This window comes from Cupressus sempervirens, chromosome 5 (assembly GCF_028749045.1).
Source record: "Cupressus sempervirens isolate cs-2001-9-10 chromosome 5, ASM2874904v1, whole genome shotgun sequence".
In the NCBI taxonomy this organism is placed as follows: domain Eukaryota; kingdom Viridiplantae; phylum Streptophyta; class Pinopsida; order Cupressales; family Cupressaceae; genus Cupressus; species Cupressus sempervirens.
Genome location: NC_143122.1, coordinates 390,241,670 through 390,313,758, shown reverse-complemented (window position 1 = coordinate 390,313,758; position 72,089 = coordinate 390,241,670). Strand labels below are relative to the sequence as shown.

Sequence of the window (72,089 nt, the reverse complement as noted above, 5' to 3'; positions counted from 1 at the left end):
GGCCCTTAGAAGGGAGGATATGGAGAGGACCTAGTTTCAAATGCCTCTCTCTACGAAGAGAAAGATGCCCAAGACCCTTTTTGGGACCAATTTGAAAAGGGAGATCATAGATATCCTTGCCTTTCTACTCAGACTGAAGGGAAAGGAGGAAATTTAGGAGTTTATTGAGCACCATTTCTTCCTAGTGCAAGTTATATGTGCCAAAGGTTTACAAATCAATTGGGCCTAGATCATCTGTGATGAGCTCACCTCATGGATGCATTCAGCTAAAGGATTCAAACACTTCTACATGTACTCTTACCTAATCTATGCCTTGGCTATGCACCACCTATGGCTTGGCCTTCCTAGCATTCAGAATAATGATGAACATTTAAAGGTGTATGAGTTCTACCTACACCTACAGTTGCAAAGGAGCTTTTAGGAATATGTAACCGTGAACAACATCTTTACAATGTGATTATGTTGGGTGTTACAAGGCTGCCTTGAGAGGAGATTTTCACCACAAGCCATTTTGGCTATTAGCCAATTTGGATTCTCATTCATCCAATATTTGACCTTCTCCTACCTATAGATAGGTTCTTGTGATGGCTTTCCCAAAAGACTTCCTAGGTACCTAGATGACAAGGTTGTTCTTATTGAATTGTGTCGACAAATTCTTGAAGTGAACACCTTGTGTTCAAATGTGAAGAAGATAGTCAAGATTTCCTTCCCCATAGTTTTTGGACGCTTTTCCTGTGCCTCTAGATCTGATGTTCAAAATCTAGTGAATAATTTTGAAAGTAAGATCAAATTAATTGATTATGAGGCACTTAGGCCTTAGTATGACCTAGTGAACTTCGTGAGAGATCATTTGAAGCTGGGAAATGCCTACATATATGTTCTAGCCATTAAAGATTATTGGGTGAGATGTCTAAATGAGTGTCAAACCCAAGAGAGGTTTTGGTCCCATTTAACTACTGATAAAATTAAATGTAAAATGATTCTATTAATGTTTCTGATCTTGTAGATGATGGCTCCTACATGCATCCCTTATCTTACGAGCAGATCAAAGGCACTCCTATTGTGTCTACCCCGTCTATAGGTCCTATTATCAACACCATGGAGGTCCTGATGCACAAGATTATCAAAAGGATGGACAAGTGGGTAGAGTAGACCCATGCAAGGAAGAAGAGGATAGGAAGCACTAGTTCTACTGGTGTAGTATATTCTAGAGCTGCTCAATCAATTGCATATATCAACTACCACCATGGTTTCTAATTCAACATCTACAAGCCCACCTCAGTTTATTGGCCAAGGTAGAGACCAACCTTTAAAAAATAATGTGCCAATTACTCCTACTTGTAGAGCTGGTTCTCTCCCAGATATCAAGAAAGTTGGGGATAAGGAAGGTGACAAGGACAAAGAGAAGAAGAAAGAGCAAGAGAAATCAGTGGCCAATCCTACCTCCCCTATTCAAGTCATCAATATAGATGGTGACACTAACCCCATGGATGGAAAAGATACATCATAGAAAGGGTATACCTTATCCCTCTTAGTAACTAAGATCATTGCCTTCCCCATTGCTTCTTAAAGAAAGCAAACTCCCCTAGTCATAAGGAAGTTGTTTGATCCTATTGCCTTGCAATCTCCAATCAACGTCGTCTCAACCAAGTCATGGTTAGAGGAAACCATTAATCAAAAGAAGTAGAGGTATGAAGAAGTCACCCCTATATAGCATCTTATTACACAAGCTACTTCTTCTTTGCCACCCTCCAAGAAGACAAAGAAGTAGAAAGCAATTGCAGGATTGGATATTGATCCTTCTACTAGCCACATGTTGGTGGAGATGGCATAGCCACAAAAAGAGGGTAAGTTCCATAAGCTTACCATGAATGACTTCCATATTAGAATGATGGATCTTGGGATCCCTTTTCATGATTCCATGGTAAACATATGGAAGTCTACTAATGAGAAGATTGAGGACAAGCTAGAAGAGCTAAGAGCAAAAAAAGAGGTCCTCAAGGCCTCAAATAAAGAATTGATGGAGTATATCAAGTCTACACTTGACCTAAATGTAGAGGAGAACAAGAATTTACTTCTAAAGCTATAGCAAGAAAGGTAATTTAGGAAAATTGATAGAACATGGGTGGATCAGATGAAGGCTCAACATCTCCCGTTAATTGAAAATTTGGGAAATATTCTGTTGGATGCTGACAAGTTGAGGGAAGCTACTTCTAGCCATCAGATTGCCATGCAGAAGGAAGCAAATAGCTTGACAGAGTAGATGTCCCTATTGTAAGAGGTGATCAACATGAAGACCAATGTTGTGATCTCTCACGGCATCCTCAAAATGGGCAAAGAGCCATTGTTTCATTGGAAACAATCTTTGGAATAGTGGAAAGCTTTGTGAGGTCTGCAAATGAGTTAAAGGACATGCATGACCTGGTGTAAAAGGTCATAGAAAATTTATTTGAATATATGAAAGTGTTGCAAATAGAGTCCTATGTGTCTACCAATGGAAAACTACTAGAAATTGAGAGAATGAAGTCGAAATTCCTAGAATTTTTTGATGAAGTTCCTGATCCACTCAATCTCTAGATGTCAAAGATTCAAGAGCTCTCATCAATAGACTCGATCATAAGAAGGGCATTAGAGAAGTTCCAGTCAAAGGTTTCCAGAGTGGACAAGCTAACAGAAATGCATAACTATTGGATGATTTGATCTGACAATACCATCATCCAAGGTGTCAAGGAGTTGGACGAATTAACTGATGCAATGAAAGCTCATAGAGCTAATTAGTTACTCCTAAGAAGGCATGATGCTTTGACATTCTTCTAGCCATTTATGGCATTCTGTTAGTTAGCTTAGTCTTTTTAATAGTCAATGAATCAATCATGTCATGCTTTCAGTTTATTCCATTCAAAGATGCTTTGCAATGCAATCATCTAATGTAACTAGTCATTTTGAAGAGGCCTGTATATGTAACTTTTTGAGATATTAATAAGATCAGTAAAATAACTTATGTGTGAACCCTGTAGCTGGGACTACTATCTATGACTCTAAGTCTACTTTTAATTATGTCATTCATTTAGTTACAGTAGAGTATTTGGAATGAGTATGCTATCATTGAAAATTGAATAATGCAAGTGAACTTGGTTTTATTTCCTTTATTCAGTGGATTGTAAGCTTTGCTTTCTTCAAGATAAGAATTATTCTATTCTTTGTGCTATACTTTGTAGTTCAAATGTGTGGTTTAGTTCATAGTATGAGAGGGACATAAATTGATTAATGGAGTAGTTGGAAAGTAGAGAATCTGGGTATTGTCAAACATTAGTTAACTAAGAAATCCAAGAATTGTTTGTTCTATCATCCTTCCTACTCTCTTATTGTCATAGCTTGTTCTACATGTATTTTTCGTTGCATTCAAGATCAGAATAGAATATATTTGAAGAGTTAGTCCCTATTTTTGAATTGTCTAGGTCATTTAAGGTTTTGATCAATCTAGTGTCTATCTCTTCTTCTCTCTAGTTAAGAGCATACCTTGAAAACTCAAAAAAAAAATTCATTACAAATAGTGTACCTAAGGGAATTGTACCTTCCAATTCAAGGGTCTTTGATAGATTACTTCAAAGACCCATTCTATTTTTAACTTCTTTGTTCTCCACTAGCCATTGGGCAATTAAGAGTCAAGGTATAAACCAAAGAATTAAGGGAGACAAGCTATTAACTAACAGTTTTTGGTGACTCTATTGGGGATGAACTCATATGCCCTAAGTTTTCTTAGTAAGTTTGTTTATGGCTTTCCTCAATAACTTAGAATTTATCTCTATGGCACTCAACATATTGAGTCATGCATATTAACTCGTAAGGAGAAATGGTGTTACATCACAAAGGAAAAATCTTGGTGGTGCAACCTAACCTTGGCTTCCATGATTAACAAGAAGACATAATAAACTAGTTGAATACCTTTGCTTGGAAAAATTGAAAGTCCCTTGACCAATATCGAAGGGTTAGCTTCACCCTCAAAAGAAAAGAGGCCAATGTTGAGTAATGGGAAGCAGTATTATGGGAATGAAGATTGAGAAAAGTACACCCTTTGTGAATTAAGAAAGTTCATCTTGGATCCTAAGTATACCCGAAGTGCTCATGGAAAATGGAAAATTGACCCAATGTTTGAAGAACTAAAGAAATTTGAGTTTCCTATATGGGAAGATCCTCTAAGAAGAGGAAGAGCCCAATCATGGGACCTAGTGTTTCAAGGTATTTGTGGAGCTCTATTTCCACCACCCCAACCTATCTCCTAAATTCCAAGTCATTCCTCTTCTCCTCCTATTTTCTGCACTCAAATCCCATCATTGTGTAATGCTCTCACTCTTCATGGAGTAGTTTCCCCTACTTCTATCACTTTTCATCCCATACCAGTAATTATTCCTACTTCAATGGTTGTGGCATGGGGTAATGTTATTGCCCCTCATTGGCTTACTGCCAATAATGACCTACCCAGACCTTCCCAAAAGAATTTTCACAAGTTTAGCAGTGATGGGAAGGTCTTTGTTGATGACCACATTGCATATTTCTTTGCTACATGTAGTATTATTTTTCCTCAGCATGAAGATGTAGTAGTAAGTATGTTTGTGGAAACCTTGATTGAGAATGTTAACAATTGAATATCCTAAAAATGAAGATGATTTTGTTCCCCCTAGTGACTCTAGAACATTTTTCTTGGACTATGAATCAGATTCAGATGTTGGAGGTGACTACTTCGCCACTTCGAATGGAATACAGATGACCGTGGTAACAAGAAGTCAAAGGGAGAAGACCCCAGTGAACTCAGTTCATGCCTAAACATGGCCCCTAGCTCTTCACCGACTACAGCTAGAGCATCTACTTCCTCATCTTGAAGGAAAGAATAGACAAGATTTAAACCAAATGGTAAGCCTCATGCCTCATTTGATATAATTCAATATTATAAAGATGCTCATATCCAGGTGTCTCCCATTGATTATCTAAAAACTCACCCTATCAAATTGCAAAAGCTAGTAGATTACTCTAAGGGTGAAGCTAGTTGTAAAATGCAACCCAATGTCAATACTAATTTTAGCAGTAACCAATCCCAATTCAATGGTGGCCCACTAACTGATGAAGCACATGTCCTACCTTTTCTCTTTAAAGAGTAAGAAATGCTAGTCTTGGTTGCCTCCCTTGGTTAGAAACCTAAATCATTTTACTTGTCCCTATACGTAAATGGTCTTAAATTGAGTAACTTAATAATTGATTTTGGGGCCTCTGATAATGATATGCCTTCCTTTGTTTCTCATGCTCTAGACTTGATCCTAACAAATTTTTTTGGAAATTTCTATTCCATGGATGCATAACAAGTCCCCCCTTTAGGACAAGTGAAAGATGCACAAGTAGCATTAGTCACACACCATGCAAAGAGAATGAAGTTGGCGATCTTAGTAGTTGATATTCCAAGTAGCTATGACATGCTTTTGAGTAGAATATTTTGTAGAGATACAAGAGGAGAAATCAAGATGGATTGGTCTCATGCCATAATTCTAGTTGGTAATAAGAAGATCAAGTTAGAACCCGAGGAGAAGGCCAAATTATTTGTCTTAAATTATGATGATCCTAAGGCCCAAATCCTATACCAAGAAATGCAATTTGGAAATTATATTTTGTTCTCTAACTTTAGTCATTTGGAAGATTAATCAGATCCTCCTAGTGATTAGAAGATTTGGACCCTGGATTTTGATGGAAATTGTGCTACTGTTGGATCTAGAGCTAGCATGGTGCTTGTTTCCCCAAATGGAGATGCAACACAACTTGCATACAAGATGCAATTCAAGAACACCAACAATACAACAGAGTATGAAGCATTGTTGTTGGGTATCACTATTGTAAAAAAGATAGGATTAAAGATTTTACAAGCCCAAGGAGATGTAGAGCTTATCATGAAGCAAGTCTAAGCACAACATACTGTGAAGAATGCAAGGCTTCAAAGCTATAGAAATAGGATTTGGGATGAGATTGAGAATTTGGACACTTTCTCAATACAAGTTATTCCAAGGGACCAGAATGCAAGGGAAAATATGTTAGCTGCATCATCCTCACTTCTACTACCACACCTAGATTTCATAGATAATCAATACAAATTCAAAGTTTTGTTCAAGCCCAATGTTCCTAACAATCCTAAATCTTGGCAAGTTTTCAACAATGACAAGAAACTTCAATGTTTTTTGGAAGGGTCCAAACCTTTTAGCAACCAGTACTTTGAAGGAAGAAAGTGCTAGTGTAAATAATTATTATTTACACTTTACTTAAGTTTACTTAGGATAAATGCATTATTTTATTATTTCTTAGGTTAGACACTTAAGAGTTTGTGTACTCATATGAGTTGTCTTGTTGACAACACAGGAGTAAGCAACTCCAATTTAGCACATGGTGTCTACATCATTGGAGTTTACATAATCAACTAAGCTTTCATGTTGACAACATAGTTTTTCATACTCTTAATTAAGCACATGGTGTCTACAACATAATTTTACGTGACACACCTTTGTAGACTTATCCTCTCATCATCACACTAACTCCTGTGATTAATAGAGGATAACCCATTCCTGGTGGACATGTGCTTAGTTGTGAGGCTTATCATATTCCTAACTCCTAGAAATTCTAGATGCACCATAGAGGCCTTTATATATAAGCACCTCTAGTGTACTACACAATCAATCAATACAATCAATTGAATATCATATTGTTCTTCTGATCATACTCTATTGGTCTATTTTGTGCTAGTTATTATGCTTCTTGGTCTTGGGTGATTTTTCCATAAGGAAAATTCTTACATGGTATAAGAGCTATACCAAATTCTTACATGGTATTAGAGCCATAGAGGTGTCATTTCATAGCCAAAGAAGATTTTTCTTGCTTCACCTCTCTGAAGACACCTTGATTCAAATCTAGAGTATCTGCAGCTATTGGGAGCATCTAGAGCCAAAGCAAACCTCGCCATTGCATCTAGAGAGTTGATTCAGTAAAATTTGACTATAAATTTGCCTATATTGGGCCATAGTCAAATTTGAGGCAAAAAAAATTGCCAACTTGAACCCAAAGGCTCAATTTGAAGAATTTGGTATTATCATTTTGGATCTCTGAATTTAATTTTCAGATTTTCATATTTTATTATTTCAGTCTCTGCAATTTGTCTACATTATTTTTTGGATCTGCATATTTTCTGAAAAAAATTGGCCATCGGGCCAATAGGAGAGATTTTTTGCAGGTGAAGATTGGAGCTTGCTGGTGCAAATTAGATATTTGCATCATATTCAGAAGGTCAAAAAACCCCCAAATTGACTTTTGTTTCACCAAAATCAGACATCTGAGGTGAAATTTAGAGTCACTTGATTTTTGGAGGTGTGACGGTGGCAATTCAAGAAAAATAATTATAGAGGTGATTTTCAAACAGTGATATCTCCCTCATACGGAATCCTTTTTTTGAGCAATTTTTTTTTTGTTTTGGGGTAGAATTTCATGATCTACACATTGGTGCAAGATGTTTCAAATCTCTATTACTAATTTTTTTAGCAAATTGCAATTCCCAATTTTTGCAACCTCAAAAGCTTAGTACGGGCTCATCTAGACACATAATTAGGTTCTAATTTTTTTCAAAGTCAATAATTTTTCATCTACTTTCTAGATCTACAGTCGTATTATAGGCTTGTGTGGATAGAAACACTACTTTCAGAAATAGGTCCTTTCTTTGCATTGTATTGCCTCAAAATTGTTGTATTTCTAAGCTACATTTTAAGTTCCAGATTTAAACTACAAGATCAGGTTGTAAACAACAAAAATCAGAAGTCCACTAAGTCCATTTTGACAAAGTCACCAACTGTAAATGCACTACCTATAAAGTTCCAAATCATGCATTAGGGGGGGTGGATTGATTATTTTGGGGGGTGCATACATACATTCATCTCATGGAGTTTTGTTTCACATGTCAATTTGGTGTAAGACCTAGGTTGACAAAGAGGAACAATCAATAATGGAGTGTCTTGATAATTGATCATCTAAGAAGAGAGCGTAAGGAAGTATTTCCTTATCTATGTTCCAATGAACTACACTCTTCCATTACTCATCCATCTGTCAAAATCATTTTGGATGTCATTTATTTTAGTGTCGCTCATTCTTTCTTTGAGGTCCTTGACAAGTTCAAACATCCTTATGACATTTGGATAGGTCTTTGGAAAGCATATGGAGATCCCACAATTCCTCCACTTCCAGAAGACATTCTATCTTCAGTCACTCTAGTTATGGTACCTTCAACTCCATATGAGATCACACTTCCTGATACTCCTATTTCTTCTACTAATCCAGTTCTAGCCACGAATGCTCCCAATTTAGTGCACCAAGAATTACCATGTCTTCCTACTTCAGCTTCATTGGATGACTTCCTTCTAGACATTATAGGGCTATTTATGGAGTCTCACATTGAAGATGTAGGAGACATCATCAATAACATCAATCTTCTCTTTGTTGAGGAGACTTCTTCACTCATTGTGAGGGAACACTCTAACCCTTAACCACTTGAGCTTTCTTTTGAGACTGACATGATTGTCCTATTTTATGAGGATTCTTCCTACTAGTTGGGGAGCATTCTCTACTGCACCTATGGCACTACTTCTTCCTAAGGAGGAATTTCATTCAACTTTCATTGTGCAGCTTCTTCAGTCATTGAGGAGCTTCTTTCATGGGTGTACCTACATTATTGAGGGGAGGCGACATTGATTCTCTTCCATTATCTTCCTATAAGGATGCTTCACCATCTTTGGAGTTTGATTCAGCTTCATACATGGACATGTTACCTTGTTTGCCATCTTATTTTGGGCATCCACCAGATTGGTTCGTGGCATCTACATTCCTCAAGGACTTGTCAACATATGAACAAACTTCAGAGGCAACATCCACACCATACTACATATGGATCCCTCTTTCATCTTCATATCCACAGTGGGAGACATATTTGCACCTATACTTGGTGTATCTTCTTCCTAAAGAGAGAAATGTTGTTTGTAAGCATTGGATTCTCTTTTGTCTTCAAGCACTCATCATCAGAAGATCCTTCACTAAGGGGGGGATTTCATCGAGGGATTCTCTATTGTATATGGATGATGTATGACATAATGGGGGGGGTGGGGTGGTCTTGATTACTCCATCCATAAATGTATCTTTCTTTATTGTACTTATCTCTCTTTTTTGGAGGAGGGTTTTTCCCATGAGGTTTTCCCTCTTTCTTCATTTGTAAAGAGATTTCATTGCATTTGTACTTGGGTACCTAACATGGCCTAGTAGCCAAGACCCATTATGCATTTCATCATAGCTTTTGTGAGCTTAAGCGCATTCCCCTAAGTTGCACTTAAGGGGGGGTGTTAGTGTGAATAATTATTATTTACACTTTACTTAAGTTTACTTAGGATAAATGCATTATTTTATTATTTCTTAGGTTAGACACTTAGGATTTTTCATACTCATATGAGTTGTCTCATTGACAACATAGGAGTAAGAAACTCCAATTTAGCACATGGTGTCTACATCACTGGAGTTTGCATAATCAACTGAGTTGTCATTTTGACAACATAGTTGTTCACACTCTTAATTAAGCACATGGTTTCTACAAGATAATTTTATGTGACACTCCTTTGTGGGCTTATTCTCTCATCATCGCACTAACTCCTATGCTTAATGGAGGATAACCCATTCCTGGTGGACATGTGCTTAGTTGTGAGGTTTATCATATTGCGAACTCTTGGACATTCTATATGCATCATAGAGGCCTTTATATATAAGCACCTCTAGTGTACTATACAATCAATTGAATATCATATTGTTATTTTGATCATACTCTATTGGTCTATTTTGTGCTAGTTATTGTGCTTCTTAGTCTTGGGTGATTTTTCCCTAAGGTAAATTCTTACAGAAAGAATGCTTGTAGAGAATCTTCCCCTAATATCAAGAAAGAGTTGGAGCTTGGTGTTGAACAACTTAAACATAATAAGATTCCTAGACACCACATCTCCCTTGAAAAAATGTTTGATAGGCATGATGCATTTATCATAAGGGAAAGGGGTAGGAAAGGTGGAACTTCCAAAGAATTTGAAGGAATGAATATTGGCACTGAGTATAAACCTAAGATGGTTAATATTGGTAGCAACTGCTCAAATAAAGTAAGGACTAAGGCTAAAGGATTACTTCTGAATACCAAGATATATTTTCTTGGGGATATGAGGACCTAAAGACCTTTAGAAATGGTGAGTTCAAGCACAAGATTCTCCTCAAGCCTGAAGCCACTCCTTTCAAACAAAAGTAGTGTAATTACAACCCAATGATCTCAGATGCCATTTTCAGAGAGGTTGACAAGATTCTATCTAAGCAAGAATCATCTACCCCATACACCATTCAACTTGGATAGCCAACATTGTCCCTATTTCGAAAAAGAATGGGGAGATCATAATTGGTATGGATTTCAAAAATTTGAATCAAGCTTCTATGAATGATAACTATGCCTTGCCCAACATGGATCATCTTCTACAAATAGTGGTTAGCTTGGAGATGATGTCAATGTTACATGTATTTTCGGGTTTCAGTCAGATAGAGGTAGACCCAGAACATTAGTTCAAGACAATATTCACCACCCCTTGGGGAATGTTTGCCTATAATAGAATTGCCTTTGGGCTCATTAATGTTGGAGCCACCTTTCAAAGGGCCATGAATTCATCCTTTGTTGACCTCAAGGATAAGATTATTGTCATATACTTAGACAATTTGACAATCTTCTCCAACAAAAGAGAAAATCACTTAAAGAACTTGGAGCAGGTGTTGAGAAGGGGTAGGGAGAATGAGATTTCACTTAATCCGAAGAAGTCCATTTTCTGTGTTATCAAAGGAAAATTTGTGGGTCATATAATCTCCCAAGAAGGTATTAAGATTGATCCTAGGTGTGTTAGAGCCATCCAACAATTAAATATGTCAGCAAGTAAATCTAGAGTCAAGTCATCCTTTGGACAAGTGAACTTTTTGAGAGTCTTCATCCCTAATTTTTTCAAAATTACCAAATGCATAGTTGACATGATGTTGACATGATGAAGGGTAGCCAAAGCTTCAAATTTAATGACTCTAGAAGAAATTTTTTTGATCAAATCAAGGATTCCATAGCCAAAGCTCTAGTCCTGGTCCACCTAGGTTACACCAAATAGTTCATATTGTACTGCTATACCTCAACTCACACACTTTACACAATACTCATGCAAGAAAATAAAGAATGCATTCAAGCACCAATTGCTTTCATGAGTACTCCTCTCAAGGAGCATGAGTTAAGATAGTCTATCTATGCAGTGGTGAGAGCTCTCAAGAATTTTAGGTTTTACATCTTACACTCTCATTATGTTATATATGTACTTGATTTGACTATTAAGAGAATATTAACCTAGAAAGAAATAGGGTGTAACACTAGAGGTGTATGGATAGCCAAAGTTCAAGAGTACGATAGAGTACGATATCGAGTTGAAACCAACAAAATTGGTGCAAGGAAATGGCCTATGCAAAATGATTGTAGAAAACTAGGACTCAAGTCAAGAAAAGAAATCCCCAAGAGAATTAATGGTTAGTCTCCAAGAACCTTTATTTTCAAATATTTCCTATTTTCTCACTTACGGAGATTTCCCTGATGGACTAACATATAAGCAAAAAAGTGACCTCTGAACTAAATCAAGTAAGTATGTCATATATGATGACCAATTGTATAAGAGAGCAATTGATGGAGCCTTCCTAAGATGTGTGCATAAGCCTTAACAAGAAAGATTACTTCATAAATTCCATAATGATGCATGTGGTGGACAATTCTCATCTACAATTATAGCATACAAGATTCTGAGCTAGTGTTACTATTGGCCTAGTATGTTCAAAGATGCTTATAATTGGGTGGCCAAATGTGATAAGTGTAGGATGTTTCTACCAAGCCTCAACTAGTTTCCCTACCACTAAAGCTATTTGTAATAGAAAGCCCCTTTTAACAATGGGGAATTTCTCTATGAGTTTATCAAAGAGAAAATCCTAGTAAGATTTGGGGTGCCACTAAAGCTTGTCATGGATAATGGTACATATTTTTCTTCTATGGAGATTGTAGAGTTCTACTTCGACAAAAGCATACACCTTAGTTATTTTTCGGACTACTTCCCTCAAGAGAATGGTCAAGCAAAATCAAGTAATAAAAACTTGATTAACATCATGAAGAATTTGGTCCCTAAGGATCAAAAGGACAGGCACAAAAGAAAACACAAAGCTCTTTGGGTGAATAGGGTGACACCTAACAAGGCCATCAAAATTTCTTCATTTGAGCTGGTATACAGAGTTGAAGCTATCCTTCCACTCTCACTAGAACTATCCATCTGTAAATTGCAACAAGTAATCGATGATATAGTATTCCATAATGGTGTGGAGAAGCACATCATGTGCCTAACAAAGCTGGAAGAAGAGCGCGAGAAATTGGTTGATTACATTACAGAGCATTATAAGTGTATGAGTGTCTTCTTTGACAAGAAGGCCAGACCAAGGAAGTTCATGAAGGGAAATTTGGTCCTATTATGGGATAAGAGGCATGAGCTCAAAGCTATGCACCATAAGTTTGACTCCCTTTGGAAAGGCCCTTTCCAAGTTATGCAAGTTAATCTAAATAACTCTTTTATTCTGGCTTATCCCACTGAAGAAATTCTATCATTATCCTATAATGACCAGGATTTGAAGATTTATCAAGTTCATAATTGAAAGAAGGTAACACCTCCAGTTAGTGTTGCTATAGGTAGGCTTTTACTTTTGCATATTTTCCTTTCTTTGTTTTCCTACTATCCCAGGTTAGTTCTTCCTTTCTATTGCATGTGTAGTTTAGTTTTGCCCATTGTAGTTTGTCATTCCTACTATGTGAAACCAAAGATTCTAGGCCCCTTCTTAGACATTTACAATGCCTAAATCCTTGGTCAAAGCCAGTTGTTTCCAACCTTTAGTTTATCCCTTGTCAAGTTAGATTTTTTGGTATTCATTAAGTCTATGTTCAAATTGCATGTCTAAGTAGCCTCTAGGTTACTTACTTCTCATCCATTCTCGAGGCTCTCACTTTGTATCTTTTTCAGTTCTCCTTTGCCTTGCCTTTACTTATTCTTCCATGTTATTTTTCTTGTTTTTCTAATGCATTTGGGGTCTAGGTGATTTAGGTTATCTCTTATTCTTATTTATGTTTATGTTATCTCGCTCCAACTTTCCTATTTCTTTTAGATTTTGAAGATTCAAACTAATCTTCCCCTTGAGGTGAAGTTCATCAAACATGTATTCGAGGAACAAAGCCATGGTAATAATTAACAAGTTGTGCACATGATTATACCATAAGGGAAAGATCTAGGAAAGTATAAGTTGAAGCTAAGAAGGTCTTCAAATCGAGTTTCAAAGGTAAAGTCCATTTCTATGAAGAAAGATAGGTCTATGGATGTGCAGTTGCTCACTATTAGCAACATAGTTATTCTTTTATGCTTTTGAAGCTAATATGACTTGGGCCAATTCTAATTCTTTATGTACAAGTAGAATGAGCATGATGTTAAAAGTAACTATTCTGAGACCATAATGAATGATCCATACTTGACATCTCACCTCATGGCCATCAAATCAAGATTAAAATGAAGATGTTGTAGAATTTTCTTCGCTACGAAAAATGTTGCCCTTAGAGGGGTTTTTGGGCTATGGGTAATGTAAAAGACTACTTCTCTGAAGGCTTTGAAAATAAAAATCCAAATCACTTTAATAGGCAAATATTCTTTAGAGATGCTCAAAAGATGCTTTTGGCAAAGTAAGTTATGAAGGTACAACCCCGACATAGAGAAATCAGATGTTAAGTGCTTAGGGCACAAAATGAAAGAATGAAGTGTTCAGGTATTAAAATATCATCCCTCGCACTATAATTCTAAATGAAATCAAAGTTGTGCTTATGGAAAAATTGATCTTCTCTCTCTCCCCTGCACATGTTAATTTATCAACTAAGTCTTCATTCTGGACTCTAAAGGGAAATGAGGCACTTTTTGCTAAACTAAAGTCTTTGTTTTGGTAAGTGGCCTTTCATGATAAGACTTTACTTTAAGTAAAGTAAAAAGGCTTTCAAGGTTATGAGTTTTTATGTGGATGAAAATGGAAAGTTTAAATAGTCATTGGTTATGAAATTTAATACAAATTATGTCATTATAATCATTGGCTTAACTTAATTTCATTCATGCGGTGCCCATGTTTGAATTTCTACATCTACTTCATTAGAATTGCCTAAAATGTGTTTCCTCAAGTATTTCAAAATGACTATTTATCAAGAACTGCATCTTGTGCAATCATAGCAAATGGTAATCAGAGTTGTAGGTTATGATAATCTTATACACCTGGAGAGTGAGTTAAAGGATTTAACATAGTCATTTAAGTTTTATGATTTAGGTGATCTCCATAGAAGACTAAAATCTCAGCCTATTCACTCAATCACTCAAAAGCTAAAAGAGAGTGGATTGGTAGAAGCGGTCAGATTTCCCATGGCAATGTAAGCTCCAGACCAATAAGGGAGTGCATAGAGAGATACAACTTGGAAGCAAAGAAAATTTTGTTTCCCAATCAGTCCATCATCCTCTCAATCAACAAAGCTTTAATGTAGTATGAGTTAGACATCCCTGTAAAGGAGGAGTATTGTGACATTGAATTTGGCTCCTCTGCATTCATCTTCAACAAGAAGAAGGCCTTTAGAAGGGAGGATATGCAGAGGACCTGGTTGCAAATGCCTCTCTTGAAGAAGAGCAAGATTCCCAAGACCCTTTTGAGACCAATTTAAAAAGGGAGACCATCAATATCCTTGTCTTACTGCTCAGACTGAAGGGAAAGGGGAAATTCTTGATTTTATTGAGCACCATTTCTTCCTAGTGCAAGCTATCTATGTTGAAGGTTTAATTGACTAGGCCTAGATCATCTGTGATGAGCTTTCCTCATGGATTAATTCAATGAGAGGATTCAAACACTTCCACATGTCCTCTTAGCTAATCTATGCCTTGGCTATGCACCACCTATGGCCCAGCCTTCCCAACATTCAAAATTATGATGATCGTACAAAGGTGTATGAGTTATACGCACACCTACAGCAGCAAAGGATCTTTGAGAAATATGTGGCCTTGAACAATGCCTTTACAATGTGGTTGTGTCGGGAGTTACAAGGTTGCCTTGAAAGGAGATTTTCACTAGAAGCCATTTAGGCTATTAGCCAATTTGGATGCTTATTCATCCAATTTCTAAGCTTCTCCTACCTATGGATAGATTCTTTTGATGGCTTTCCCAAAACACTTCCTAGGTATCCAAAGGACAAGGTTGTTCTTGTCAAATTGTGTTGACAAATTCTTGAAGTGAACATCTTGTGTTCAAACATAAAGAAGATAGCCAAGATTTCCTTCCCCATAGTTGTTGGACCCTATTCATGTGCCTCTAGATCTGATGCTTAGAATCTAGTGAAGAAGTTTGAAAGTAAGATCAATTATATTTATTATGAGGTACTCAGGCCTCAGTATGACCTAGTGAACTTTGTGAGAGATCATTTGAAGTTGGGATATGCCTATAGACACATTCTGAACATTGAAGATTACTAGGCAGGATGTCTCAATAAGTATCAAACTCGGGAGAGGTTTTGGTCCCATTTAACTATTGATGAAATTAAATTGTATAATGATTCTATTAATGTTTCTAACCTTCTAGATGATGGCTCCTACATGCATCCCTCATCTTACATGTAGATCAAAGTCATTCTTATTGTGTCTACCCCACCTACAGGGCCTGTTATCGACACCATGGAGGTCCTAATGCATGAGATTATCAAGAGGAAAAAGAAGTAGAAATCAATTGCAGCATTGGCTACTAATCCTTCTACTGGCCACATGTTGGTGGAGATAGAAAAGCCACAAAAAGAGGGTAAGTTCCATAAGCTTACCATGAATGACTTCTAGATCAGAACGGTGGATCCTAGGGTCCCTATTCATGATTCCATGGTAAACATATGGATGTCTACTAATGAGAAGATTGAGGATAGGCTAGAAGAACTAAGAGTGAAAAAAAAGGTCCTCAAGGCCTCAAATAAAGAATTGATGGAGTATATCAGGTTTGCACTTGTGAGTACCTCAACAAGCCAATTTAACCCAAATGCATAGGAGAACAAGAATTTGCTTATGAAGTTGCAGTAAGAAAGGAAATTCGGGCAAATTGGTCGAACATGGGTGGATCAAATGAAGGCTCAATGTCCCCCATTAATTGAAAATTTGAGAAATATTTTGTTGGACATTGACAAGTTGAGGGAAGCTACTTCTAGTCATCAGATTGCCATGTAGAAGTCAACAGATAGCTTGATAGAGGAGATGGCCCTATTGCAAGAAGTCATCAACATGAAGACCAATGTTGCCATCTCTCACAAAATCCTCAAAATGAAGAAAGAGCCATTGTTTCATTGGAAACAATTTTTTGAATTCATAGTGGAAAGCTCTGTGAGGTTTGCAAATGAGTTAAAGGATGTGCTTGACCTGGTGCAAAAGGTCATAGAAAATTTATTTGAATATCTGAAAGTGTTGCATATAGAATCCTACGTGTCTACCAATGGCAAACTACTAGACATTGAGAGGATGAAGTTGAAATTCCAACCTTTGTTGATGAAGCTATTATTCCACTCAATTTTCAGATGTCAAAGATTCAAGAGCTCTCATCAGCTAACTCGATCATAAGAATGGCATCAAAAAAGTTCCAATCAAAGGTTCCTAGAGCATCTCTGAATAGAATAAGTTAAAAATATGACATGATTGAATCATTTTCCATTATAGACACTAAGCTAACTGATAGAATTCCATAAATGGCTACAAAAGAAAGAGAGAGAAGGGAATGAAAGATGTTAGAGCATCATGCCTTCTTAGGAGTAACTGCCTTATCTCTATAAGCTTTCATTGCATTGGTTACTTTTTCCAACTCCTCGACACCTACAATGATGATATTGTCAAACATCAGTTAACTCAGCCATCCAGGAATTGCTCATTTTTTCATCCTTCCTACTCTCTCGTTGTCATAGCTTTTCCTACATGTATCCATCTTTGCATTCAAGATTAGAATAGAATACATTTGAAGAGATAGTCCCTATTTTTGAATTTCCTAGGTTGTTTAAGGTGTTGAGCAATCTGGTCTCTGCCTCTTTTGCTCTCTGGCTAAGAGCATACCCCCAAAACCTAAAAAAAAAATTCATTACAAATCTTGCACCTCAAGGGAGTTGTACCTTCCAATTCATCGGTCTTGGATAGATTACTACAAAGACCCATTCTATTGTTAACTTCTTTGTTCTCCACTAGCCATTGGGCAATTAAGAGTCAAGGTATAAATCAAAGAATTAAGGGAAACAAACTGTTAACCAACAATTTTTGGTGGCTTTGTTTTGGATGAACTCATATGCCCTAATTTTTCTTAGTAATTCTATTTGTGGCTTTACTTGATAACTTAGAATTTATCTTTGTAGCACTCAACATGTTGAGTCATGCATATTAACTCATAAGGAGAAATGGTGTTGCCTCACGAAGGACAAATCCTGGTAGTGCAATCTAACATCAGCTTCCAGGATGAACAAGAAGACATAATAAACTAGTTGAACACCCTTGCCTAGAATAGCCAAAAGCCCCTTGGGCAGTATCAAAAGGTTAGATTCGCCCTCAAAAGAGAAGAGGCCAATGTTGAGTATGGGGAAGGAGTATTATGGGAATGAAGATTGAGAAAAGCTCACTTTTTGTGAATTAAGAAAGTTCATCGTGTACCCAAAGTGCTCATGGAAAATGGAAAATTGACCCAGTGTTCAAAGAACTAAAGAAAGTTAAGTTTCCTATATTGGAAGATCCTCTAAGAAGAGGAAGAGCCTAATCACAGGACCTAATGTTTCAAGGTATCAGTGGAGCTCTATTTCTGCCACCCTGACCTATCTCCCAGATTTGAAGTCATTCCTCTTCTCCTCCTATTTTTGTACTTGTATCCCATCATTGTGTAACGCTCTTACTCTTCACAAAGTAGTTGCCCCTACTATTGTCAATTTTCAGCCCGTACTAGTAATTCTTCTTGCTTCAATAGTTGTTCCCTAGGACCTAGAGCTTCCCAAAAGAATTTTCCCAAATCTAATGGTGATGGGAAGGTCTCTGCTGATGAGCACATTGTGACTTTCTTTGTTGCATGTAGTATTGTTTGTCCTCAACATGAAGTTGTAGCAGTAAGGATGTTTGTGGAGACCTTGGTTGAGAATGTAGCTGACTGGTTTCAACATCTCCCAATGGGATGTATCACAGCCTGGGACCTCGTGGGTTGTTTGTTGGAAGGATAAGTACTAGAGGGGGTAGGGTGGGGTTCGATTTGAATCAGTACTCCAAATTACTTCACCAATTTTAAACTTCTAACCTCAATTTGTTAATCTAATATACTCTTAACCTTTAACTTGTTGCAATGTAATGATAGTCTACCTATTTGCTGAAATATAAAGATGTAGAGTACAGATCAACAAAACAAAGCATTTATTATTAACAATATTTTTTTTTGTTTTGCAGAAACCCTTGCTTAGAGATAAAAATTGTAGCACATGGATGGTAGCCACAACTCATCATTGTAATTGATAAGCTTTCCTTTTTAGGAGTGACAATGTTGTCACCTTCTAATTAATTCACCATGTTAGGAGTGATTATGTCCTGCTAAAAGTATATAACAATCCTATTTAAGTTGTCATGTCCTTCCCCGATGAAATCTAATAATAAATTAATAATTGATATATTAATAATAAATTGTAACATAATTTATTATTAATAAAATAATAAAAGAAATGACGTATAATCTATGTCATAATAATAAATTAAAATAATAAATCATAAAATGCTAAACAAAAAGTAAATAATAAAATGCTAAATGTAAAGTAAATAATAAGCTTTTTAATACAACAAGAATATATATGTATGTATGTATGTATGTATGTATGTATGTATGTATGTATGTAGTGAACCATAAATTAATTAATCAATAATAATGAATCTATAATTAATATATATTCAATATAGTAACATAGTATATTATGAATTTGATAATATTATTATAAGCACATTATATAACTTTGTGCGACTATGGTTATGAACCTAATGTCGTAGATAAATAAAAGAATGTAGAATATATGTATGTCGCCCAAGAAACCACCTACAAATATATTGGTTTGCATGCCATTAATTATTAGTCCTTGCCTATACATAGGCAGGGAACTAGTGTTCCTAGTGATGGGACACAATTAATTTTTATGATTAAAACTAGAGAACTCTAAAGTTCAAAATTCAGTTTATTTTTAAATTAATTGTTAGTGACTAATTTATGTTTTATGATTGGTTGGATGAAATTTTTATAGGGATATTTTTTTAATTTAAAAATATAAAAAATTAAAGTTGTTCAATTTCTCCAAAGTTCTCCAATTCTCCATAGGCTACTATTGAGGACCCTCTCCAAATTGCCTCCTGAAGATTTCACTACTTCATCAAACCCTGCACTACTTCATCAGACCAAAGGAAAACATAAGGCTAATTTGTAGATCATTATATCAAGTTATGGAATTCTCCACCATGGTTGGTCGGTTCAATATGTTGGTTTTATTCCCTACAAATACTAAGACAATATGATTTTATTACGCGGCTATAGAAATGGCTCCACCCAATAAGAATACCTTAGCTGAACCATTTAATCCATCCAAAAAAGTGGTTCTCTGCATTGATTGGGCCTTAATGGTAACGAACCTCTGCCAGCATCATAAGAGAATTATTCACATGGAATAAGGAGTTATTTTACTGTGATTTCTCCCTTGTCATGGAATTTTTTTAGCTTGAATGCACTCATAGGAAAGATGGGGAAATTAAAAAATAATTCTCCAAGCAATTATTGTCCATAGATGATGGAAAACAAAACGTTCTCGATCATTCTTTTCTGACTTATGAGTGGAACAAAATTGCCCATACTCTTAATTTCCCCAACTCAAATTCAATGTATTCCATTATTGAATTTACAATTTAATATTTTAATTGTTTGTTGTTTGTCTTTTTTTTTTATTAGTCCATGCCATGGAACTTATGTTCCCAAGTGCTCTACTCAATTAATTTTTTTAATCATGGTTCTTGTTTTTCTAAAAGTTCAAAATAGATTTATTTTAAAATTATTTCTTAATAGATTATTTTTTAGTTTTTATTGGATTTTTAGTTTTTATTGGCTCTTTCTAATTTTCCCAAGTTTAATTAATTTTTCACAAGAGTTGATAAGTTGTCATATTAGGAGCTACAATGTTGTCACCTTTTAAGTGACTGACCTTGTTAGGAGTGATTGATACCCTATTAAAAGTATCTAGTAGTCTTATTTAAGATGTCATGTCCCCTCCCCAATAGAATCTAAAACTAATTAATAAATTAATAATTAAAATATTAATAATAAATTACAACATAATTTATTATTAATATATTAATAAAAGAATTAATGTATAACCTATATATCATGAAACAATATTGATATATACTCAATAAATTAGATAATCAATAATTAATATATATTCAATACATAGTATATTATGAATTTAATAATAATACTATAAACCTTTTTGTTTCTTAATGGCTCTCGTGAAGGTTGCTGCTCATGGTGGATTTCAAACTCCCACTCTAGCTTCTCCCGCCCATCATCTGCTAGTTGATTCAGGGAAGGTTCTTCATTCCCAAGGTGCAACTCTAGATGCTCCTCCTATTGTGGCATGGATTGTTCATGTTGTTCTTTCTCCCATTGCCCCTATTGTTTATGTTGTGCACCATGTTTCTGGGTCTCGGGCTGCTATGGAGAGATCTACTATCTCGTATGCAGATGTTGTTGCTTATGAGATAGGTATTGGTGGTCCTACTGTGAAGGGGGGGTTGGTACTAGTGGTCTCGTTGTGAAGGGGGCTGCCTATCCGACTATGCCTATTTCTATAAGTAACCCACTTGTGCTTCACCTAGATTTATATATTATTGATGAGATCAACACATATGAGGTGGATTACTCTGCTACTATTGCTATTTTTCATTTTAGGGGTTTTTTTCCCTCTCTTTCGGATCTACATGCTTGGATCTCCAAATATTGGAACCTATCATTTCAGATTTAGTTCAGATTTACCCTGTGGCAAGGGATTTTTTCATTATGAAATTTGCAAACGCTAAAGATAGAAAGTCTATCATGTGTTGTGGTTTCTCTTGGGAGGAGAGGTTCCCCTAGATGGTCAAACCTTGGTATAAGAATTTTGACCCAACTTCTGTATCCTTTAATAAGATTCCTCTGTGGATTTGGTTGTTGAATCTTCCCCTTCACTTGTGGTTGGATTCAGTCTTGGAGGCTGTGGGGGAGGCCCTTGGGGACTTTTTGTTGGTTGATTCAGAGTCTTCCAATGTGTATAGGACAACGTATGCTCGCATTCTCGTGGAGATTGATGTCTCCAAGGGACTCCCTGAGATGATTACGTTGGCCTCCCCTTTTGGTTCTTGGATTCAGCTTCTTGATTATGAGGGAATTCCCTTCAGATGTAGGAAATGTCATAAGACTAGCCATCTTGCTACGCGATGCTCCTCTAAAAAGGTTAGATCAAAGAAATCACCTTCTTGGTGATTGAGGGTTTCAGATGATCACTACACAATTTAGAAAGTATCCTCAATTGTGGATGGGAAGGATAGCTCTTCTCGAATTGATCTTTCTTTGATGGAAGATTATGTTGTTGGCTCTGATGATTCAAATGTTGTCCCTATGGTAGTGACTCAGAATGTTGTTGTTGTCCCCTCTTTTATTGTTGGAACTATTGGCTTGAATGTTGTCCCTTTGGCGGATCTGATTTAGCATGGTGTTGTTGTCCTTTCTTCTATTGTAGTCCAAAACATTATTCCCAGTGTTATTTTGATGTTTTATCTCCTATTGGGAGGGTGTTGGGGGTTGGTTGTGGGGTTGATTTCCCAGATTGGTAGAATATTGTTGGGAAGGTGGAGGATGGATGGACATTAGCAAAAGGAAAAAAAAGTTAAGTCCTCCAAACCTTCATTTGATATGGCTTTACGATCTCAAAAGATGGGACTAAAATGAAAATCTTGATGATCTGTAATGAATAAGGTTTCAGGTCCTTTCAGAACCTATTGCTCGCCTATACTTTTAGAGGTTTTTCCTTTTTGTCAGGCTCTCCTAACCTTCTGTGGCCTGTTGTTTTTTTGTCAGTTTTGGACTTAATGTATGTTTCTTTTGTAAAATGTTGGGTTTCAGGCACTCATTAAAACCTTTTTTACTTAATCAAAAATAATAATACTATAAACACATTTTATAATAAATATGTATGACTATGGTTATGAATCTAATGTCATAAATAAATCAGAGAATATAAAATATAGGTTTGTGGCCCAAGAAATTACTAAACATAGCTACTGTGATCATAAACAAAGATGAGAAGTTAACGAAACACGAGGCTCATTTCACCTCCAGAGATATCAGTTGAGATGTCATTGATTATTGACAAGTATTCATTATAGCTACACTAGAGAATAATAAACATGTTCATGATGACAACAGCTATAGTAATCCTTCAAGCACAACAACGTATAAATTAACAAATCAAAACCCTATTATGTTTTGGAGATTCAACAAGAATCAACAAAATCATTAGTAATGAACGACGTTAGATCATTGAACAATTTCTCAGTACATATGAGGACAATTAAACAACATACACTAAGGTTTGATTCCTATGCTAAAAGTGTTAAATAGTCAAAGTTGACTTTTTTTTCAACCTTAATTTCTTCCTTAATGTGTGATGTTTAAGGGTCGTTGTAGATATAGCATAAAGGTGATGTATAAGATGATTGGCAATACTCTAAAATGATATGATTAAGGATAGAAAACATTTAAAGAAGAGGTGTGATGTTTACATAGCAAACAAGAGATTGGTTATGAAGAATTGTGATCTCCTGAAGACTAGACATGACATTTGATTTCAGATAGACATAAATAACTATTTAGGAAGATATAAATAGAATGGATATCAAAGAGGATAAGGATATATAGAATAATATTAGAGATAAGTTGGACAGGAAAAGAACATCACGTCAACCTCTAGCAATATATATCTTAGAACGTACTTTGTGTACAAATCTAGAGTTGTAGATTGCATAGGAGTAAGGAGTCAGTATAGATACACTTTGAAACTAAACACACAAGGAACAAAGATAGTGAGCCATGCCAAAACATTTGTGGTCATAATAGGAGCCACATATATTTCTAGACCAATGATAATTTTTGTTTGTATACAATCAATAATATCAAGAATAAAAAATTGGTTCCCAATCACCTACAACAAGGGAAATAGGGATAGGAAGTGAAGAGGAATAAGCAAGGCAAGATTAGATAATATATTTAAGCTTACACCATAAGTAGACATATAGATTATTATAAACATGAATTATAAATAAACATCATGACAAAGTAAATTAAATACAAAAGATATTAAGAAAAAATTCCATTGTATGTACACTAAGAAACCTCAAGCATACGTGTCAAATCATAAGAAGGAAGATATCAAATAATAATAATACCATTATTCTTAGACATATAATATTCATTATCATTTGACTCCTTGATAAGGAAGGACATAAACACTTTGAACGATCATTTACATTTTGGATCAACATACATACAATACAATCTTTCATTCTTGAAATTGAAATATAAGAAAGAAGTATTATAGGTGACTTAAGAAGGGGACATAACAAATGACTACTTTATTAAGAGATGGTATCCCACTTTTACAGTGTTCATCTTGTTAAAGGAATTTATAATCAAGATTTTTAATTTTTGGATTTCATATTTATTTAAGTAATTGTAGATATACTTTTTTGTATATATTTAATTATTATTATTATTTTCTATGACTTATTAGTTCCACTAATTTTGAACTGTTTTAATTTACCTTTTTTATTATTAGGTTGGAGTCTTGTCTTTTCACTGTTGCACTTTTCTTCTCTCTCCTCAACCCCCCACCCCACCTCACCTCACCCCACCCCCACCCCCACCCCCACCCCCCATGTTTTCTTTATATGGTTTGCTAGATCTGCAATCTATCATTTTTTGTTCTTCTTGTTCTCTTGCATCATGATGATGGATAATGTAGTATGATCTGAAACGTTGATGGTAAAAAACTCTTCACAATCAAATCCAGAAATTAAAAATCTCATTTACATGGATTGTGGAAATCTAATAGATCTAATTTATAATCGATCATGTTAAAGACTTTCAGTCTTGTTAAGAAATTGCTAAGAAAAATAATAACAAGGGTTTGACCTATAATTGCCTTCTCAAAAAGCTTATCAAATCCCCTATGAATTGCCTATGTCCAAATAATCATTTTGTAACTTCTGTAAGATCAGCTATGTAATCGCTCCTTGATTCTACATTGATTACTCATTTATTATTTTTCATCTCATCCAACTCATTCTTCATTAGCTTCTCTTTTTATTATGTTTTTGCCTTCGGTTAGAAAACCTAATTAGGGTTTTAGAATCATTCTTTAGCTTCCTCTGGAATTCTCCTTGTTCTCAAACTTTCCAAAATCTCTAACCGCATCTTATTTGAATTATGTCATTCTTGAGGTGTAAAATAACTTCATTTTTATTTGCTAAAGTTTCCTTCAATTTGTCACTAAAACCTATTCACAAATCTCTCTAAACCCTTTCAATTGATTCCTTGATCTATTTAACATGTTTCAATAGTTTTCTAGATTCAATGAATCTCATTACATCGTGATCGAACATCAATTTTATCAAAATTGTTATTACTATTACCCATTATGTTGACTAATTGATAGGCCTATTTACCTATTTGCTTAATTTGTTATTTATCGATAACAAACTTTTCTCCTTTGTATTGATTGGTCTTGTATTCTAGTTTACAAGTAACACTTTGCATGTTTGTCTTTACTTTCCCATCATGTTTGTTGATAGTGCTTAGTTCACTTGTTTGCTGTTTTCACCAATAAGGTATTTTTGTTTACCTGTTGTCTCTACCTATTTACCTATTGATATAACTTCTCAATAGTGACTTCTCCTATACAATGGTTTGCTAGCAATTACAACCATAGTCCAAAATCATCATCAATAGTCATATTATGATGTTCTAATCAACATTGTTTGTTTCCCCTATAGTGTGCATGGTTGAATCTCCCATGCCATTGCCAAATCTAACCATTCTCGTTCCTACCAAATTTGTCCATGTACAGTTGTCAAATATGTCTTCTTTGATCATTCCATTGACTGTTGTGAGTTGTCTACTTATAACTGAGGTTTCAAGTCCACATCATGAATTATGATGCCACGTCAATATGTTTTTTGCCAAGGTGTCCAAAACAACCCAAATAAAAAGTGAGACCAATGGTCTTGCTAAAAAAGTTACCCATACTTGTGTTATTGATGTGGCATCACATCATTAGTTTTTTTAACGACCAAGGGTACATTTCATTCATATATGGGTAGTCATCATCATACTAACAACTTTGAAATCATAATTATTGGTGTAATGTTATTAAAAAAAATTAGACAACATACCAACAACTCCTACAAAAAACTAGGATGCATTGAGGTGTTGGGTCTTTTCTTCTAATGATGTACAATAAAATTCTCCTGGAATTTAAGGTCACAGGATTCACAATATTGGAAATAGCTATCTAACTAAATATTTGCAATTTGAGGTCACAAGATTCACAATGTGGGAAATGCTATCTAGCTAAATATTTGCAATTTAAAGGTCACATGATTCACCATTTTGGAAATGACTATTCAACTAAATGTTTCACGTGTCGTGACATTTTAAATTATGTTTTTAACATTTGTTAATTAAATTAAAAATCAAAGACAATAGCTCTGTGGTTTTAAATGTATCAAGTTCAAACATGAGGATTCATGATGTTAAAAATGGTTATCCACATAAATGTTTGCAATTTAAGGTCGCGAGATTCACAATGTTAGAAATGGCTATCTATCTAAATGTTTACAACTTAAGGTCAGAGACTTCACAATGTTGGAAATGACCATCCAGCTGAATGTTTGTACCTGAAGTAAGATTTTAAATGACATTTTTAACATTTATTAATTAAATTAAAACTCAAACAAAATAGAACTGTCATTTTTAATTTAATTAATAAAAAAGGTTTAAAATGTCAAATCAGGTTCAAACGTTCCGCAGATAGCCATTGCCCACAATGTTCAAGATTCCGTTTTTATTTGACCACCCCTTACACGTATTCGTTGAATACTATACAAAACATGCTAGATTTTTCCCCGACAGTTTCTCAACTTTCTTTTGTACGTGCGTGTTCACATGGGCCTGAACCGACGAGACCAGTCCCATCGCTCCAGTCCATTATAATTACCTTTAAAATGAAAATCTATGAACATTTTCTGCAGAGAGTTGAAAAAATACAAAATTGTCTAATCTGTCATTTATTTACACCTCTCCAATGCTCCATAGAGTAGAGTGAAAACACATGCATAGAGACGTCCAAGTTAGATTAACAGTGTGTTAGGAAGTTTTAAATCAATGGCACTATCATGGCGGAGCCCCGAACCACAACATATGCTTGCGTAGACAAATGAGTGGTACACTGTATCGAGTTTGAGGTTCATAAAAATTTAACAGACGAGTTGAGGACCAAATCCTTGATGGAATGGATGTACCCCTTTATTGTGGCATCTAGACCAGAGGTATGCCCCTACCATGATTGCAGAAAAAAAGGCCAATTTATTAAAATCCCAATAAGCATATTGTTGTATACACCATGAAAGAGCTTTATCAACAAGCCAAAAGACAAACCCAAAGAGGATTTTTAGTAGCTGGTAAAAATGAGTAACTTTGGAATCTGTTTATATAATTTGTTACAACTTTCTTACAGGAAATAATAAATATGGGGAATTCTATATATATTATGAATTTGCTGCAACTTTTCTACGATGTTCTGAAATTGGGGAATTTTACATTTAAAAGGTGTTTAAATGAATAGTGTTCAAACTGATTTCTGCAATAACTACAACTAATCTGCTTGTAGCGTTGGCCCTTATTTTCATACATCCCTTTTATAGGAAATGAATGAGGGGCAGAATCTGTAGATGTAAAGCAGCAGCTCCAAAAGAATATCAAGGACCACAAAATGTAATTAAGATATAAATTGGATAATTGAGCTGTTTTAACCAAACATTCATTTGATTTGACCCTGGATGATAGATTAATCATATCATGAAGCTTTCTTCTAAAATTCAAAGATGATTTTAGAAGATGCATAAAACTCTTCACAAACAACTGAACCATGCAGTAGTAATTTCTTCCATTCTATTAAATTAATAGATCGACCCAAAAACTAACTATAGAAAAAAGGAATGAAAATTTCCACAAAATTTCAAATGATATATGTCAACAGTGCAATTTAAGTTGCCGAGCTTGAATATGTTTACTTCTTGTAAGCTCTTTCCTTCTCTTCCTTGCATCAGATGCCGCTGCAGCTCCTACAAGTCTTTTTTCCAAATATAAAGAATCTTCTTGCACACAAGTTGGCAAGTTTGTCCCCAAATTTGGGAAGCTGCGACAAATTAGTGGATTGGGTAGTCCTTTTGATTGTAAAGTCCAATATCCCCAGTGATTAGATGTATGCATATCATAAGGGAGACCGCCATAAAGAACCTTGTTCTCGTTTGATAATGTTATGGAGCTTGATGAAGTGTTGATTGGTAAAACTGAAATCGTCCTTCCAAATATATGGGTTTGAGGATTTATGTCTGATTTTTGCAAAGGGCTGTCAATGGAGCTTTCTTGAAGCATTTGATTTTTGGGACTATCCAGATCCTCTAATCCAGGCATTGTCTCTGCCTTTGCTTCGACTAAATTATTATCACCATCTACTCTGACTTTCCTATCTGAGCCACTGTCACATGCCGAGTAAGCACAAGCTGCTGTTGTGATCGCAGGTTTTTTAGTGTCTAATGCAAAAGGTTGAACAGCTAGAGAAAATGGTGGCATATAAGGAAGGAAGAGTGGAGGCGCATGCGATTGGCTGTTTCCATAAGGGTTTGTGCACATATTGGACATCATGTTTCTATATGCTGTTGGAAGTGTATCATTTTCCATGGGTATTACATGTTTATTTTCAGAAACTGATGTTTGAGTAGCACTTGAACCCTGTATAAAGGGAGGTGCCCAAAGAAATTGGTGCAATGGCATTCCATTGTCATAAATTAGAGGTGATTGCTTTGATGGTAAATCCAACGTCTGAGTGCATGATACTTCAGAATCCGATGGAGTTCTGCACACTTGGTCCTTTGAAGTTGAGGACATCTGCATTGTCGAAACCTTCATTTGCTATAAGAAAAGACAAATTATACAAGTCAATCTAGTTAATGTAATAAGGAATCAACTTCTGATTCATAACTACAATGAGAAAGGATAGCAAAGATGATTTGTTCTATCCTTTTTTATTTATTTAATTGATTAAGCTAGTTTACCTGTTCTTTGAGTTGTTTGTTCCTATCTTTTAAAGAGTTGCACTCCTGCATAGCCAGCTCTATTTGCTATTCTCATTCCACCAAAAAAAGAAATCATAGGAGCTCTGTTAGTTCATTTAAGCTAATAAGACAATCCTTCAAAAAAGATGTTCCTTCTAACTATAATGATTACCAAAAACATGGCATATGGCCATCAGGTGCATATAGAACTATTGCAATGTAAGAAAAACAAACCTGCTTCATAGTTTCATTCTCATGTGCAAGCTGAGCTGCCTTTTGACTTAGCTCATCACGTAAGGCCTTCACATAAACGGAATAAATTGTTTAACTTAAAAGCACAAGAAAAATTTATCCATCAGCTAAATGTAAATCAATTCTTGAATGATCCTTGTTTTGTTGATGCAAGAGAAATGTATAGAAACTGAGATGAAACCTGTTAAGGATTTTTTCTTTGATAAGAAAGAGATGCATTCATAAAACTAAATGGGGTAAACAAGAAATAAATAGAGTAAAGGGAATAAATCACTGATAATGTCAAAGGTGCCAGTGATAACAGGAGTGCCATAGAAGCCAATATTCCTCCAAGAATAAGAAAGAAAAATTCTGAAGAAACATTGAATACATTCAAGCAAATATTTAGGGACAAAACCTAGAAAAAGAGGTATGTTTTGTCTCAACTTCAAGTAAGTTAGGATATTCAGTCATCTTCTTAGAGTTTACGTGTATTAAAAAGTGTACAAGTATATATTAAAATTTCTTAATGCAATTTAATTTATTGTCATGTAATATTTCCACACTTCTTTGAATAAAGGAAGGTGCTCTAAAGTACTCAGTTTATTGGAGTGGCTAGGAAAAATGAAGAATAACAGATTTTTCCATTTCGCCCAATTTTGCTACTATGAATAGAATAATGCATTTGATAGAAAACTAATTTAAAATTGCTCTGTTGTTCGTGGTGCTTTGCCTGTGCAGGCCAAAGGCATCCTAAAGGTTTTAGCCAAGGCTTCCACTGTAGAGTAAAATAGAGTTTGCATGATTCAAATTACAAGAAACTTTTCCCAAGTTTAATGGAGATAAAAAATAAATGAACTTTGTCATAAAATAGATGTTCACGTTATTACAGGTGTTCATTAGGAAACCTTGAAAAATACACATATCATGATAAGACAAAAATACTGCTATATTCACCACTTCTTCCTATGCATATAGGTTACAATCCAGCCAATAGCATTCATCAACCTCCAAGCACCGGGAGACCACTTAAACTGATCATCACAGATTTCAAGAGGGCCATCTTTGAAAGAGAAAATGGCATACTAGAGCTTGAATTAAAAAGTGGGGTACACCCACTTGCTTTGAATCTAACCAGCAGTGTCTGACCCATAACTGTCCCAATTATTACTATTGCATGAAGGTCACCGTCTGACTATTTTTTCAATAAAAGCCAAGTCCCAACCTGTGCAGAGTTATGTCCAACTGTCAAGTTCTCCTCTTTCTTGGACTGTAACTGTTGTGGTTTGTATTGACTTACTTACTGAGGTCAGTTTGAATTTCCCTTGTAAACTTACCTTATTAAAAACCCATGAAAGCCTTTGTCCAGATACATTGTAGAGAACTTTCATTCCATCAGTAAAGTACAATAATGCACAGCTGGTCACAACCTACACTCAGATCACCATGAAAGTGACTGATTGAGAAGAGTGAGTTCTTCCTTTAAAGCAATAAAGGAATCCCCTCCTACATTCATATAACCAGCATCAAGCCATCCCCTGCAACTGCTACCTCTAATTCCTGTTGTCATTCGAAAAGGCTCTTTGCCTCACCAAAAAAGAGGACACGCTAGCATATTATCACCTCCTACAATCCATCTAACCTGCAGGATGGAGCAATTGGGACAACTCAGGCTTAATGAAGCAATGCAGACAACCATCAGACAGACTTGAAGCTTCCAAACCCACGGCTCTTTACCTGTCACCAGCTTCCAATCATGAGTAATGTCATCCTGTAATGATGCCCAGATATGCAGACAAATCTATAGCTTATAAGTTTTAGCATTTGCTTGTGAATGAACGAATAAATAGAAGCCTTGCATGTTTATTAATCGGTCAGGTAGATAATCCTTATATGTGTGCACCAATTCCATATCAATCCGTTTGAGCTAATTTTTATTATTTAACCTGGCCTGTCTCATTTTCAGCTTAATGTTTTTGTAAATTTTAGTAATTAATATCGTCTTTTCTGATTACAAAGACAAATATGCGCACAACTTTTTTTTATCTTTTCTATCACTTTTATTTAATATTATGTCCAATTTTGGACCAGTGATTGATTGTGTCACTGTACATGCTTTAGTTAACCACTCTAATTATACTGACTCCACAGTTGATATATTATTTTCTAGATACAACTTAGAAACCAGATCACAGCTCACAGCTTGTTTGATTATAAGATGGAATCCAAACCTCCAAGTACTGCCTCAGCCATCGCAGTGAAAGATTTAGTATTGATTAATTTAAAACGCATGCCTTCAGAACTTTTGACCACAGTTTCACACTTCAGTAGAAATTTTGCATACCATTGCAGACATCAATTAACAATGAGCTATTGAATCAATGCTTTGCCACTTTTGAAGTTGTGACAATGTCCAATACTAAAGACATTACTTATCATTGTTAGTGTGGAAGCAAAGCATATTCACTTTTGAGCAGAGTTATCTAGGGATCCGACCCTGGCCTAAAAACCACTGTACCTGTCCCCAAAATGTTTCCCAGACATGGGGACGGCCAGAGGACGTCTCCCCACCATACCCAAATTCTGAAAATTGCTAGGAAACATCCTGAAAACTCAGGGATGGCACTGCAAGGTGTGCAGGATGTACAAGCATCCCTTGAACAGTGTGGACATGTCTGGGACATCCCCTGTTGTCCTTGGGATGGCCAAGCGACCCAGGCCAGGCAGCACTTTTGAAAAAAAAAACTCATTTAGACTAAGAAAAAAAAAGTTTCTTTATAAGTATTGACAATGAATTCTTTCAGACTGCATATAACAGTACAACAAGCAAGTTATTAAAAAAACTGTCACTACTTTGCAGCGTTCCATGACTGGCCACGAGTCAGGTGGGTATCCCAGGTTGGCAGGCCAAGCCTTTCCCGGCAGGTCATTTTGACCCTGACCCGTGAATCAGAGGATCAAACTCTTTAACCTATGTTACTGAGTCAGTGGGTTAGTGGCTGACCTGCCAAGTCCGTGGGATCCATGACTTGACCAGCATTAATGTAAAATAAACATATGATAAAAAGAATTTATTTATTTCCCCTTAAAACATTCAATTTGAGATGCAAAAATCACATTTAGAAATTGCATTTTTCTGACTTTAGCAGTAGTGTTTTTGGCATCTTAAAATTCAAGAAAATGATGCATGTTGTTGGGTGGATATTTTGCAACCAACAGTTTTAGGTAAAATCCAGTTGCAAAATAGGATAACCAGCCACAGCATGTGAGACAGAGTCTCTCCTACCTTAAAGGGAAGGCTCCACCTTTTCACCGTTCCTTGGATCAACTCAAGGTAAACAAGAAGTCGAGAGATTTTGTAAGGGGTATTACCAATATTCTTTCCTCTTAGCTTTTGAGAAAAAATCCACTTACCTGCTGAGCAAGTAATGGGCAAGATGAAACCTCAAACTACACTTCTATCTAAAGAAGTAAATGGTGATACCTATAAACCAACACTAACTCAAAGGCTAGCTGAAAGCGTACCAGTTTGGCTCTAAGTCATGTTTTAACCTATTCTATTAGAATAACCTCTACCATTGGGGAACAAAGACTTCCAGAAGTAACGAATTCTAACTAGTTCTCGTGAATTTAAGATGGTAATACAAGCTAGAGTCAAAGCTCTTAGTCTATGTGTTGCCACAATCGCTCCCAATCAAAGCTTCAGCTCCGATTGCTTCTTAAATCACTATGCTCTATTATTGAACACACAATAATAACATGAATCAAAGACAATAGGCACAAATTATAGTCAAAGCTTCTAATTTGCTCTATCACAATTGCTTCCAATCAAAACTTCGAATTCAATTTTTTATTTTATTCACTTTTCTCCCAAATACGTACTACATAATCAAAGTTATACTTGCACAAGTTTGGCAGAGCTGTTTTGTATACAACAAAAGATGATTTTTACAATGAGGGGGCAGGGGGCACTCCTTATATAGGCAAAGGAGTTGAGAAAAAGGTGGAGGAAAAAGTAGGAGCAACTCAACCAACTTTGACCCGATCTAACTAACAAGAGAAATTATTGGATTACATGTAATTACACATTTTCATGTAATATGTTCTCTTCAATTACAAACATGAAAGAAGAAGAAGAGGAAGAAAGACGGAAAAGAATTGAAACAATCTTAGGGATTGTTCTAAATGGCCTTGTTGTTGGTGATGCAATCCCATATGGTAACAGGATCGGGAGTTCCTGTATTTCGTGCCACTACATTCACCTTGATAATCATAGTGTTATGTCTTTTGATAACCTTTGACTCTCTTTGATAAATTGTCCATTGTCGTTTGAAATCTTGATGTAATCAAGTTTTTTCTCATTCAAGTTGTCATGAATTCTCCTTTGTAGATTGGCACATTCAAGAGTCTCTAACACTTTGAAAACCTTCTTGATGGTGTTCAGATTTAAACTCGGATAACTTTCCGACAAACATCTACTTCTTTTTTTTTCGAAACAAAGTGCTTGGCACATTCCCACACGAACTCAGGTTCTCGAACAACCATTGGGAAAATGAAGATCAAATGAATTAATGCTTTTTGAGAATCAAAACGTCTTCTTTACTTGATATCTCTATTTTTTTGAAGAAGTTTTGACATATCTTGAAGAATGTGCTGCAACATGAAAATAATAACATCTTACATTGAGATTGAATCCTTGAGAACTTTGGGATTTGAGTTACAATGACTAATCCATGAGGGGTGGGTATTCAAAGTACAGATTAGACACTTATGGAACACATATGATGGCTGAAAATGAACCCAAAAGCATATGTATTTGGATGGAAAGGGCCAAAGTTGGACTTGGAAAGATGGATTACATGTGGGCAATGATGGGCTTTCATGGGTGTTGGTTTCCAAAACCGCAGATTGGAAATTCAAGAGCCTACCACTTCTGCAATAGGATTCCACAATCAATTCTAGCCAACAAATGGAAATCACCTTGATTCCCCTACACTTCAGGGTCTACTACACCTAGGCGGGTAAACCTTCTCGAATCTGATCACTTAGTTCAGAGCTTTTCTAAAGCAAATTTAAGCTTTGGAGTTCTCTGACTAGCAAGGTCCTTGAACTCGATCAAAATAAGGTTAATTAAATGTTTGAAATAATTGAATGTTTTGTATAAGATTTTTCAATGGATTTGATGCTTGTAGGAGAGAAGATACAGATTTTCTGACTTCAATAATAAAAAGACCAGTGTCTTTGCTCATTCGGATAATAGAATCAACTTTAGTGAAGATTTTCATGTACAATTTTATAATGTTCTACGCACTTATACTGCCAACAATTAAATAATCAAGATGCAACAGATCAAATATATGTGCAATCTTAAATTAGTCAGATTGAGCTTTAACTCTCCTAGTAGGGAGACAAACTGGACATAGATATGGAAAGAACATGCTAAATGACCGTGTCCACTTATCTAACATTTAAATTGTACACAAAATTTCAAAAAAAATTACAAAGGACGAATTATCTGCAGTTTATATCTCCGTGCCATTTAGAAATAAATAAAGCACATTTTATTTTATTATTGATATATAATATATGACTTTATATTACAAGTCATATTATGCTCCTTATTCCTCCATACAATATATGAATGCTTCTTGTTGAATGTCTTTTTCAATGTCGAATATATCTTGTTCTCTTATGATATATATATATATATATATATATATATCTTTTAAGTTTGAAATTCACTTTTCTTTTATATAATCGCTTCTCTTAATTATTAGTTCCTACCAAAGGCAGTATACTATTTCATTCATTGAATGCAATTTTTCAATTAGATTAACAAAGCAAATGAAAAAATTTAAAAGTTTATATGGATCTTATAATGTGTATATCTATTTTTCATTTTTCCTTATTTTATAAATGACATTTTGTATTCATTCTATTGGTCCATACTATTTTTGGTAGCGAGAAAAATCAATTTTCCTTAACAAAAATACGCATATTTTTCCAACAACAATAATGACATGCAATTAATAATAGATTTATCTTTTTCACAATTGTGACAAATTAATTGAAGTTTCCAAAAAGTAATTTTGTTATCTTCCACCTCACTACTTAAGACATAAATGCATGTTTAATCAATAATAACTAAATCATTTTTCTTACCAAAGATTGTAAATATATCAATCTAGGTTATTTTTGAGTTTAAATTTATTTAAAATCTTACTAAAAACTAATTATCATATCATTTAAAAATACATTTACTTAATTTTTTCATCACAATAATTTAAAATTATTTTATTCTAATTTTAAAATTAAATTTTTTTATTCCAAATTATAATTAAATTAATTAATAACAAAATTATATTTTTATGAATATAATGATTTGATAAATTTTTACTAAAAATATTTATAAATTTTCTTACAAAAAAATTTAAATTTAGTCTTTAATGTTTTGAATTTTTTATTTTAAATATATTATTAGTTCTACATTGTCCCTTACTTTTGTCAAATGCAAAATGCTAAGTTTTTTCACACTATGTTTAACTAGCTATTTTTTTTCAATCTTGTTTTAATTCTTTTTCGCATTTTAAAATTTGTAAAACTAATATTATTCTTCAAACTTACTAACTCTTTTGTTGATTTGGATCAAGTAATCAACAATTTATATTTTAAAATTTAATATTTGAATTTATATTGAAAAAGGTAGAAACAAATACTTCATTGATTTAACTCAATTTTATAATTGTGATTTAAATATTTCTTAAAATAATATAATTCTTAATTATTATTTTAAATTATTTTTCAATTATCTCTATTCATTGTCTTTATAATAACATATCATTCTCTCTCTTATAAATCTCTTCGTATCCTTCATTTCTATCTATAAATCTCTATTATAATTATCTCTCTTTTCAATCTGTCTTCATATATATATAAATCTCCATTTTTCTTCTTTTCTAACTATTACAAGGAATATATCTCTTTAACTCTCTCTTCAATGTGTCTTTAAAGTACAAATAATAATGTTTTTATTTTTTGGATATACGTGGCTCAACAAAATAATTGCACAGGTGGAATCCCATATCGTATCACTTATTTTTATAAATGATCCATTCATCGCTTCTTGTGAGTCAGAAGACCTTCACTCCAGCAACTTTGTCATTGCTCCTTTGTCACCGCAATGTACTTCCATCGGTGTAGTCTTCCGAGCTTCTTAAAATAACCTATAAATTTTAGTGGCCAACACTCCAACAACATTGTGGCTAGCCTAGGGGCATGAAGTCCCATGCATTTAGCTATTAACTAGTAATAGGATCACTATTTCATTTTCATCAATGCACATCTGTTAGTTTTTTCCTTACTGCTTTCCATCTTATTTCGACTTTTTATTTTTTCAACTTACAACATTGCAACCATTATGCAACCATTATGCATATGGCAGGAACTATGATGCTTGCGTCTAGCACCTTTTAATTAAATCTTTAATTATTTCTCAATACATTATGGCATTCTTCATTTAATCGTGGAGATAAGCCTTGGCTATAACATTTTTAATTTTCAGACCTTCGATTAACATTCACGCCCATTCTCTGCCCGCGTTGGATTATTGGAGTTGTGACCGCCTATGGATGAGATTGTGACAGAGAATTTGATAGAGCAATGCCATTTCTGACTGGTGCTAGACAATCTTGACATGCCGTATTTGCCAGAGGGTTATCACCACGCAAACGCTAGATTTCTGGTGGATGTGAATTGGTTGTTTTGAATGGAATTCTTGAGAACCTCTTGCGTTTTCCCTTTGACTGTACTCGTTGCATATGCTCTCAGTTTTTATCTCCTATCACCGTCTGCCCTTCTCCCTTGTCGTTTTCACCATTACACATATACATACAGAATATACTGCCGTCTATACAATTAATGATACAGTATGCATCAAGTTTGACTCTGGATTTCACAAGTCTCTTTAGCGGGTTTCAGTATGATGACAATCTGTTGTAACGTCTGCCCTCTGATCGGGCAAGTTTTATATATACAACATTGATCTGAATCTCATTGAGACTTCTTCTGCATGTACAGTATTTCCTTGGTCTGTTCTGAATACAGAATAAAGTGGAACAAGGACTTCATTCATTCCTTGGACATATCGAATGGTTCATCCTTAGCAAATATGAACAAAATACACTTCATGGTTCCTTGATTGCAGAATTTCCCAAAAATAAAAGCCATATCTGGATGTGTGCCTTAACACTGTTGTTATTTACCTCTGCAATCACCAAGCTTCAGGTATCCTGTATCCTACTGTGGATAATCTCAAGGATGTTATTAGTCAGAGGAGTCCAAATCACGTTGGACTTAAAACTTTGCATCTGGGGTGGTATCTGGACATGAATCTTTGCCTAGAAAGGAGAACAACCAGTAAAGAAAACATTTATTTTTTAGATGAGGATTCATTTAAAATTTTAGAAGTAAATGAAATGCTGGAGACATCCGTGGGAAAGATTAGGAACTCTGAAAACTGAAATTCTTTGTCAGGTGGATAAGATAGAATCAAGTTCACAAGAATGTATGAATTAAAGATTCAGCTTCTCGTTCTAATATACACCAAGCAACAAAGCAGTCCATTGTCCAAAAGTTTGTGAAAATCAATGGGCAACCAACTTAGGCCTTTCAAGAAAATACATGTGCAGAGATGTTGTTTGGGTGGCTTTGAAGGGTTCATCCTCATCTGCAATGATTGATGAATATTCATTTCTGCCAAGTGTTCCATCTCACGGTTTGTCCTCAACTACAGCAACTGACCCATCAGCTAGTACTATAACAATCTTGTCGTAGCAATGATTATAATTTCTTCATAAATTGCTCACTAAGCTTCATATATCTTCTCAAGAAAGCTTCAGTATAATCATCACCCATGGGAACCTTGTCTTAATACTTGCCATTAATGTAATCCTTATCTTCACTTTTGAGATCCACGAAAATAATTCTTTCTTTTGGCATTTATGACTGTATTTCAATCATAAATCTCAAACATTGTTTTTATATGGAAACCCTAAATCCGATGAAAATTTGGGCTGCATTAGTGGGTATGACCAAGAATGCAAGTTAGGATGCATATGAATGCGTGCAAATGATAACTTTTGACTTCAAAAGAGTGACCTTTAATCAAAAACGGGTTCTCTAGATGTCATTACACGTAAAGTGGATTACATGTAAAATGAACATGCATTTAGGTTTGGAAGATGAAAATACGTGTAAATGGGAACGAAGGATGAGATTGCATGTAAATATGGATGTAGGGTGAGAATACATGTAATCGCATGTGGAGAATGAAATGCAGTGTGTCATGATATGGAAAGTGGAATTACATGAAATTGACTTGAAGTGTAATTGCATATGAAAGGAATAGATGCAATGTGCCTTGGCATGAAATGAAATGATGCACTTGCATGTGATGATGGAAGATGGAGTGAAATGAAACGTTTTTTGGGAAAGAACTTGCAACTTCTTCCAAATGAAGAAAAACAGAAAAGCAAGCAAACAAACAACAAAAGCAAACACAAAAGAAACATGTCAACAAGGAAGATAACTCAACATGCAAACTCGAATTTGGAATTTAGGGAAAAAACCATAAGTACGAAAATGACTTTTCATCATTTTTAAAGAGAAAATGCACTTTTCATGGCATCTATATCAACAAGTGTGTAACATCAAGCTAAAACATGCATCAAATCAGCAAGATAAGCATGAATTAATTAGCAAAATGGAAAATGTCCACTTACTTGAAGATCAATATGTCAAGAATGAAGGGAATGAAGTTCCAACTTCGAAAAATTCTCAAACAAACTTTTCATCATTTTTAAAGAGAAAATGCACTTTTCATGGCATCTATATCAACAAGTGTGTAACATCAAGCTAAAACATGCATCAAATCAGCAAGATAAGCATGAATTAATTAGCAAAATGGAAAATGTCCACTTACTTGAAGATCAATATGTCAAGAATGAAGGGAATGAAGTTCCAACTTCGAAAAATTCTCAAACAAACTTGGACCTTTTCAACCTTGCAATGATGAATTCGAAAAGAGCATCCAATGAGATGTTTTTGGATAAGAATGCCGAAAACATGCCCTAAAATCCCTCACAACTCCAACGTTTTAAATAATGCAAGCTTATGGGACGTTTTTCATTAAAAACATGGTTTCAATCTGCCATTACATGAGTTGATTTTGGCATTGAATATCAAAAATGTGACTTCCAATAGCTATGGAATGCATTAATACCACAAAACACCTCTCCTATATGCAAAAATGTGATCCAAAAATGGCCAAATCTGGGCTTTTTTTGACAAAACGTGCCCTAAAATGGAATGAAAAATGACATTTATTGAATGGAGATTCAACGTTTGATGCATGGAAATGCATTCAAATGCAAAAACGACCCTAGGTAGAAGATTTCCTTAACTTGGAATGAAGAAATTTGGAGATTCCAAGCAAAAATGTGTTCTTGGAGGGCAAGTGCATAAAAATATCTCTTCAATCTTCAAAAACAGATTTCTTGGAGACAAATGCATGCATTTGGAGACATATCGCACCTTTTGGGTGCCATTACATGTTTTAAAAACTTAAAAAATGGCTTCCTCATCAAAATTGCACCTTTTGGATGCAAATGCATGTTTTAAAAACTTTAAAAATGAGTCTATAGGCAAAATCGCACCTTTTGGGTGCTATTGCATGTTTTTAATTTTGCCCAAAAATGACCTTAAGTGCAAATGCACCTTTTGGAGGTCACTGCATGTTTTGAAAACACGTGTAATATATGTCTCACCTTTTGGGTGTCATTGCATATTTTAAAGCACATGTAATGACATGTTTTGTGTTTTCAAATCACATTTTTATTCAAAATCACACCTTTTAGGCGCAATTACATATTTTGATGAAAATGTGCTTGTAAACATGTTATGCACAACTTAAGTGATAAATTAAGCACATGTAAATTTAATTTTTGAAAAATTATTACTCAAATGAGTCATAAATAATTTTTACATTATATAGTTAATATAATATGTACAAATATCATCTTAAAAGTAAAATTTATCAAAATGTTTTGATTTAAAACTCAAAAATTAAATAATAACCATATAGTTAATATAGTCACTTAAGTGAAAAATTAAAAAGCAACTCAACTTAAAAATATAACATAAAGTGCACTATAGTTACTTTAAGTGAAAAATCAAAATGATAAAGCAACTTAGAAACATAACATAAAGTAAAATTATGTTACATTTTTCAAAAAGTGAATGCCAACTTCAAAATATAACATTATATTTTTTATTCATTAACTTGCACCTAAAAGGTCCACTTTTTCAGCACTAAAATAGTCATATCTTTTGATTGCAAACTCCGATTAAGCCCTAAGATCGAATCGAGGGGAAAATCGTAAGCAATGACTTGAGCAAAACCAAAGGACCAAATGCCAAAAAACACAAACTAAAAAACGAGAAAAAGGATGTTGAAGGCTTCAAAAATCAAACATAGGCTCAACAAACAGAAAAACTAAAAAGGCTTACGAAAGCCTTTAGTAAAAAGATTCATTATATCAATTAAAAATGATTGATTGATCAATAATAACCAATTAAATTAAGAACTAAACTCAAAGAAATGTGAAACTAACTTGAAAAAGTTTTGTACTATTACGTACATTTTGTAGTGACAAAATGCAGGACAACACATGCCAAGGATTCTTAAGCTTTATTCAAACTATCTTCTTTTTTATGATGTTAATGTGTCTTTAAGCTTTATTCGATAGTGGGTGCATAAAACAAGTTTTAAATCCTTAAAAATCTCAAAATTTCAAGGGTTTTTTCACTTTGTCGAGTCATTGGCATGCCATTGCCGAGTCATAAGTCAAGTCCGCCTTGCCAAGTCCGAGCTGAAGTTGAGTCTGGGAACTATGCTACTATGCATAGAAAGAAAAATTACAACTATAGAATAAGAGTATACAAGTATAATGCTTTTCTAACAATAGGAAAACATACAATTGCATAGTATGCAGTTGTATGTTTGCCCATTGTTAGAAAAGAGTTATAGGATACAGTCGTGCTACACACTCAAAATCATATAGCAGATAGTTGTTAGGAAAGTCTAAAGAAAACATTACAGACTTAGAAGTTGCATCCTTTTGTCATTTTGTGCCAATAAATCAGAGTTGGGTTGGCTCTAGGTTGATTTGGGTCATTTTTGGAAGGTTTGGTGAATTTCGAAGGTTGCATCATAGTGTCATCTTTCTTTAACAAACCTATATTATGATTGAAACTGTATAGCAGACCTATTTATATTAATATCATTCCACTTACAATGAGTTGGAAGTGTAGTCTCCGGGTTGCAAACCCGATTTAGATCATTAGCGAATGTGGTCTAGAGAAAGAAGAGCATTGGGAGACATACTTGATCCACTGTCAATAGAATCCTTTCTGTAGTCAATATCAAACCTGCAACAGTCAACTCCAACACAGTTTCTGTGGTATTTCATGTTGATATTTTATAAGAATGTTATTTCTTGTACTAGCACTACTGTGTGAATGATTATCTTCCAAAGCAATTGTAACGCTATGATGTATCAGACTTGGATGATAGTAGTATGTTTCAATTTAGAAGGCATTGTTCTTGTTGCTATTGACAATGAATTCTGAATTATGTGGTAAACAGTCAACTCCAACACAGTTTCTGTGGTATTTCATGTTGATATTTTATAAGAATGTTATTTCTTGTACTAGCACTACTGTGTGAATGATTATCTTCCAAAGCAATTGTAACGCTATGATGTATCAGACTTGGATGATAGTAGTATGTTTCAATTTAGAAGGCATTGTTCTTGTTGCTATTGACAATGAATTCTGAATTATGTTATTGGGTGTATTTCAGTTTGTATGTTATTTTTAAATATTACATGCATATTGACAATGAATTTCAAATTATGTTATTGGTTGTGTTTCAGTTTTATATGTTATTATTTTAATATTACATGCATATTGGCAAAGAATTCTGAATTATGAATGCATCTTGAGTATTGACTAATGAAATGTTGTATGCTATGGTTCTATGATGTTTAAATGGCATGCTTCATCCATGTTTTCGTATGAATTTAAAGTATATATATGCAAATTTTCCTATATATTTTAAAATTTCCCTATTATTTATATGTAATGTCCCCAATTTTTAATAAAAAATTTAATTAGGTTAATTAAATAAATGGTCCTAAAAATCAAATAATATCACAAGCACTTATTTAATTAATTGGTTTAATTAAAAAAGGGGTGCACTCTTTATTTTATTTTGTCATAACTTGTCGACCTGTCGGCATTTTTGTAATCCTTCGGGAAGCTTCCTTGAAGCCCTTTATATGGCCATCTTGGAGGCTATTTTATGTATGTGATTTGGATTATTTAATTGTATGCAAATTCCTGTTGAAGTTTTGTGTTATTTGTCATTTCGGAAGTAAGAGATATTCCCTATTTGGCTTTTACAGCTTCGGTGGGATTCAACCCACCCTATTCTGTCCTCTATACTACTTGTTTGGATCTGGCAAGTCTGAGTTCCATCTTCGTCTACAATATAATGTTGAGAATTGTCTACAATTTATAACATCTTTGTATTTGGCTTACTTTTGGTATTTGGTGAATATTTGGCATTAAGTGATTCATAGTTGTCTTCAATTAGTTGAATTCTCACATTATTATCTTCATTCCCCGTGGCTTTCGCCTCCCTTTCCATAGCCTTCAAATCCCTCTCACACAACATTAGGTTCCCTTCGGCTCAGCATCAGGCTCCCTCCAACACGGCCTCGGCTACCTCCAACGTGGCTCTTTCAGGTGGTTTCCCTCAGACACTTTCCATCGAGTGGTTTCCCTCAGGTGGTTTCCATCAGGTACTTACTCTCAAGTGTGTCGTCGAGAACATTACAGTGGTATCAAAGCTAGTAATCTTGCCAGCCTGTCAAGTATTAAGTTCAAATCATGGTGCCGAGGGATGCGTTGGTTGAGATGTTGAAGAAAATCAAGAAAGATTGGGTGACTGGTGGATGGGAGGGAGACATATCTCTAAAGGATTATATAGATTTGGGAATGAAGTATCCGTTGTCTCAGTGCAATAAACTCTTCAACAATGGTCTAAAGCGGGAGATTGATAAGTGGCTACAGGATGAAGTCATACAAGCACAAGAGGAAAATAAAGTCACCTAAGGATTTACAAGAATCTATTGCTATGCCTAAGTGGAAAGCACCTGAAACTTCCAAATGACAGAAACGATGAAGAAGATGTCTGCACTTATTTCATCAAACCAGCACTCGTCGATCACATCGATGAAAATTTGGGCCCTATTGCTGATCCTCAAAAGGAGCAAGCTCTACCAACAATTGTTCAAATTCATGGAGATGCTACAGATGATTCCTTGCAAGAGAAACCACAATTGCTTGAATATGGAGTTTATCCTTCAGTTGTGCCCGTCTTCAAGGCACTATCAGGCATGGAGGTTGTGTTTGTTGTCAAGGCTATGTGTTTATCACCGAAGCTATGTCCATCTTCCTAGTCATGTCCATCGCCAAGGATGTGTGTTCATCACCATTATTGTATTTGTTGTCATGTCCATTGTCATCATCATCGTTATTTCTTTTGTCATTATCATATCTGTCACCGTCACTGTGTTAGTTACCATCACCGAGTCTGTGTTTGTCATTGTTGAGCCTGTGTCTATCGTCATCGAGTCTATGCATGTCATCATCGTCACTATCGTTGTGTCTGTCATCGTCGTCAAGTCTGTGTCCGTTGTTGTCGTCAAGTTTGTCTCTGTCGCCGTCAAGTCTGTGTACGTCATCGTCGTTGTGTCCATTGTCATCATTGTGGCTGTCTATCATCGTCATCGTAGTCGTAGTTGTGCCCATGTCATCGTGGTTGTCTCTGTGGCCTTTGTGTGTCTGTCACCGTGGCTACATCCATCGCAGTGGCTACTTCTGTCGCCATGTACATTACTAAGGAGATATTCATTGTCGAGGCTCTGTTCATCGTCAAAGTTCTATGTGCCACCGAAGCTCTATTCGCAGCTGAAATTTTGTTTGTCATCGAGGTTCCATCTGCCACTGAACTACTCTCTATTGAGGCTCTCTCCGTTGAGGTACTTATGGTCGGGGTTCCCTTTGCTGAGTTACTCTTCGTCAAGGTTCCCTTCACTGAGATACTCTTTGTTGAGGCTCCCTTCGTCGAGGCACCCTTCACCACTCCTGTTGCCGAGGTACTTATGACTGAGGACCCCTTCACTGACATACTCTCTACCAAGGCTCCCTTTGTCGAGGCACATTGGCTATGTGACTGTAGAACCTACCTGTTGTACCGCCTGCATACCGTCATCAAGTCTCTCCATTAAGGCTCCCTTCAATGAGGTACTCACGGTTGTGACTCCCTTCTGTGAGCTACTCACGACCAAGACTCCCTTCATCATTGAGGTACTTTTTGTTGAGGCTTTATCCACTAGGAATATTCTACAAGGTTTATCCAAAGGGCATTTGTCAAACAAGAGTATAATGGTGGTCACTATGGTCATGTCAGAGGCTAAGTTTGTGCTAGCATCAACGTCTATGTTTATAACCATACCCAAAGTGATTTTTGAACATGACAATGTAAAAGATTTCATTGATTGGCATCATTGGCATCATACTGACAAGTACAACCATGTTTATATCAAAGTGTTGCAGCGGAAGTTGGATGACTATGTGTTGCAACAAAGGTTTGATGTCAACTCACATGATCTAATTGTGCATTTGATTTGGGATCCAGGAATTGATGGTGTGGATTGGATAGTGAATTGCTTGAGGACAAGCAATCTTTGGGCGGCAAGGATTTGTAATATCCCCAATTTTTAATAAGACATTTAATTAGGATAATTAGATAATGATCCTAAAAATCAAATAATATCACAAAGACTTATTTAATTAATTGATTTAATTAATAAAGGGACACACTCTTTATTTTATTTTGACGTAACTTGTTGGCCTGTTGGCATTTTTGTAATCCTTCAGGAAGCTTCCTTTAAGCCCTTTATAAGGCCATCTTGTAAGTTGTTTTAGGTATGCAATTTGGATTATTTTATTATATGCGAATTCTTGTTGGAGTTCTATTTTATTTGCCATTTCAAAAGTGAGATCTTCCCTATTCGGCTTTTACAATTTCGATGGGATTCAACCCCACCCTTTTCCGTCCTCTATACTACTTGTTTGGATCTGGCAAGTTCAAGTGTCATCTTTATTTGCAATATAATATTGAGAATTGTCTAAAATTTATTACATTTTTATATGTGGCTTACTTTTGGTATCTAGTGAATATCTGGCATTAAGTGATTCATAGTTGCCTTCAATTAGATGAATTCTCACATTATTATCTTCCTTCCCCATGGCCTTCACCTTCCTTTACGTAGCCTTTATATCCCTCTCACACAGCATTTGGTTCCCTCCATCACGGCATCAAGCTCCCTCTGACACGGCCTTGGCTACCTTCAGCGCGGCTCCCTTGGGCACTTTCCATCAGGTGGTCTCCCTTAGGTACTTTCCCTCAGGTTCTTTCCCTCGGATACTTGCCCTCGGGCGGTTTTCATTAGGTACTTACTCTCAGGTGTGTTGTTGGGAACATTACAGAGCTTACTTTTGGTATTTGGTGAATATCTGGCATTAAGTGATTCATAGTTGTCTTCAATTAGTTAAATTCTCACATTATTATCTTACTTCCCCGTGACCTTCGCCTCCCTTTCCGTAGCCTTCAGATCCCTCTCACATGGCATCAGGTTCCCTCTGGCGCGGCATCAGGCTCCCTGTGGCGCAACCTCCGGGTGGTTTCCCAAGGTGGTTTCCCTTGGGTGGTTTCCATTAGGTACTTACTCTCAAGTGTGTCATCGGAAACATTACATTATATAGCCGCCCTCTTTGTTGTCATCTTAGAGACTTGTCCCTCATCTCCTACAGTCCCATGTCCTAGAAACTTGGGGTAACCTTGCTTTTTAGTAGTTTTTACTAAGAAAACTGCAGCATTGCAAACTACGGATCTCCCATGATGTTTGGCACTTCATGAATTCCTCAAGGATATGGAGAATTTAGAAGGATATGAATGAATTACTCCAGTATTATGTTAGGCTTCTTCAAAAACAATTAGTAGGCATTATGCCTTAAACACAAAATCTCTTGATATGTTCTTAACATGGATGAAAATTGAATTTCAAACTAGACAATGTGATTGGGTCTTTCCTTACAATAAATAAATCAGTTGCAATCGTAGAGCTCAAGAAAATATATTTACATCAAAACAGTTTTTATTTGAGGCAGTAGCCACCTTTAATTCTGTCAAATGCTATCCAAGCAGCAAATTCTCCAAATATTCTCCCTCTGGCAGTTTGCATCTGTCTGGCTATATTTTCTTGCCACAAAATACTAGGTTCAGGAGATTGTCAATTCCATTATTCCTTCAAAACAAATTATAAAGATAGTTGATTTCTTTATTCCCTGAAATTGGTTTATGTGGATTACACTCAATTCCATTATTCGATGAAACATTTTATATGGATTATGTTTTTTCTTCCACTGCCTTTAGAAATTTTTCCATGATTACATTCCTGTCTCTATCTTCAACCTCCCTTTCAGCTGTTTTTTCCTTGGACACTCCTCAATTATGATTTTTACTTTTAAGTTTATATCTACATATTAATTGGAAATTTAAGTTGTGAGTTCGGATTGATACTCCTTTTTGTTATATTTATATATTTCTGAAATTAGCTTTATAATATTATATTCATGTAAGTATGTAGGCCATACTGATAACTTGTTGATTTCATACAGATATCATACCTAAGCTTCAATGGTGTTTGATATCTTCTCCTTCAATTGTCAAAGTCGCAGTGTTGGAGATTATTTCTAGAGCTGATTGAGATTTTTATCAAAGTCCTTCACATATCTACTGGTATTTTTCTAACCATTCATACTTGTTGGGAGTGTTTGGTTTGGGCGGCTAGGGTTAGACAACCCTCATGTCCCTTATTTTCCAATATCAACAACTAGATATGTGAGTTTCGTGTTTGCCATTGGTTTTCACTACTTGGGTATATCTAGTTTGATTTGCATTGTAATTTTTACACTAGTTGCATATTATAAGCATTTATTTCAGCGGCAATGGTGGCAAACCTCCACTCATTTAAATAATTGCAAAATCATTTCCTAATTGTTCTAATAAAGTGGCAATGGTTGCAAACCCACATGAATCTAGATAGTTGGAATCTCATGTTATTTCATGTTATTGTTCTAAGTGTGTTAGCATGGACGTCCCCCAGTCATCCAATTAGTTTGTCCATGAGAACATTTGCATATATGGGTTTAATGTGCATGAAGGTGATATGAAGCTAACATTCAAAATTAGTTATATCTTACTTTAATTATTTCAAAAGCGAAAAAGAAAATCAAGTGTAGTCATTACAGAGGCATTAGAGCTCAAAATTTCCTGCCACTGTTGAGAAATTCAAAAAATGATTTTCATTTTTAAATTGGCATCAAATGATAGATTGGAGTTGGCCAAAGTTCTTTATGAGAAAGGTAGAAAACTTAGTTTGGAATTGCAAACAAGGAAAAATCTTCTCATGTCTTTGATCCAGTTACAAGGATGTTTGAGCATTGTAGAGCAATCACCTCCAAATTCATTGCAAATATCTCTTGCTTGTCCTCTTTACTAGTACCCGTTGGATGCCCCCACTCATATCCTCCCTTCACGTTAGTAGTTGAACAGGCACATCAGGATAGACACCTAAAAGCAATATATATGTATGACTCAAGTTGTCCCCCCCAGGAGGGCTACAGTCAAGGATTGCATTCTATGTAGAGAAAATTCTTGATATACAAGATGGGGTCATTGTGTGGTCTTCATAACTCTCTCAGCGTTGGACACACGCACTGTGCATCTCCTTAGGATCTTTCAAGGTGGGACCTCATTGGCTTCGTATTCAAGCAAACCACCAAATTGATAGGGAGGATCTTATTTGTCATCTTTGTGACATAGGGGGAGCCTGAGACAGAGACACATTTTATCTTCTATCGCTCCATTTATGGTGAGATCAGAGGGAGGGTCTACTATCTATTCCAAGGATGTCAGTTTCTCTCATCCTACTTCGAGTACACTGATCAACAGTGCCTAGCCCTTTATCTTTAGAAGACCACAAGGCTTTGGGATCACACCTTATAGATTTAGTCTCCCTCAAGACAGACCAAAGGTCGGCCCATCACCTCCTTCTCAATGGTCTCTCCGGCTTGGGGTACCAAGCGGTCACTTGGTCTCCCTACCTCTAGGCACATCAGGTCACTGAGGCCTCGTAGGAGTTACATGCAGCAACAACTCTCCACTTCTAGCAAATCTGAGAGATAGTATAGGGCTTCCTCTCATCCTAGGTCATATCCTTCAGTTTGGAATTTCTTCTCCATAGCGGGGCGCATCTAGCTTGTTGGCAGCGGCACCCTCTATCTCTTATTTCTGCTTTGTTCTACTTTTTCCTAGGCATCATTTGGTGTTCCCATTGTTAACTAGCTTCTACTGTTATGTTCTAGCTTTCCCTTAGACCCTCTTTGTGGTCTCTTGTTGGACATTACTAAAATTATCTTATCTTATCTATACCAACTCATTTGAGTCAACACAGGTGATTAAGGCATTTAGATGGTGAGATAAGGTTATTGGTTGCTACTTATTTGATGGAGATCACAAGTATTTTAGCACCTCAAGAACCTTATGGAGATAACACAAGGAGGAGGTACTTGAGCTAATCGTTGATGGCTCCAACATCTTGGGGAATCGAAAGTAATCATTTCTCTAGTAGGGCTTCCATATGGAAAACATTTGCAAGAGTCTGATTGGGTAATATTATGCTAGACTTGGGACTGCATGATTTAATACATAGCATGTTTCAACATTTCTTGGTCATAATTAGGAAATAACACGATAAAGATGTTATTACAACCATGAAGACTATCATGGTTATGTCAATTAATGATCCAAAACCTTATGCACATATGTTATTAGTCATTTCAAGGCAAGAACGAGATGCTTCTAAATCTGCTTATGAGTTGGTCAACAAGGTGCTCAAATAATGTGAATGAAATTGAAAACTTTCTTGGACTTTGAGGAGGTTAATGCAACAAAGAATGATGAAGAGAATACCATGGAGCATGAAGACCTTCTGGATATTTCTTTAGTTATGTGTGCAGCTACTAAGCAAGAGGATTTTCATGTCCAATTTCAGATTTATCTAGTGATGCTACTAAGACTAATGATTTTCATGATGCACCTTGTGATGAGTTCACTAATCCTTGTTGATGAAGAGAATGGTGAAAACAAATTTTCAGAAGGGGGTCAAGAGAACAAATATGATGATGAAATTGGAATCAGTTATTTAGCATCCCAGGCAGTATATTCTTCAGTACTGATTTTTGCCCAATCTTGGCTAGTCTTGATGCTAACATGTGCATTGTTTATTCACCATCATCCTCCATGCAATCATTTTATCTTCAAACATAGTTTGCATTCCGACATCCCTTTTTCCATGAGATGTGTGTAGTTGCAATTCGATCATCATCCTTGGTTGAGGTTTCCAACAAATATGGATACACAACAAAGATCATTGTATCAATGGTGCCTTCTTTATGGTGACATCCAATCATTTTGCAAGGCATCTCATAATCCTTTCCCCCAACATTGTTGAAGCTGTGATGTTCCTTTACTTCATGTCACTTTTGATGTTGCAATGATCTCTCTTTCAGGCCTTGTCCTTGAACTCTCCTTAGTGCATGCACTTGATCATCACCCCCTACAATCATCTCCACTTCACCTCCATGCACCCATCCTTGCAAAACAAGAGAAACACTTGAGTTTATAAATAAAAAAATGCAAAGGCTTGAAATATTTTGTAATAAAACATCTTTTCTGAAGAACATGATTTCAACTTTCAATTGGCAATTTTACTTCTGATTTCTGTTATGCATTTTTAAACTTAAGTGAACTTGATTTTTACCTCCGCCCTTTCACGCCCATATACATCACATCTTAAAAATTTTACACCATGATGTTTTACAGATCATTATCTCTGATTTTTGCACTTCATTATTCTATGTTTTGCCTTTTAATGACTGATTTCTGTTCTTCCAATGACAGATGTCTGTCATTTATTCCTGACTTTATTTACAAATTTGCCTCGAGATTACATGTGCACTTGCTCTGGTCTGCTTATGACCAGATGAGATTTGTGGTTGAATTGATGTAGCAATGCCTTCATCTGATGTTTATTGTACCCATCTCATCAAAAACTAGACCCAGTGGATTAAAAATGCCGACCTTGTATAGTCCTTTAAATTTTAAACCAATTATTCAACAACTCTCCTTCCCCAATGGTAGCATTTAAACAATTTAATTTAACAATTCTCCCTCTCTGAACTCATAAACAATTTGAATTTCCACTCTTAATGGGAGTGACTAAATCAATTTGCAAATTAATCCTATGAGGGGTCAGAATTCAGACCCTCATTAGGAATTCACCTTGAGAAATATTATTACACATAGGGCTTCCACAATCAATTTGGAAATCCACTGTTTGTCTGCAATTTTATCTTGAGGCAGGTCAATATTCCACTAGGAGTTAGCGATTTTGTCCAAAAGCAGCATGAAATTTTACTATAAGTCGGGACTTTTTTCATCAAGCCATTTGGAAATCAGCCTTGTTTTAGGATTTTCTTCCAATGGATGTCGGATTTCCATCAAGTGTTAGGAATGCCTTAAAAAGATGGAGCGAAAATCAAAGACTTGTTTAACCAGATGCCTTGGAGGAGGTTGGAATTCAGGCCATTGTTAGGGATTTTCCAAAAGATCAGGTTGTAAATCCATGTTAGAATTGTACTTGATGCTGATCAGAATCTCCACCTTTGTTTGGAATTTTCATCAAATTGAAATCCCAACAAAGTCTCTTACAAAAAATAATGATTAGTATTCTAATTTACAAAGTCTCTTTTGAAATTTGGTTCACTACAAAGTCAGATTTAGTTCAAATTCACTCAAAATTCTGCCACAGTCGAGTAAATTCACTCAAAATTCTCTCAAAGGGACCCTATAAGAATTTTGGACAAATTTGGAATACTCTTGATTTGGACAGAGGAACCCAAAACGAATTTGGGGTGAATTAACTGAAAATGTCATTTTTATTGACTTTTTCGTAAAGATATTTTGCCAACTTAGGTCTGTTTGCCCCTCCAACCCTAAAAGTGACCACTAAAAAGACCACAGGGGTTGTTTTATATGTCATTTGTGCATTTGTTAATGAAAAGAAAAGCTACTTACCTCCATTTGTGTATGAACATATTTGCCAACAACCTATCCCTTTAGACACACTAACAAATGTTACCTACTTTTACCAACAAACATCTACATCAATCCTTGTATGTGATTCCATGCCACGGCTTTCACAGTTGAAGTAATTTGTTATTTCAGCATTTCTATTAGTGTTTAGTCTTGTCAGACTATTACATGTGAAAAAATTCAACAAGGAAAAACCTTAGACTAAGGAGGGTTCCCTTATCCTACTATTCTGAGTCAAACTTTTGGGAGACAACACTTCAGAACCTTTGGTCTCTATTCCATCTCAACTCTATTAGTTCTTGACACCTTCAGACTAGGACACCTTGCACCATGTTTGGCACTTTCAGCTCCAATTTCCAAATCCAGGTTTTTTTTGTATCTTGTTGTACATCTGGCTTGTTGTGTTTGTTATATTTATGTAATGCTAGTGTTTTAAACTTTACTGCATTTTTGCTATAATTAGCCTAGATTTCTTAACAATCTCAGTTTATTGCACTTCAGCTCTCCTATTAGAACTATAGCTGAACCTATTGGCATTCCAATAAAATGAAAAGGATTTTGATATCTTAATTTACATCAATAGGCCTATGCCTTCATTTTCCACCATTTCATTTTGGTGAACCCAACGTGTCTTGCACTTGCATACTTTTTTGATTTCAAAGCATAGATCTGTTTTACTTCCACATATAGATGCAACCATTCCTGAAATTTATTGCTTATGTATGTGCATTTAATTAAATAGTTATCACATCACTGCTCTCATGTCATTCAATTTATCGGTTGATTAATCACATCATTGTTATTATAATTGTCAATTTATTGGTAAAGTAATCATATCATTGTCATTGAATATCACTCAATCGATTCGTTAATTAATTGAATCAGTATCATTCCGTATTAAACTTGCAATAAATCTTGTGGGATAAACCAGAACACTAAAAATATAAACAAAAATTCATTTTCTTCTTCTCTCTTTCTTCTATTGCTTTCAAGGAGAAAGTGTGTATTTTTGGAGCTTACACTTGTTTATGAGTTTCATAATCCACTATTCTGAGTCTGATAACTTCACATGCTTTCGCTTGTAAAGGTGGTAAGCCTAAGTTGCATGTTGACTTGTTCCCATCAAGAAACTTAGAAGAGCAATTTTCCATTAATCAAACACATGGCTTGCCTAAGACCCTACACTTAGCAGAGCAATCCATTAGCAAACACATAGCTTGCCTAATATACCTCAAAATAATTCCTCTGATGATTCCCATGATGAGGATGACCCTACACAAGTGTCTAACAAACAATAGAAGAAGTTGGACAAGGAATTGGAAGGTTTTCAATAATTTATGAGTACAGAACACTTGGCTGTAGAGGCTATCCCCTTGATTATGAATCTAAGAAAATTGATACAAGGTGATTTGTATGGTGTGGATATTCTACGTAGCATAGCTCACATAGTAAATGAAAACACTAATCATAGCTAGTTGCGCATTAGTACTTGGATATGTGGCTCCTCAAAACCAAATGGAGATGTATGTATTGATACTCACAGAAATACCTTGTATTTCTATATTCACTTATTCTATCATGTCTACTGCCTTACAAATTAACAATGCCACTCATGTTACTCTTGGGTCTCATCCTATTAACTAATGCACCCGTGTTCCACCTTCCTCCACTCTCCCTTTTTGTTTCTCAAAATACCCACCTACTTTCTCCACCTCTCACTTACCACAATTTTACACTTATCATAATTAGTACTTGGATACGTGGCTCCTCAAAACCAAATGGAGATGTATGTACTGATACTCACAGTAATACCTTGTATTCCTATATTCACCTATTCTATCATGTCTACTGCCTTACAAAATAGCAATCCCATTCATGTTACTCTTGGGTCTCATCCTATTAACTAATACACCCGTGTTCCACCTTCCTCCACTCTCCCTTTTTGTTTCCCAAAATACCCACCTACTTTCTCCACCTCTCACTTACCACAATTTTACACTTACTTATCATAAATAGCAATGCCACTCATGTTACTCTTGGGTCTCATCCTATTAACTAATACACCCGTGTTCCACCTTCCTCCACTCTCCCTTTTTGTTTCCCAAAATACCCACCTACTTTCTCCACCTCTCACTTACCACAATTTTACACTTACTTGTCATAATACCCCTCCACCTACATACAATTCCAACCCACCTTCACATTCCAATTTCTCACAAACCAATTCATCTTTTGATTTCATCATTAACCAATTGTTGCAAAATAGTCATAATTACAATAATAATCAGCCGACATAAGCCAAATCCAATCCCAACCAATTCTTCCATCATATTGTATAGTTAGCCCACTTTCACATACCATCCTTAAGACTACCACAACACAACACACAGAGGTGCCACATTTTGAGAAATATAATAAGAAAGGTGACTGTAGCACTTATGTGGTGGCTTTTACCTCTTTAAGAAGCAATTTTATTCTTGAGGATGCTCTTCTTGCAAAATGTTTTAACTTTTCCTAGATCATTAAAAATAACTTTAGATTGATTTTGTTCTTTGCCTAGTAATTCAATAAACTATTTTTCACAACTTGTTAATCTGTTTCTACAGCATTTTCAAAATAATATTTAACCTGAAATAACATTAATTGATACGATACATTATTTAAAAGGTGTGAATTTAGGCCATCCTTCGCTCACCTCCATATAAGCAATCCCTTCCATAGTCCATAAGAGTATAAAATTACCATTTGGAGGACAAATGCATACTATATTTCATAGTAGGTTTCAGCCCTTGCCTGGGTGTGAAAACTTAATACTTGACTACTTTTGGCCTCATCAAACTCAACCTCTTCGACCTCACAAAGACTCTTTGTTCCTTTCCTACCAAAAATTTAAAGCCAAGAGAATAGTTGAGTTAGGTAGTTCCTCAGGGTCCACTGCAACTACTTGCCTAAGGACTTTATGATGTCTAAGGATATTGAAGTAACTCTTCCTACACCATAGATAATGAGTGAGCCACATCTTGGACTGAGAATCCTTTCCCTTCCTAGAGTGTCTACTATGCATGTTGTGGCTACACATCCACCATCCTATAAAGTTTCACTAAGGCAAACAACCAGCATTATCTAGACCTCCTCCTCTATGTCTCAACCTTTAGAGGTTCCTTTCATTCTTCCTTTTGGTTCTAGAGCAAAAGAAGAAAAGGAATCGATGATGAATGATACCTAACCTCTTACAAAATCTATAAATTGTAACTGATGAAATCATAGTGCAAGAAAACGCCATAAAAGAGATTGTGCATTTCTTGTGAGCTTTCTATGAGAAGTGAGTCTTTAACTAAGCAATTGGATGTTGATTTTCCCCACCCATCAACTATGTTACCTTCAACCACTCCAAAAGATGATCCTTGCCCAACCTAGTCGAAAGTTGAAGTAGTTGTTTCCAAGGGATTCTTCTCCTATTGCACCTCCTATGGTAATAAATTTGGATGATTATTTGGATGACAAGGTTAAAACTGTTAAAAAGGTTCATGTGGTATCCTTGATATTTTCTAAAGCATCGACTTTGGCTTCTAGTGATACACACAGTGATCCTTCCTTAGGGAGTTGTCTATGTTTGAACTAGACATAACTCCTTGTATTGTACTAGTCGTAACCCCTCTAGCATCTTGCTTGCCATCTCTTTTTTATAATGAGAAAGATGGGAGGCAGATGATTTGTGATATACCAACTCACATGTGTTGTGTGTCTTTCTCTTTGTGTGTTTGCTTACATGGAATGTGATTCCCTATGATGTGTTGATTGGCATGTATATTGTTTGTTGAGCTTTCTTTGTATGACCCTTGATGCTCCATTGGCACAAGGATACAAAGAAACTGAGCCCAATTGTGGCATTCTTCTATTTGTCGTATATATGTTTTGTTATAAAGGTGTTTTTGTGTTGTCTTCTTTAGCATCTTGCTTGCCATCTCTTTTTAATAATGAGAAAGATGGGAAGTAGATGATTTGTGATAGACTAGCTCCCATCTGTTGTATGGCTTTCTGTTTGTGTGTTTTCTTGCATGGGATGTGATTCCCTATGATGTGTTGTTGGCATGTATATTTTTTGTTAAGCTCTCTTTGGATGACCCTTGATGCTCTGTCGGCACAAGGATACAAAGCGACTGAGCTCAGTAGTGGCATTCTTCTATTTTTCGTAGATATGTTTTGTCATTAAGGTGTTTTTGTGTTGTCTCATGCTTGCCATATCTTTTTAATAATGAGAAAGATGGGAGGCAGATGATTGTGATAGACTAGCTCACGTGTTGTATGTCTTGCTCTTTGTGTGTTTGCTTGCATGGAATGTGATTCCCTATGATGTGTTGTTTGGCATGTATATTGTTTGTTACGCTCTCTTGGGATGGCCCTTGATGCTCCATTGGCACAAGGATACAAAGCAACTAAGCACAATTGTGGTGTTCTTCTATTTGTCATCTATATGTTTTGTCATAAAGATGTTTTTGTGTTGCCTTTAAGGGACGAGGCATTTTTAATCTTTTCCAATAGTCCTTTGTTTCTTCTCATGTGATCTTCCTTCTTTGTACTCATAGTTCTACTAAATTTTGGGGATGAGGTCATTTCAAAAATCATATTGATGTACATAATTTATCTTATGCGTATGCAAGCCCCATATATTTGGATCCCTTCTATTCTCTTGCATTCTCTTGTTTTTATGTGATATCGCCTCAATTTTTTTTGTGTTGGGGGTGTTTCATCATTGCAACATGCTTCATGTTCAATATATACCATCTTAAAAGAACTTGCCCCAAGTTGGCCTACACAATTACTTTAAGGTGGAGGCGTGAATTCCGCTATGCATTTTACTTTTTGCATACACCACAAACATTTTAATTCTATCGTAGCACCCTTTGCAAATCCTATCAAGACTACCCAGCAATAAGAGGTTTTTGCTAGGCCTTCTAATTGCTGTTTGCATGAAGCTCACCTAGCATAACACAACTTTCTAGTTTTGAGGCCTCCACTTGTCCATGCGCCCCCTCACATAACAAAACTTACAAGCCATGTAACTTCTTGTGAACATGGCTCTTAGTAAGCAATTGAGGATCTTACTAGTCCTAAAGGGCATGCTTTGTATGTTGTTATATAACTCCTCATAAGTATTCACAGATCTTATTTTGTCCTAGATGTCATGCATTCTCTTTGTCGATATGGCTTCTAGTGAGAAAAAGCAGATTTTACTACTCTAGATGCCATACTATATGCATGCTCGAAGTGTGTTCCCAATGTTGATCATATTGCTCACTTTGTACTTGCATTTTATCTTGATATTGTAGATTGATAAGATCTTAGGTCTTGGGGGCTACGGCCACGCCAAAGTTAGAGTTGTCCTATCTCTCCAATATCTTGATGAAAGAATCTTTGGCTTCTCTATACTTCATGAAGATTATGAGTGTAAGTTCATACTCCTGCTAAACTGGGGGCTAAATATATTGTTGTGAATTGTATACCCTTACAATTTCACACTAAGTTTGGACCCACTTTGGTAATTTGCTTCATAGGGCTCAATTTCAAGACTGTTTGCATAAACTTGGTGCATTTCACTATTCGTGACCTTTTTTGAGGCTCATTTTGGCAAGACTGGGGCAATAGGCATCCCTGTCCAAGAAATTAGAGCTTAAAGTTTGAAAGATGAATGCCAGCTTTAAAATATCATGAATTTGTCCTCCAAAATCAACCCTCTCTGAAAATTAAATTTGAAAAGGTTTAAGTTGCATCTAAACACAACTCCCTCTTTCATTTCAAGTCCCTATCAACCAAATCTCCTAAATGAAGTTCAATCAAACATAATCAAGCAATTTGTAACTGTTATTAAATGTATGATCAGACTTCCAGACTGATGTGGCAATATCTGAAGGACAGAATACTAACTTTGTTTGTATCTTAAGGACAGAGATATAAATCTGAGTGTCTAATATGTAATGGACAGTTCCGCAATTACCGATCTGGAGAGAGAATACATATATGTATTTTGATGTCTTTTCTCATGTGATCGGTCATTATATATATGGTAACCAAGAGGCATGTTAAGGGCAGATGTGTCTGTTAATTAACCAAAAGACCCGAGTGTTATCAGGCATGCTAATATGTTAAGGTGATTTCATGCTAAGCGATAATCATCTACAGCCTCCGATCTGTTATGTGAAGTGGATCATTTACTCAATCCATACTGAAGCACACAAGATCCATAATGATCAGGGATAAGCAGCCTGATCTAAGAGAAAGATATAATCAGATTTTCATACTTGATTTGATCAGATTAGTACAAGGATGATCTCAAAAGAAGTTTATGGCAGGATAATTTGATGTCTATCTATATGTGTGTAAGTATGTATATCAGTTCACATGGTCAACTGGTATACATTCATACACATGCATATGCATACAGTTTTCCATTTGATTTGTCCTTGAATTCTGACCAACGCTATCATGTCTTAACAAAATTCAATTTCAGATCTACATTTAAGGAAAAAGGCATTCAAAAGCATACAACTTTGTTACAGCAATAATGATAAAATACATTGTGTTTCTCCATGGTGAAAGCATGCACTAACATGTTGCAGGATTCCATTCCATTGACATGAAGCCTTGTGTAAGATTCCATGCCAAGGGTTTCATAATTGAGGTAACTTGTTATTTCAGCATTTCCATTATTATTTAGCCTCTATTCTCACTAGAACTAACACTCTTTTTCATCATCGTAGTTGTTGTCAAGGTGGGACTGGGAACAGCATGGGATTTGGCTTTTGCAAGCCCTATATAGCACAACCATTCATCCCCACTTTTCATAGTGAAGGCTCAAGTTCCAACAATAAAAGTTGTACAAACATTGTACGAAGGTGCAGAGCATTCTATGACAGGTTGCAACAGACTTTGAATAAGAGAAAAACTCTGGACTAAGGAAGATGTTGCCCCTATTCTATTAATCCAAATCAAACTTCTATGAGACAACACTTCAAAAACTCATGGCTGCATTCTAGCTCATCTCTATCAATTCTAGACACCTTCCGCCTTTCACCCGTGTCAGATCCAAGTTCTTTTTGATGCATCTCTGTCCCCAATCTAGCTTGGTGTGTCTGATCTTTTTTAATTCTAATGTTTATTGCCAAAATCACAATTTATTATATTATTTACCTAGATTACATAATAATCTCTATTCCATTGCAACAAAGAAATATAATCCCATCAGTCAGCTCACCTTTCAGAACAAGAAGTGAACCTATTTGTGTTCCAATGATATGCAAAGGAGAGATCCAAGCATCCTAGGAAATGCTTCGTGGAGATATACTCGATCCCCAAGGAACATTCACAATTGGTGATCAAGGAGCCCAACAAAGCAGTTTTACATTAGGATTGAAGTCTGCATTAACACTATCCATTTAGCTAGACAAATTTATTTCAGGAGTGCTAAGCTGATCTTATGCAATGATATGCATTTCCATAAAAAATGTGCCATATGAACAGTAGTAATTATATAAAGCATACACTTGGAAAGATTTAAGGACTAATTCAGCCAAATGGTTATCTATCAGCAAAATTTCCAATTGGGTATGCAAAAAAACACATGACAAAGATATTTTCTTTATATGCAAGCCAATTGAGAACCATAAAATGTCCTAAAGACAAATGCTTAATTTTCTATATTAGTGAGTGAGATTCGACATACTCAACCAATCAATCAACTTCTTTTGACATATATGGTTTGTATTGACAAAATGAATTCGAGATTATCTATGTTGAACTCTTGATTATAAGCCTTTCAGAAAAGAATTACAATCTTTAAAAACTTCGGCTGTGATATGTTTACTCATTCCACAAGGAAAATGCCATTGGAAAGATGAAAATAGTGTTCATACATTCCAAATGAGTCCCTAAGGAAACCTTTTAATACTTAGGCTACTTTTGCCAATACATTTCTCTGTTGAGTGCCCAGCCATCATATAGATCCATAGGGAGGTGAAGAACCTCCATATGTCAATCTTCTACGTTCTATCGGGGTAGCAAAATCATGTCCATTTATTCCAATTCGGATTGAATCCGAACTAATGTATTCCATCTATTAGTCCCCTTTATTCTGGTTAAGTGTGGATGCAAGTCCAATTTAATAAAAACACAGTGTACTGAGTTCACATAAAATTAATTGAAACTTGGGCTCCTGTATTGTCCCCCCTCCATCCTGCAATGTGCTTCCCAGTCCCTCACTACCCAACTTCCGCCCACTGCTTCTTGCCATTTTGGGATACAAAACTACAGGCTTATTACATAGAAAAATAAATTCTTCTAATTAGATTGTTTCTAAATACATGAGCATGTTTTAAAAACCTTGCAAGGACCTTCCATGAGTACATCCAGTTAATTTGCGACTGTCCTAAAGACAAGGGAATGAAATGGCTAAATAACAGCTGCATTAGAATATTATTAGTAATAAGCGACTAAGTTTTTTACACCATAAGCATTTGCCATGACTTCTCATTCCTTGAAAAATAGGTAGCATCAGTATTTACCTGCTTTCGACGTATCGTCTTCCTTGCCGATTCCCTATTTGCTTGAACCCTACGAAGTCTTCGAGCTTCTTTCTCAATCTGCCAATAAGCAAATCATATATGACGCTACAAATTTTCAAAGCAAAAAACTGTTACTCCTGCTAAAATAGAACTAAAACGATAGTTCCAAGACAGCTCAGAGATTTTAATACCTCTGTAAAAGGCTTTCTAAGCTTGTTCCCAGGCTGAGATACAAGAATTGATATTTTAGGTTGCACATTTAGTGTATCATAGATTGCCTCAAGTTTTACATTTTTTGGCTGAACAAAATGGCATGCATTTGGGGGTTTTCCATTTGATTCTTCTTTCTCAGCAGCAAAACCCTGGTAGCAAGAACATGTCAGCATGCAAGTTGATCAGAATAAATGCAGTAGAAGATATAAGATGATCAGTACTTATGATGCTACAGAGGGTAATGTACAACCTATTTAGCATCCAAAATTGGATCATCAAACCAACAAAAACAAGCAAATAAGATCAGAGTTCTTTCCTGATAATGATGGACCTAATTAAAAACTAAAATGTCAGTAATAAGGAGGATGCGAGAACCGCTCTCGTCATGTGCTACTTACCTCTCCCAGAACTATATAATGTTTTCATTCTTGGACTGTCTTATTGTCATAAAAGGTTATGGAATGCTTGCAATCAAATTTGAATCTCCAGTTTGCACAGACAAGAAGGCATTCCCTATATTTTGCCTACATATTTTTGCTTCATACAGAGCAACTACCCCAACCTTCAGAAGGACCTTCATCAAACCTACAAATTGACTGGGAAAGGGTATGGAGAGAACATGTACAATTTACATAAACCATTCTGCAGGGGCAGGGTGGCCAGGGTGAATCTACTCCAGCTTCACAAGATGGGCAATAAACTCAAAGCAAGAAAAACATTTCTAAATATAGATCTCAAATCAAAACGTCTTACAAATTTGATAACCTAGTATTTAAAAATTAGATATATTGAAGTAAATTGCCAACGAATTTGATTCTTCTCAATTCTCACCGAATCAGGTTTACAAAGCAATACGCACTTCCACCCAAAAACTATATAGGTCAAACTAAATAGAGTTTTGGTATTTGCAAGATCAATTCCCATCGAATTCACTATTTCAAACAAAACCCACTTTGAAAATCTTGGGAAAGTAGCACAAATACCTAAAAGCTACACACTAGCACCATCTATCCACCCTCGTACTTATTCAAGAGAAACCAGTATAAACCTACCTTGGCTGTTTGTCGAGCAGTCGAGTATATTTCCAACAGACTCTCTGCAATTACTGACTGGCACTCTTCCTTAACTGTAACAGTAAGTTGTGAAGTTGACCTGTGACTCGGTGAACCAGACTTGTAGGATTTCCTCCTCCTCCCCTTCCTTCCCCATTGCTTTATTAAACGTCCTTCACCATTTCTATGAACCACCTGAGCAAACTCTGCTAGTGTATAGGCTGCATCCAGCTCAATTTTCACAAGCTCACAATTACTCCCTCTAAAATCAGCAGATGGCAAAGAACTTGACCTTCTTTTATTCCTCCCTAAAGCCATCGCTCTCCTTTCATTCTTCTCTGTAGAATCTACCATGGTTGCAATAGCCAGAGAAGAAATAAAGTGCTAAAAATTAGTCATCGGATCTTCCGGTCGAAGCCGCCTCAGAGACCACATTTACATCAACCAGCAAGAGGGCAAAAGTTTCATGCACTGCTGTTTCCAATTGAATGGGGCTGATGCGGAAGAAAACCCAAGACTCAGAAATCCCTTACGTGTCTCCAATAAGAAACCCACAAAACCTGATGGGTTTGTCTTGAGGCCAGCTGAGAGGCTCTTTGAAAATGTACCAAGTCAGAGTCCGGGCCAATTGAACGTAACATATTCCGCGTGGCATTCCAAGCAGATCTTTCGCGGACACAGTTACTTGTTCCACGTAGCATTTCTGAAAAACTTTCGCCAACATGGCACTTTTTCCACAGAATTGGCGGCTTTTCACACGTGTAAACGTTCCAGTTATGGATGCTACTTATCCTAATATGATGAGTCAAGAGAGCCAATTGGCCATCTTTTCTTTAACTTGTTTTCCCTCGCATGCTGCTACCATGCAAGAGGTCGGACCAGTTTTGTCACATGCCTTGGCCAAGAAATTTAGGACTCGAGACGACTAAATTATAGGCAGATTTCTGAACATAAAATGTACGGGAGTATTTTTTAGTAGCAATCGTTGTTTATATAGGAAAATCTAAAAAGTTATTAATTTGAATTTTAAAGTTATGAGGGTCTGAGTTTTTTCGCTTTGCTAGGGTTTTCTTGCTTCATGCGAACTTTCAGTCTTTTTTGCATACGGCCTTTCGCTTGCACTCTCCTTCTATCGGCACTTGTCATACCGCATTTACTACGGGAGCTTTAGGTTAGGATATAATGGCTTCAGCCAGCGGTGAACCAATTGTTTCTGGTGTTCACGTTGCTGCCTCACACTGCCATGGCGCCGCCACCGAACAAACGCCCGCGCAAGTTTGTCCCGAAGGTTTTCCACGAGGTAATCCTAATATTGTCCTTCCTTTGCAAGAATTTGATGCTGCATGTGACTGGTTAGAACAACATACCTTGATAGGGTATTTTGTTGGTAGGACTCCCCCTAAAGCTATGCTCAGAGAATGGGTCAACAAAAGCTGGACTCCTCATGGCGTCCGCCTTGACGCTGTGCAAAACCTTACCAAAGATTTTTTTTTATTTCGCTTTGCTAACCCGTCGCAAGCTGAAGCAGTTTTTACCAACGGCCCTTGGTCTGTGCGTTCCTCTCTTCTTGTTTTTCAAAAATGGTCCCGAGACTTCTCTGTCTCGGACGATAAAAAGCTTAGGGTTCCTGTTTGGGTCGAATTCCCAGGTCTACCCTTGCCCTGCTGGCCTTTTATTGAGTCAATTGCCCAAGCCCTTGGCAAAGTTGTTACCAAGGAGCTAGAGAAATTTTTTAATGCTCGCCCTCAGCAGCGTGTTTGCATTGAAAATGATCTTTCTAAAGATCTCAAAGATTCTGTGGAAATTCAAATTGGCGCTCAAACCTTCGCACAGAAGGTGCTTTACTTGAACCTACCTAACACCTGTTATAGGTGCCAGTCTGCGAAACACAAGATCAGGGATTGCCCTTTGGCCACGCCTAGGGTCAAACCCCAGCCTAAAGCGACGCCTGTCAAGCAGGTCGAAGGAAAAAAAGAAGAATGGGTTACTGTTTGGCGCAAAGGCAAGCCTGCCTTGAATCCTTTGGCCCCCAAGCCATCCTATGCGGCAGTTACCGAGATTCCTCCTGCTTCCACCGAAGTGTCAGCGCCTGCTAGCGTGGAGACGCCAACGGCTTCTATTGCACTTGTTTCGATTTCGCAAGTTTCAAACCCTGCTAGCTCGCAGGGGATTAAGGCAGCCGCCAGGACCTCGTCATTGGCTGGGGCTCGTTCTCCTCTTGCAGTCTCTTCCATAGTACCACCAGCAACAAGGCGTTCTCGCGGTCCTCCTAGACGTGCGGAGATATCAGGGGTCAAACAGCAGGCTGTAAGTCCAGAGGATTTCCCGTCTGACTTTCACCCGGTTTCTACCTTTTTGCAGAATAGTTACTCCTCTCTCGAGGACGAGGATGATATGGAAGAGTTTTCATGAACTTCCTCTCTTGGAATGTTCGAGGTCTTACAGACCTCCCCAAAAAGTTCTATGTCCGAGATACCCGTCATAGACTTGGGAATTTAGATTTTCTTTGCCTGCAAGAAGTTAAGATTTCTGGTTTCATGCTTTCTGCTGCATGCCGCGTCATTTGGCAGGATAGCGTCATGTTTTCTTCTCAGCATGAAGCTGGCCGAGGTGGTGTAGTTACTCTCTTGTCACCTCGCCTTCATTCTGCTATTATTTCGCATGGTTCTGACCCCACACACCGTATTATTTGGCTTTTGCTTTCCATTAACAATCATTCTTTTGGAGTCATTAATGTTTATGCCTCCAATGATGCTGTGGAAAGGGCGCAAATGTAAGTTTGGCTTGCTGACAACCTGCCACCAGCTGCTTGGGTCTTGTGTGGGGACTTCAATATGGTTGAAGTGGCCTCTGACAAAGATGGCATTCTGCCTTTCCGTTGGACAGCTGGGGAAAGAGAAGCCTAGTTTTACATGCGTCATAAATTGGGCCTCTTTGATCCCAATACTAGGCGCCGTCATGATAATGGGGCTTGGCACACTTGGTCCAATTTTTGAGCCGGTCCTGACCGCATATTGAAATGTCTTGATCGTGCTATGATCTCGGCACAATCATTTTTTTATTTTTCTGAAGATCGTGATCTACCTGTCATTCCCCTGACAGATGTGATGTTGTCAGACCACTATCCCATTTATTTTGGCATTTCTTGGCAAATAGCTGTCCCCAAAGTGGTTAAGTCTCAATTCTTCCTCAACACGTCTGTGCTATTGCATGCCTCCACCATCTCCCACATACAACGTGTCTGGAATTTGGAACCACGTCCACATTCCCATCGAGGTTGGATTCAATGGTGGAATGATGCCATTACCAGAACGGCTCGTTTTTTGCGCATCTACGGGCGTCAGCTGGCAATTTTTAGAAAATGATCTTATGAAGCCAACACCCTTGCCCTCAAAAAAGCCTCTGAAGCGCTCACCTTCAACCCCTTTGATGTGGATCTTCAACTTCAACTTGCCAAGCTTCGCCATGAAAAGCAAATTATTGATAACTATGCTGCCCAAGGAGCTCAAATCAAAGCCCGTCTCCACTGGTTGGAGGTTGGCGACAAAGCCTCAAAGGAGTTCTTCCAGGCTCTCCGAGCCTGTCATACCAATATTGGGATTAAAAAGATAAAACAGGGAACTGATGTTCTTTCCAGTCTGCCAGACATCCTGCAAGCTTTTGTTCTTCACTATGAGAATGTTTTTGCTTCGCAGGGCCATTCGGTTGCTCAAGAGGAGGCTCTCAGAAAGTGTATTACTGTTACTCCAAACTGCCTCGCGGTTGAGCAACGCGCTTTCTGTGAGAAACTTCTTTCCCTCTGAGACCTTAAAGAGACAGTTTACTCCATGGTGGGTGACAAATCCCCTGGGTGTGATGGATTTCCCTGTGAATTTTACAAACATCTTTGGGAGCAAATTGGTCCTGATCTGCACAAAGTCTATCTTGAAGCATACCATTCTAAAAGCTTAGGAGCGATCATAAATAAAGGCAATATTAAATTCATACCTAAAGCTGGTGATCCTGAGGACATCTGCAACTGGAGGCCCATCACCCTCCTGAATGTGTCTTATAAGATCATTGCTAAGGCACTCTCTCTCAAAATCCGCCATATGCTTCCTCTAATTATGCGGCCTGAACAAACTAGCTTCATCAAATCCAGGTATATTCTTGACAACATCATTGATGTCTAGAAAGGTATGGAATGGGCCCGTAAGTCCAAGCAGCAGGCTATCTTTTTAAAGATAGGTTTTGCTAAAGCCTATGATCACATTGAATGGCCTTTCATTTTGGCTATGCTCCAGGCTCTGGGTTTTGGTCCCAATTTCTTTCAGTCCGCGGAGATGCTCTTTGGTGACGCTAATGCTTGCATCACCATCAATAATTCGCAATCTGAAGCTTTTGGACTTTTTCGCTCCATCAGACAAGGTTGTTCGTTAGCTCCAGCGCTTTATGTCCTTGCTGCTGAAGGTTTTGGTTATTTACTTGCTCACTCTGTGTCTTCAGGGCTGGTCCGTGGCATTTTCTTGCCTGATTCTTCCTCCCAGTTAGTCAATGGTCATTTTGCTGATGATTCTTTTCTTACTCTTCTTGAAGATGAAGAAAATATCAAAAATGCTTTAAATTGTCTCGACACTTTTTGTCAAGCCTCTGCCTCTGCCATTCAATGGCATAAAACGCTCTGTTACTGACAATCTTTTTTGCCAGCTCCACCTTGGCTCAACCAATTCCAATGGAAATGGGTTACTCATGGGGAAATTTTCCGCTTTCTTGGCATTCTCTTTGCTTTCCAGGCTTCCCCTGTGGAACTTTGGAATGTTGTGCTTACAAAGATTACCAAAAAGCTTGATTATTGGATCACTAAGCCACTTTCTCTTGCTGGTAAATTCCAGATTTGTTCTAAGATTTTGGCTGCCACCCATGTGTTTTATTCTTCTTGTTGGGCTCCCTCCAAAGCTTCCTATCTCAAATTAGAACGTTTGCTCAGAGACTTTCTTTGGGCCTCTGGTTCTGACCATCATGATTTTCACAGAGTTGCTTGGGATTTCTGTTGTCTCCCAAGGGAATCTGGGGGTCTTGGCCTGCTTTCCACTCGAAAGCAAGGCCTTGCCCTCTGTGCTAAATGGATTATTAGAGCTATTTCTAGAGATGAAGCTTGGAAAATTCTTGTCAAGCATTGCATCTCTTCCGACTTCCCTGCTAACAAACCGGCGTGGAAGGGAATTGGTTTTCAGACCCTTCTCACTATGCGTGAACCAGTGGTCATACAAGGCTCTTTCGTTATAAAGAGCATCTGGAAAGCCTAGGAAGCTGTTAAACCTTGGCTTCGTTGGGCTGGTGATGAGTTTCGCAATGGGATGTCCTTAAATTAGCAGAACATTTGGTGGTCTCCCCTGTTTGCTTTCCAAGGTATTCCTCTTGCCAAGACTCAAGGTGCCAGTGATCTGCGTTTCTATAAACGTGGCATTCGCACTACCAAGGACATTTTTTCAAGAGTCACCATGAATTTCAGGTCTTGGGAGGATATGCAAGTTCAATACCACCTTGTTCGTGTTGATCGCCAGACTTATGAGCTTCTGTTGTCTTCCATCCCTACGCACTTACTTCATAAAGTGGGGATTCAGTCTGTTCGACCTTGGTGGTATGATTGGAAGTGGTTTCCTGCCACTCCATTTACCAATTATAAGCCTAATATGGGATACAGATGGCTTTCGCCCCACCTTCCGATGGTGGACACGCTTAATCAACGGTGGCATTTGCATTCTTCGCTTTCTCAATGGAGAAAACGGTTCGACACCATTTGGAGTGCCATTACAGAACCCAAGATTGCTCACTTTGCTTGGTGCCTTGCTTTCCAAGGTCTTCCCCTGGGGCCTCGGCTCAAGCACATTGGGGTTCCTGATCCCAGATGCCCCTTCTGTGGCCAATCTGAGTCCTTTTTGCATATTTTTTGGTTTTGCAAGCGTGCTCAGAATTATTGGCACTGGATTCATGATTTTTTCAAGCCTTTCAGGCCCGAACCTTTTTCATGGCACATGATCCTGCTGGGTGATTCCCCCAGATTTTCTCAGAAGTTTTCCCAGATTTGGCATACCTTCAGGATGGAAATTTTGTTTTCTCTGTGGAAAGATAGGAATGCAGTTTTATTCACTCACAGTTTTTTGGATGTTAACATTGCAATGTACACTAAGGCATGCATTTGTAACAATGTCATTATGCAGATACAGGTGCAAGCTAATAAAGTTGCCCTGGAGGTTGCCCACTTACAGGAATTGTTAAACCACTGGGGCAATGCTCCTTGTACCATTTCCAAAGTGCCTCCGGATGCCTCGGTTGATGCCTCTTCGTCTCGCAGTCGCCGTTCCAGACGCCAGTCCTCTGGTCGCCATTCGCACATGCCACGCTCCCAGGGTCCCCACCACCGCTTTCCCAGCGGTGGTCATGGCGGTTGGAGGCGCCACTCCGCTTCCCCACCACGTGGTGGTTCTGGCTAGTCCCCGGCTCACCCCCTTGGGCGGGCTTCTGGCTGGTCTCCGGCTCCTCCCCCTAGACGGGTGCACGCTGGCAAGTTTCCCCGGCTAGCCCTGGCAATTTCTCCTCCACGACTAGACAAGAAGGATGCGGAGACTGCAACTACCCCAGATCCTGCAGATGCTGCTGACGGCTGGACTGTTCCTAGTCTGCCTCACAATCCCACTGATGCGTGGGGATTTCCTGATAAAGATGATCCTCCTCCCTCTGCTGGTACTGCCTTGGCAGCATGAGGTTGTTTTCAATTTTTTTTTTTTGATGAATAGTTTATAGTTCCTAGCTGCAGCCATGTTGTTTACTCCGACTTCGGCCGATTGAACTCATTCGCAGGGTGATCCTATATCCCCCGACCCTTTTTTGTGAATTGTAATCTTAGTAAATTTATTAATTGAAAAGGACTATTCATCAAAAATTTTAAAGTTATAGAAAGCTTGTGGGAGAATTTTTACAATTCTTAAGATACTTTTTCTTACATTAATTTTACCTTTGTTTAATAACTAAATAATAAATCTTAAGCATATATCAAGATTAAAAGATGAAATTAAGGTACTTATTGTATGGGTGGTTTTTAAAAATGTTTGAGTAGGTGATGTTGAATTTATTTTTTAGAATTTTTATAATCAAATATTTTCATGGATTTTTTAGTAATAAATTAAAGTTAAATGTTAAATTTTAAATATACAAGAGTTTGTGATCTTATGATTATTTTTATCAACCATGAATGCTAAATAATATTTTATAGAAAAATCTTGAAAATCTATATCATAAAAATTTAGAAAGTTTATGGAGAAACTTTTAGCATCCCAAAGACAACCTCTCAAAATAGAAAATATAGAAAAAATATACATTATTTTTTCTTGCACTAGGTAAATTCTAAATTAGTCATTTAAAAAAATATAAAATTGAGATACTAACAGTTTCAAAATTTTGAATGGGTTTTGTTTAAAATTTGTAGAGGTTTTTGTAAGCTATTGTTTTGGGTGAAGGTTGCACGAAATAAAAATCATGATCAAAGAGTTTCTTGATTATTTTTTTGAAAAAAAACTAATGTTAAAACTATAATCATATAGAAAACCTCAAAACTAATTGATTTCCAATTTAAAATTTTGGAAAGTTTGTCGTGAAGTCTTTTTTTTTAATTCGGTAATAGGTTTTTGCCAATTATTTTTAAAATTACATTGTTTCTTCCCATTCAAAGTGAAGGCATTGGGGGAAAAAGAACAAACAAGAAAACCTCCAATCTTGCTCAAGACATTTACGTCATGTCTACAAGTAATACATTTGCCTTTGTTAATTTCTAAGGACTTGAGAAAGCATTCCTTCTCTTAGAAGTGCAACAATTTTAGTACATAAATACATCATTTCATCACTTAAACTGCTTTGGAGAAGGTATTCCTTCTCTTACACATTAACCAAGTATAGTTTATCATTGCATCATTTTTATGATTCCAGTTCTTTTAGCTTAATGCTTAATAACATTTCATCCTTGAAGAATTTGTTGATAGTTGGCTTCCTTGTACTCATGGAGAAATCAATTCTTTTTTAGTCATGCATCTTGCTTTATTATGGTATTAGAGCTTTGCACCTACATTAGCTTTTAGCTAAGATCATTGCTAGAAACATTTAAATGAAATTGATAAATGATATTTTGGTCTTTACACTAGTAACCAATTTGTGATATTCTTGAGAGGGAGAAAAACAAATGAACAATCCAAAAAGGGAGTGCATGAATAAGATGTCTACTAATGAATATTTCTGCTAAATTTGAATCAAATCTTGTTAGATGGTGTCTATTTTTAGAAATGCCTATTAGATAAAGACCTTAAATTGAAACTATTTGAGATATCTTACTCTTCTCAGGGGTGATTCCAAAACTTAATTTATCCATGAATAAATTCCATATGTAATACTAAAAAACCATAAGGTTGAAATTATGTTGGAAACTTACATTGTGTTTATTTGTTAATATTAGTAGAAATAAAAAATGAAGGAAGTTGATGTTTATACAAATTCTCCGTGTTTGGAAGTTTTAAACTTGGTAGTATGAATTCTACTTAAGGTTCACCCATGATTAGAGATTTTATGATTTGTTTAGATTTATTTACCATAAGTTTATTGTACGATAGAACCTATGGTAATACTAACTTCTTAAGAAAATGGCTCAGCTAAAGGACAAAGATAAGAAAGGGATAGAATTCACAATTTAGAAAAAGTCTACCTTATATGAGACTGGATACAATTAAAGAGCATTCAGGTATGCTTTTCCATTACAATTTCCTTAATATTGGAGTCTTCCATTCTTGAACCTAATTTCATGTTTGAAGGTCTTATCCTTATAGTTTGTTATAGTAAAGTTTGATAAGATGATTGCTAAATCTAATGCAGGACAATAGATCGAGCTAATATCTCAAATAATGCTTCTTGTAATCTCCTAATATGTCAAGATTCATTTTTAATAATTAAATTCATTTATAATACTATGTTATGGAGAGTAGAACTATGTTTGATAGTAAATCTTACATATTGTAGCAATAGCCTATAAAATATATGGATTAGTTGACTGTTATCCACCTTATGAACAAAGTCTTAAAAAGAATAGTCCATACCTAAAATAAGATTGATCAATTTCAACTATCTTTACAATAGCTTCATATTATAAATTGAGTTGTAGTTTATTAATTTCACCCAAAAATTATATTGATGTATGCCCTCACTTGGGCCCAAAATTACAAAATCGACTAGAAATCATCTACTTAAGGTAATCCATTACTACCCAACAAAATACAAAAAGTTTCAAAATGGAAGGACTAGACCTATCGACAGTAACTGCATGCAGGAGACAAAATAGAGTTCCACTAAAGAAACCCAAAATTGAAGTAAGAGAAAAACCACCAACCTAGGGCCGCTAAAAACATTTTGCAAGATCTATCATAAAGAGCACAATAGACTCTATCCTAAAGAGCTACGGGAGAAACTAAATCAAAGCACAAGCAAACAAAAGAAGAAAAGATCAATCAATTTATAGCATAACCAAGATCCCAAGAAAGCACTCAATGCTTATAGATTCTTCTTAAAAAACAAGGATCAAGTAATTATAAGAACACATAAGTTTCAATAAAAGTCAAACATGATTCAAGCGTAATCATTAAACATTCACTAGGGCCAAAACCTTATACTCAATCGAAAGTTGGATCTTACCAAAGCAGAAGGGGGTGAAAACCAAATGTTCATTGAGTCATAAAATAATCATAAAAATGAGCATGGACTAATAAAAACTAAGACTAATTAAAGTTAGGCTAGGATAAAGAAATAAGTTCTATAAACCATGCAACGAAAAATAGGATGTGATGGATATAGAAAGAGACAAACCAAGAGAAAGCCAAGACTCTAAGGGCCCGTTTGGCAATGGGAGTACAAGTGGAATAGGCATATGTATATTCTTAAAATTTTAAATTCTCTATTTGGATGTACTAAATTGGAATTGGAATTGGAATTGGAATAGAAACTAAATCAAAGCATAGGCAAATTAAAGAAGAAAAGATCAATCAATTTATAGCATAACCAAGATCCCATGAAAGCACTCGATGCTTAGAGATTCTTCTTTAAAAAAAGGATCAAGTAATTATAAGAACACATCAGTTTCAATAAAAGTCAAACATGATTCAAATGTAATCACTAAACATTCAATAGGGCCAAAACCTTATACTCAATCCAAAGCTAGATCTTACCAAAGTAGAAGGGAATGAAAACCAAATGTTCATTGAGTCAGAAAATAATCATAAAATTGAGCATAACCTACTAAAAACTAAGACTAATTAAAGCTAGGCTAGGATAAGAAAGAAGTTTTATAAACTATGCAACCAAGTGAGAACCAAAAATAGGATGAGATGGAAACAGAAAGAGACAAACCAAGAGAAAGCCAAGACCCTAAAGGACAATAAAAAAGGAACCTATGGATTTTAAGCCATAAGCTTAATCCAAAAAGTGATAAAATTGGAGACTTAGTAATAGATTATTATTTAACGAGGAATAAATAATGTCATACCTGGCTATCTTCTTTATGATTACAAATTCTTTTATAAATTATTAACCAAGAAGTTTTCACCATTTGCACCTTTATTAGCGAGACTATTTGCTACTTTGTTTCCTTCTCTGTAAATATGGTTAATTCTTATCTCTTCAAAATTACCCACAAATCTTAGTGTGTATACCAATTTAGAATTTAATATCTAGGGAGTACTTTTTTTTAATGCATTTAATAGTATTTGGGAATTCCCTTCGAGGATCAACTTGTTTATTCGTTGTTCCAAACTTAGATTTAGGCCTTCAATCAAGGCTTCTAATTCTACAAGTTATTTGATATTACCCTTATTGGCTTAACATATTTAATGATCCAAGATCATTTATCTAAATGAAGGTTGACACATTGCATGCCTGCCACTCTGGGGTTGCCTTTGGAGGCCCCATCAAA

The 72,089-nt window shown here is 36.2% G+C and overlaps 1 protein-coding gene across 2 annotated transcripts; it reads right to left on the bottom strand.

Annotated features, from left to right (window-relative positions):
• Nucleotides 1–27,458: 27,458 nt before the first annotated feature.
• LOC149556436 (Basic-leucine zipper (bZIP) transcription factor family protein) lies at nucleotides 27,459–62,010 on the bottom strand. 2 transcript variants are annotated; one of them, XM_089830746.1, is made up of 6 exons: nucleotides 61,109–62,010; nucleotides 60,035–60,205; nucleotides 59,844–59,921; nucleotides 28,881–28,946; nucleotides 28,647–28,712; nucleotides 27,459–28,503 (listed from the first exon to the last, which is right to left on the bottom strand). In XM_089830746.1, the coding sequence occupies exons 1-6, from the start codon at nucleotides 61,460–61,462 to the stop codon at nucleotides 27,562–27,564; spliced, it is 1,677 nt and encodes a 558-aa protein (XP_089686872.1). In that variant the 5' UTR covers nucleotides 61,463–62,010; the 3' UTR covers nucleotides 27,459–27,561. The 2 variants fall into 2 exon arrangements, with proteins under 2 accessions (XP_089686872.1, XP_089686873.1); XM_089830747.1 differs by having other exon boundaries at nucleotides 27,459–28,479; nucleotides 61,109–61,652.
• Nucleotides 62,011–72,089: the final 10,079 nt, after the last annotated feature.

Excerpts from the sequence above, each read along its gene's own strand:
- LOC149556436 (XM_089830746.1), bottom strand. The coding sequence starts at position 61,462 with ATGGTAGATTCTACAGAGAAGAATGAAAGGAGAGCGATGGCTTTAGGG. Across the intron at positions 60,206-61,108 it reads CTGCTCGACAAACAGCCAAG|GGTTTTGCTGCTGAGAAAGA; the intron begins GTAGGTTTATAC and ends TCTTGCTACCAG. Across the intron at positions 28,713-28,880 it reads AGAATGAAACTATGAAGCAG|CAAATAGAGCTGGCTATGCA; the intron begins GTTTGTTTTTCT and ends GAATGAGAATAG.